At 43.2% G+C, this 72,089-nt stretch overlaps 1 long non-coding RNA gene and 1 pseudogene across 1 annotated transcript; both read left to right on the plus strand.

Annotated features, from left to right (window-relative positions):
• Positions 1-20,610: 20,610 nt before the first annotated feature.
• LOC135527493 (uncharacterized) lies at positions 20,611-21,989 on the plus strand. The gene is made up of 3 exons (XR_010453438.1): positions 20,611-20,716; positions 21,357-21,400; positions 21,979-21,989. It is a non-coding gene; the product is annotated as an uncharacterized LOC135527493 (long non-coding RNA).
• Positions 21,990-22,638: 649 nt separating this feature from the next.
• Positions 22,639-39,024, plus strand: LOC135527624 (troponin T, cardiac muscle isoforms-like; annotated as a pseudogene).
• The last annotated feature ends 33,065 nt before the right edge of the window (positions 39,025-72,089 follow it).

Here is a 72,089-nt window from a genome sequence, read left to right on the forward strand (position 1 = left end):
TCACGACCTTTATTTCCTTTATTTTGTCTTTATTTAGTATGGTCAGGGCGTGAGTTGGGGTGGGCAGTCTGTTTGTTTTGTCTTTATTTAGTATGGTCAGGGCGTGAGTTGGGGTGGGCAGTCTGTTTGTTTTGTCATTATTTAGTATGGTCAGGGCGTGAGTTGGGGTGGACAGTCTGTTTGTTTTGTCTTTATTTAGTATGGTCAGGGCGTGAGTTGGGGTGGGCAGTCTGTTTGTTTTTCTATGTTGGTTTTTGTGTTCAGCCCAGTTGTAACAGTTTTCTTGAGTCGAAGGAGAGGCGGACCAAAATGCAGCGTGGTTATTATTCATGGTTCTTTAATAAAGAAACTATACTTTAATAGACTAACAAAACAAGAAATGTGAAAAACCAAACCAGCCCTATATGGTGCAAACACAGAGACAGGAACAATCACCCACAAAACCCAACACCAAACAGGCTACCTAAATATGGTTCCCAATCAAAGACAATGACTAACACCTGCCTCTGATTGAGAACCATATCAGGCCAAACACAGAAAGAGACAAACTAGACACACAACATAGAATGCCCACTCAGATCACACCCTGACCAAACAAAACATAGAAACATACAAAGCAAACTATGGTCAGGGTGTGACACCAGTATGGTTCTCAATCAGAGGCAGGTGTCGTTAGTTGTCTCTGATTGAGAATCATATGTAGGAAGCCTGGGTTTCACTGTTGGTTTGTGGGTGTTTGTTTCCGTGTGAGTGTTTGTCGCCACACGGTACTGTTTCGGTATTCGTTTCACTCAAATCGTTTATTGTTTTGTATTTCAGTGCTCAGTTCATTTTTAATAATACGTCATGAACACTTACCACGCCGCATCTTGGTCCGATCCTTACTCCTCTTCAGTTGAAGAGGAAATCTGCCGTTACAGTCAGTGGGTGGATCAACAGTGATGGTGTAACGTCAGTGGGTGGATCAACAGTGATGGTGTAACGTAAGTGGGTGGATCAACAGTGATGGTGTAACGTCAGTGGGTGGCTCAACAGTGATGGTGTAACGTCAGTGGGAGGATAAACAGTGATGGTGTAACGTCAGTGGGTGGATCAACAGTGATGGTGTAACGTCAGTGGGTGGATAAACAGTGATGGTGCAACGTCAGTGGGTGGATCAACAGTGATGGTGCAATGTCAGTGGGTGGATCAACAGTGATGGTGTAACGTCAGTGGGTGGATCAACAGTGATGGTGTAACGTCAGTGGGTGGATCAACAGTGATGGTGTAACGTCAGTGGGTGGATCAACAGTGATGGTGTAACGTCAGTGGGTGGATCAACAGTGATGGTGTAACGTCAGTGGGTGGATCAACAGTGATGGTGTAACGTCAGTGGGTGGATCAACAGTGATGGTGTAACGTCAGTGGGTGGATCAACAGTGATGGTGTAACGTCAGTGGGTGGATCAACAGTGATGGTGTAACGTCAGTGGGTGGATCAACAGTGATTGTGTAACGTCAGTGGGTGGATCAACAGTGATGGTGTAATGTCAGTGGGTGGATCAACAGTGATGGTGTAACGTCAGTGGGTGGATCAACAGTGATGGTGTAACGTCAGTGGGTGGATCAACAGTGATGGTGTAACGTCAGTGGGTGGATCAACAGTGATGGTGTAACGTCAGTGGGTGGATCAACAGTGATCGGAACATCAGTGGGTGGATCAACAGTGATGGTGTAACGTCAGTCCGTGGATCAACAGTGATGGTGTAACGTCAGTCCGTGGATCAACAGTGATGGTGTAACGTCAGTCCGTGGATCAACAGTGATGGTGTAACGTCAGTGGGTGGATCAACAGTGATGGTGTAATATCAGTGGGTGGATCAACAGTGATGGAAACATCAGTGGGTGGATCAACAGTGATGGTGTAATATCAGTGGGTGGATCAACAGTGATGAAAACATCAGTGATGGTGTAATGTCAGTGGGTGGATCAACAGTGATGGTGTAACGTCAGTGGGTGGGTCAACAGTGATGGTGTAATATCAGTGGGTGGATCAACAGTGATGAAAACATCAGTGATGGTGTAACATCAGTGGGTGGATCAACATTGATGGTGTAACGTCAGTGGGTGGTTCAACAGTGATCGGAACATCAGTGGGTGGATCAACATTGATGGTGTAACGTCAGTGTGTGGATCAACAGTGATGGTGTAACGTCAGTGGGTGGATCAACAGTGATGGTGTAACGTCAGTGGGTGGATCAACAGTGATGGTGTAACGTCAGTCTGTGGATCAACAGTGATGGTGTAACGTCAGTGGGTGTATCAACAGTGATGGTGTAATGTCAGTGGGTGGATCAACAGTGATGGAAACATCAGTGGTTGGATCAACAGTGATGGTGTAATATCAGTGGGTGGATCAACAGTGATGAAAACATCAGTGATGGTGTAATGTCAGTGGGTGGATCAACAGTGATGGTGTAACGTCAGTGGGTGGGTCAACAGTGATGGTGTAATATCAGTGGGTGGATCAACAGTGATGAAAACATCAGTGATGGTGTAACATAGGTGGGTGGATAAACAGTGATGGTGTAACGTCAGTGGGTGGATCAACAGTGATGGTGTAACGTCAGTGGGTGGATCAACAGTGATGGTGTAACGTCAGTGGGTGGTTCAACAGTGATCGGAACATGAGTGGGTGGATCAACAGTGATCGTTTAATGTCAGTGGTTGGATCAACAGTGATGGTGTAACGTCAGTGGGTGGATCAACAGTGATGGTGTAACGTCAGTGGGTGGATCAACAGTGATGGTGTAATGTCAGTGGGTGGATCAACAGTGATGGTGTACCGTCAGTGGGTGGATCAACAGTGATGGTGTAATGTCAGTGGGTGGATCAACAGTGATGGTGTACCGTCAGTGGGTGGATCAACAGTGATGGTGTAACGTCAGTGGGTGGATCAACAGTGATGGTGTAACGTCAGTGTGTGGATCAACAGTGGTGGTGTAACATCAGTGGGTGGATCAACAGTGATGGTGTAACGTCAGTGGGTGGATCAACAGTGATGGTGTAATATCAGTGGGTGGATCAACAGTGATGTAAACATCAGTGATGGTGTAATGTCAGTGGGTGGATCAACAGTGATGGTGTAACGTCAGTGGGTGGATCAACAGTGATGGTGTAACGTCAGTGGGTGGATCAACAGTGATGGTGTAACGTCAGTGGGTGTATCAACAGTGGTGGTGTAACATCAGTGGGTGGATCAACAGTGATGGTGTAACATCAGTGGGTGGATCAACAGTGATGGTGTAACATCAGTGGGTGGATCAACAGTGGTGGTGTAACGTCAGTGGGTGGATCAACAGTGATGGTGTAATGTCAGTGGGTGGATCAACAGTGATGGTGTAACATCAGTGGGTGGATCAACAGTGATGGTGTAATATCAGTGGGTGGATCAACAGTGATGGTGTAACGTCAGTGGGTGGATCAACAGTGATGGTGTAACGTCAGTGGGTCGATCAACAGTGATCGGAACATCAGTGGGTGGATCAACATTGATGGTTTAATGTCAGTGGGTGGATCAACAGTGATGGTGTAACGTCAGTGGGTGGATCAACAGTGATGGTGTAACGTCAGTGGGTGGATCAACATTGATGGCGTAACGTCAGTGGGTGGATCAACAGTGATGGTGTAATGTCAGTAGGTGGATCAACAGTGATGGTGTACCGTCAGTGGGTGGATCAACAGTGATGGTGTAATGTCAGTGGGTGGATCAACAGTGATGGTGTAATGTCAGTGGGTGGATCAACAGTGATGGTGTAACGTCAGTGGGTGGATCAACAGTGATGAAAACATCAGTGATGGTGTAATGTCAGTGGGTGGATCAACAGTGATGGTGTAACATCAGTGGGTGTATCAACAGTGGTGGTGTAACGTCAGTGGGTGGATCAACAGTGATGGTGTAACGTCAGTGGGTGGATCCACAGTGATGGTGTAACATCAGTGGGTGGTTCAACAGTGATCGGAACATCAGTGGGTGGATCAACATTGAAGGTTTAATGTCAGTGGGTGGATCAACAGTGATGGTGTAACGTCAGTGGGTGGATCAACAGTGATGGTGTAACGTCAGTGGGTGGATCAACAGTGATGGTGTAATGTCAGTAGGTGGATCAACAGTGATGGTGTACCGTCAGTGGGTGGATCAACAGTGATGGTGTAACGTCAGTGGGTGTATCAACAGTGATGAAAACATCAGTGATGGTGTAATGTCAGTGGGTGGATCAACAGTGATGGTGTAACATCAGTGGGTGGATCAACAGTGATGGTGTAACGTCAGTGGGTGGTTCAACAGTGATCGGAACATCAGTGGGTGGATCAACAGTGATGGTGTAACGTCAGTGGGTGGATCAACATTGATGGTTTAATGTCAGTGGGTGGATCAACAGTGATGGTGTAACGTCAGTGGGTGGATAAACAGTGATGGTGCAACGTCAGTGGGTGGATCAACAGTGATGGTGCAATGTCAGTGGGTGGATCAACAGTGATGGTGTAACGTCAGTGGGTGGATCAACAGTGATGGTGTAACGTCAGTGGGTGGATCAACAGTGATGGTGTAACGTCAGTGGGTGGATCAACAGTGATGGTGTAACGTCAGTGGGTGGATCAACAGTGATGGTGTAACGTCAGTGGGTGGATCAACAGTGATGGTGTAACGTCAGTGGGTGGATCAACAGTGATTGTGTAACGTCAGTGGGTGGATCAACAGTGATGGTGTAATGTCAGTGGGTGGATCAACAGTGATGGTGTAACGTCAGTGGGTGGATCAACAGTGATGGTGTAACGTCAGTGGGTGGATCAACAGTGATGGTGTAACGTCAGTGGGTGGATCAACAGTGATGGTGTAACGTCAGTGGGTGGATCAACAGTGATGGTGTAACGTCAGTGGGTGGATCAACAGTGATCGGAACGTCAGTGGGTGGATCAACAGTGATGGTGTAACGTCAGTCCGTGGATCAACAGTGATGGTGTAACGTCAGTCCGTGGATCAACAGTGATGGTGTAACGTCAGTGGGTGGATCAACAGTGATGGTGTAATGTCAGTGGGTGGATCAACAGTGATGGTGTAATATCAGTGGGTGGATCAACAGTGATGGAAACATCAGTGGGTGGATCAACAGTGATGGTGTAATATCAGTGGGTGGATCAACAGTGATGAAAACATCAGTGATGGTGTAACGTCAGTGGGTGGATCAACAGTGATGGTGTAACGTCAGTGGGTGGGTCAACAGTGATGGTGTAATATCAGTGGGTGGATCAACAGTGATGAAAACATCAGTGATGGTGTAACATCAGTGGGTGGATCAACATTGATGGTGTAACGTCAGTGTGTGGATCAACAGTGATGGTGTAACGTCAGTGGGTGGATCAACAGTGATGGTGTAACGTCAGTCTGTGGATCAACAGTGATGGTGTAACGTCAGTGGGTGTATCAACAGTGATGGTGTAATGTCAGTGGGTGGATCAACAGTGATGGAAACATCAGTGGGTGGATCAACAGTGATGGTGTAATATCAGTGGGTGGATCAACAGTGATGAAAACATCAGTGATGGTGTAATGTCAGTGGGTGGATCAACAGTGATGGTGTAACGTCAGTGGGTGGGTCAACAGTGATGGTGTAATATCAGTGGGTGGATCAACAGTGATGAAAACATCAGTGATGGTGTAACATCAGTGGGTGGATAAACAGTGATGGTGTAACGTCAGTGGGTGGATCAACAGTGATGGTGTAACGTCAGTGGGTGGATCAACAGTGATGGTGTAACGTCAGTGGGTGGATCAACAGTGATGGTGTAACATCAGTGGGTGGATCAACAGTGATCGTTTAATGTCAGTGGTTGGATCAACAGTGATGGTGTAACGTCAGTGGGTGGATCAACAGTGATGGTGTAACGTCAGTGGGTGGATCAACAGTGATGGTGTAATGTCAGTGGGTGGATCAACAGTGATGGTGTACCGTCAGTGGGTGGATCAACAGTGATGGTGTAATGTCAGTGGGTGGATCAACAGTGATGGTGTACCGTCAGTGGGTGGATCAACAGTGATGGTGTAACGTCAGTGGGTGGATCAACAGTGATGGTGTAACGTCAGTGTGTGGATCAACAGTGGTGGTGTAACATCAGTGGGTGGATCAACAGTGATGGTGTAACGTCAGTGGGTGGATCAACAGTGATGGTGTAATATCAGTGGGTGGATCAACAGTGATGTAAACATCAGTGATGGTGTAATGTCAGTGGGTGGATCAACAGTGATGGTGTAACGTCAGTGGGTGGATCAACAGTGATGGTGTAACGTCAGTGGGTGGATCAACAGTGATGGTGTAACGTCAGTGGGTGTATCAACAGTGGTGGTGTAACATCAGTGGGTGGATCAACAGTGATGGTGTAACATCAGTGGGTGGATCAACAGTGATGGTGTAACATCAGTGGGTGTATCAACAGTGGTGGTGTAACATCAGTGGGTGGATCAACAGTGATGGTGTAACGTCAGTGGGTGGATCAACAGTGATGGTGTAATATCAGTGGGTGGATCAACAGTGATGGTGTAACGTCAGTGGGTGGATCAACAGTGATGGTGTAACGTCAGTGGGTCGATCAACAGTGATCGGAACATCAGTGGGTGGATCAACATTGATGGTTTAATGTCAGTGGGTGGATCAACAGTGATGGTGTAACGTCAGTGGGTGGATCAACAGTGATGGTGTAACGTCAGTGGGTGGATCAACATTGATGGTGTAACGTCAGTGGGTGGATCAACAGTGATGGTGTAATGTCAGTAGGTGGATCAACAGTGATGGTGTACCGTCAGTGGGTGGATCAACAGTGATGGTGTAATGTCAGTGGGTGGATCAACAGTGATGGTGTAATGTCAGTGGGTGGATCAACAGTGATGGTGTAACGTCAGTGGGTGGATCAACAGTGATGAAAACATCAGTGATGGTGTAATGTCAGTGGGTGGATCAACAGTGATGGTGTAACATCAGTGGGTGTATCAACAGTGGTGGTGTAACGTCAGTGGGTGGATCAACAGTGATGGTGTAACGTCAGTGGGTGGATCCACAGTGATGGTGTAACATCAGTGGGTGGTTCAACAGTGATCGGAACATCAGTGGGTGGATCAACATTGAAGGTTTAATGTCAGTGGGTGGATCAACAGTGATGGTGTAACGTCAGTGGGTGGATCAACAGTGATGGTGTAACGTCAGTGGGTGGATCAACAGTGATGGTGTAATGTCAGTAGGTGGATCAACAGTGATGGTGTAACGTCAGTGGGTGGATCAACAGTGATGGTGTAATATCAGTGGGTGGATCAACAGTGATGTAAACATCAGTGATGGTGTAATGTCAGTGGGTGGATCAACAGTGATGGTGTAACGTCAGTGGGTGGATCAACAGTGATGGTGTAACGTCAGTGGGTGGATCAACAGTGATGGTGTAACGTCAGTGGGTGGTTCAACAGTGATCGGAACATCAGTGGGTGGATCAACAGTGATCGTTTAATGTCAGTGGTTGGATCAACAGTGATGGTGTAACGTCAGTGGGTGGATCAACAGTGATGGTGTAACGTCAGTGGGTGGATCAACAGTGATGGTGTAATGTCAGTGGGTGGATCAACAGTGATGGTGTACCGTCAGTGGGTGGATCAACAGTGATGGTGTAATGTCAGTGGGTGGATCAACAGTGATGGTGTACCGTCAGTGGGTGGATCAACAGTGATGGTGTAACGTCAGTGGGTGGATCAACAGTGATGGTGTAACGTCAGTGTGTGGATCAACAGTGGTGGTGTAACATCAGTGGGTGGATCAACAGTGATGGTGTAACGTCAGTGGGTGGATCAACAGTGATGGTGTAATATCAGTGGGTGGATCAACAGTGATGTAAACATCAGTGATGGTGTAATGTCAGTGGGTGGATCAACAGTGATGGTGTAACGTCAGTGGGTGGATCAACAGTGATGGTGTAACGTCAGTGGGTGGATCAACAGTGATGGTGTAACGTCAGTGGGTGTATCAACAGTGGTGGTGTAACATCAGTGGGTGGATCAACAGTGATGGTGTAACATCAGTGGGTGGATCAACAGTGATGGTGTAACATCAGTGGGTGTATCAACAGTGGTGGTGTAACATCAGTGGGTGGATCAACAGTGATGGTGTAACGTCAGTGGGTGGATCAACAGTGATGGTGTAATATCAGTGGGTGGATCAACAGTGATGGTGTAACGTCAGTGGGTGGATCAACAGTGATGGTGTAACGTCAGTGGGTCGATCAACAGTGATCGGAACATCAGTGGGTGGATCAACATTGATGGTTTAATGTCAGTGGGTGGATCAACAGTGATGGTGTAACGTCAGTGGGTGGATCAACAGTGATGGTGTAACGTCAGTGGGTGGATCAACATTGATGGTGTAACGTCAGTGGGTGGATCAACAGTGATGGTGTAATGTCAGTAGGTGGATCAACAGTGATGGTGTACCGTCAGTGGGTGGATCAACAGTGATGGTGTAATGTCAGTGGGTGGATCAACAGTGATGGTGTAATGTCAGTGGGTGGATCAACAGTGATGGTGTAACGTCAGTGGGTGGATCAACAGTGATGAAAACATCAGTGATGGTGTAATGTCAGTGGGTGGATCAACAGTGATGGTGTAACATCAGTGGGTGTATCAACAGTGGTGGTGTAACGTCAGTGGGTGGATCAACAGTGATGGTGTAACGTCAGTGGGTGGATCCACAGTGATGGTGTAACATCAGTGGGTGGTTCAACAGTGATCGGAACATCAGTGGGTGGATCAACATTGAAGGTTTAATGTCAGTGGGTGGATCAACAGTGATGGTGTAATGTCAGTGGGTGGATCAACAGTGATGGTGTAACGTCAGTGGGTGGATCAACAGTGATGGTGTAATGTCAGTAGGTGGATCAACAGTGATGGTGTACCGTCAGTGGGTGGATCAACAGTGATGGTGTAACGTCAGTGGGTGGATCAACAGTGATGAAAACATCAGTGATGGTGTAATGTCAGTGGGTGGATCAACAGTGATGGTGTAACATCAGTGGGTGGATCAACAGTGATGGTGTAACGTCAGTGGGTGGTTCAACAGTGATCGGAACATCAGTGGGTGGATCAACAGTGATGGTGTAACGTCAGTGGGTGGATCAACATTGATGGTTTAATGTCAGTGGGTGGATCAACAGTGATGGTGTAACGTCAGTGGGTGGATAAACAGTGATGGTGCAACGTCAGTGGGTGGATCAATAGTGATGGTGCAATGTCAGTGGGTGGATCAACAGTGATGGTGTAACGTCAGTGGGTGGATCAACAGTGATGGTGTAACGTCAGTGGGTGGATCAACAGTGATGGTGTAACGTCAGTGGGTGGATCAACAGTGATGGTGTAACGTCAGTGGGTGGATCAACAGTGATGGTGTAACGTCAGTGGGTGGATCAACAGTGATGGTGTAACGTCAGTGGGTGGATCAACAGTGATTGTGTAACGTCAGTGGGTGGATCAACAGTGATGGTGTAATGTCAGTGGGTGGATCAACAGTGATGGTGTAACGTCAGTGGGTGGATCAACAGTGATGGTGTAACGTCAGTGGGTGGATCAACAGTGATGGTGTAACGTCAGTGGGTGGATCAACAGTGATGGTGTAACGTCAGTGGGTGGATCAACAGTGATGGTGTAACGTCAGTGGGTGGATCAACAGTGATGGTGTAACGTCAGTGGGTGGATCAACAGTGATGAAAACATCAGTGATGGTGTAACATCAGTGGGTGGATCAACATTGATGGTGTAACGTCAGTGGGTGGTTCAACAGTGATCGGAACATCAGTGGGTGGATCAACATTGATGGTGTAACGTCAGTGTGTGGATCAACAGTGATGGTGTAACGTCAGTGGGTGGATCAACAGTGATGGTGTAACGTCAGTCTGTGGATCAACAGTGATGGTGTAACGTCAGTGGGTGTATCAACAGTGATGGTGTAATGTCAGTGGGTGGATCAACAGTGATGGAAACATCAGTGGGTGGATCAACAGTGATGGTGTAATATCAGTGGGTGGATCAACAGTGATGAAAACATCAGTGATGGTGTAATGTCAGTGGGTGGATCAACAGTGATGGTGTAACGTCAGTGGGTGGGTCAACAGTGATGGTGTAATATCAGTGGGTGGATCAACAGTGATGAAAACATCAGTGATGGTGTAACATCAGTGGGTGGATAAACAGTGATGGTGTAACGTCAGTGGGTGGATCAACAGTGATGGTGTAACGTCAGTGGGTGGATCAACAGTGATGGTGTAACGTCAGTGGGTGGTTCAACAGTGATCGGAACATCAGTGGGTGGATCAACAGTGATCGTTTAATGTCAGTGGTTGGATCAACAGTGATGGTGTAACGTCAGTGGGTGGATCAACAGTGATGGTGTAACGTCAGTGGGTGGATCAACAGTGATGGTGTAATGTCAGTGGGTGGATCAACAGTGATGGTGTACCGTCAGTGGGTGGATCAACAGTGATGGTGTAATGTCAGTGGGTGGATCAACAGTGATGGTGTACCGTCAGTGGGTGGATCAACAGTGATGGTGTAACGTCAGTGGGTGGATCAACAGTGATGGTGTAACGTCAGTGTGTGGATCAACAGTGGTGGTGTAACATGAGTGGGTGGATCAACAGTGATGGTGTAACGTCAGTGGGTGGATCAACAGTGATGGTGTAATATCAGTGGGTGGATCAACAGTGATGTAAACATCAGTGATGGTGTAATGTCAGTGGGTGGATCAACAGTGATGGTGTAACGTCAGTGGGTGGATCAACAGTGATGGTGTAACGTCAGTGGGTGGATCAACAGTGATGGTGTAACGTCAGTGGGTGTATCAACAGTGGTGGTGTAACATCAGTGGGTGGATCAACAGTGATGGTGTAACATCAGTGGGTGTATCAACAGTGGTGGTGTAACATCAGTGGGTGGATCAACAGTGATGGTGTAACGTCAGTGGGTGGATCAACAGTGATGGTGTAACGTCAGTGGGTGGATCAACAGTGATGGTGTAACGTCAGTGGGTCGATCAACAGTGATCGGAACATCAGTGGGTGGATCAACAGTGATGGTGTAATGTCAGTGGGTGGATCAACAGTGATGGTGTAATGTCAGTGGGTGGATCAACAGTGATGGTGTAACGTCAGTGGGTGGATCAACAGTGATGAAAACATCAGTGATGGTGTAATGTCAGTGGGTGGATCAACAGTGATGGTGTAACATCAGTGGGTGTATCAACAGTGGTGGTGTAACGTCAGTGGGTGGATCAACAGTGATGGTGTAACGTCAGTGGGTGGATCCACAGTGATGGTGTAACATCAGTGGGTGGTTCAACAGTGATCGAACATCAGTGGGTGGATCAACATTGAAGGTTTAATGTCAGTGGGTGGATCAACAGTGATGGTGTAACGTCAGTGGGTGGATCAACAGTGATGGTGTAACGTCAGTGGGTGGATCAACAGTGATGGTGTAATGTCAGTAGGTGGATCAACAGTGATGGTGTACCGTCAGTGGGTGGATCAACAGTGATGGTGTAACGTCAGTGGGTGGATCAACAGTGATGAAAACATCAGTGATGGTGTAATGTCAGTGGGTGGATCAACAGTGATGGTGTAACATCAGTGGGTGGATCAACAGTGATGGTGTAACGTCAGTGGGTGGTTCAACAGTGATCGGAACATCAGTGGGTGGATCAACAGTGATGGTGTAACGTCAGTGGGTGGATAAACATTGATGGTTTAATGTCAGTGGGTGGATCAACAGTGATGTTGTAACGTCAGTGGGTGGATCAACAGTGATGGTGTAACGTCAGTGGGTGGATCAACAGTGGTGGTGTAACGTCAGTGGGTGGATCAACAGTGATGGTGTAACGTCAGTGGGTGGATCAACAGTGATGGTGTACCGTCAGTGGGTGGATCAACAGTGATGGTGTAACGTCAGTGGGTGGATCAACAGTGATGGTGTAACGTCAGTGGGTGGATCAACAGTGATGGTGTAACGTCAGTGGGTGGATCAACAGTGATGGTGTAACGTCAGTGGGTGTATCAACAGTGGTGGTGTAACATCAGTGGGTGGATCAACAGTGATGGTGTAACATCAGTGGGTGTATCAACAGTGGTGGTGTAACATCAGTGGGTGGATCAACAGTGATGGTGTAACGTCAGTGGGTGGATCAACAGTGATGGTGTAATATCAGTGGGTGGCTCAACAGTGATGGTGTAACGTCAGTGGGTGGATCAACAGTGATGGTGTAACGTCAGTGGGTCGATCAACAGTGATCGGAACATCAGTGGGTGGATCAACATTGATGGTTTAATGTCAGTGGGTGGATCAACAGTGATGGTGTAACGTCAGTGGGTGGATCAACAGTGATGGTGTAACGTCAGTGGGTGGATCAACATTGATGGTGTAACGTCAGTGGGTGGATCAACAGTGATGGTGTAATGTCAGTAGGTGGATCAACAGTGATGGTGTACCGTGAGTGGGTGGATCAACAGTGATGGTGTAATGTCAGTGGGTGGATCAACAGTGATGGTGTAATGTCAGTGGGTGGATCAACAGTGATGGTGTAACGTCAGTGGGTGGATCAACAGTGATGAAAACATCAGTGATGGTGTAATGTCAGTGGGTGGATCAACAGTGATGGTGTAACATCAGTGGGTGTATCAACAGTGGTGGTGTAACGTCAGTGGGTGGATCAACAGTGATGGTGTAACGTCAGTGGGTGGATCCACAGTGATGGTGTAACATCAGTGGGTGGTTCAACAGTGATCGGAATATCAGTGGGTGGATCAACATTGAAGGTTTAATGTCAGTGGGTGGATCAACAGTGATGGTGTAACGTCAGTGGGTGGATCAACAGTGATGGTGTAACGTCAGTGGGTGGATCAACAGTGATGGTGTAATGTCAGTAGGTGGATCAACAGTGATGGTGTACCGTCAGTGGGTGGATCAACAGTGATGGTGTAACGTCAGTGGGTGGATCAACAGTGATGAAAACATCAGTGATGGTGTAATGTCAGTGGGTGGATCAACAGTGATGGTGTAACATCAGTGGGTGGATCAACAGTGATGGTGTAACGTCAGTGGGTGGTTCAACAGTGATCGGAACATCAGTGGGTGGATCAACAGTGATGGTGTAACGTCAGTGGGTGGATAAACATTGATGGTTTAATGTCAGTGGGTGGATCAACAGTGATGTTGTAACGTCAGTGGGTGGATCAACAGTGATGTTGTAACGTCAGTGGGTGGATCAACAGTGATGGTGTAACGTCAGTGGGTGGATCAACAGTGATGGTGTAATATCAGTGGGTGGTTCAACAGTGATCGGAACATCAGTGGGTGGATCAACAGTGATGGTGTAACGTCAGTGGGTGGATCAAAATTGATGGTTTAACGTCAGTGGGTGGATCAACAGTGATGGTGTAACATCAGTGGGTGGTTCAACAGTGATCGGAACATCAGTGGGTGGATCAACATTGAAGGTTTAATGTCAGTGGGTGGATCAACAGTGATGGTGTAACGTCAGTGGGTGGATCAACAGTGATGGTGTAACGTCAGTGGGTGGATCAACAGTGATGGTGTAATGTCAGTGGGTGGATCAACAGTGATGGTGTAACGTCAGTGGGTGGATCAACAGTGATGGTGTAATATCAGTGGGTGGTTCAACAGTGATCGAACATCAGTGGGTGGATCAACAGTGATGGTGTAACGTCCAGTGGGTGGATCAACATTGATGGTTTAATGTCAGTGGGTGGATCAACAGTGATGTTGTAACGTCAGTGGGTGGATCAACAGTGATGTTGTAACGTCAGTGGGTGGATCAACAGTGATGGTGTAACGTCAGTGGGTGGATCAACAGTGATGGTGTAACGTCAGTGGGTGGATCAACAGTGGTGGTGTACCGTCAGTGGGTGGATCAACAGTGATTGTGTAATGTCAGTGGGTGGATCAACAGTGGTGGTGTAACATCAGTTGGTGTATCAACAGTGGTGGTGTAACGCAGTGGGTGGATCAACAGTGATGGTGTAACGTCAGTGGGTGGATCAACAGTGATGGTGTAACGTCAGTGGGTGGATCAACAGTGATGGTGTAACATCAGTGGGTGGTTCAACAGTGATCGGAACATCAGTGGGTGGATCAACATTGAAGGTTTAATGTCAGTGGGGGGATCAACAGTGATGGTGTAACGTCAGTGGGTGGATCAATAGTGATGGTGTAACGTCAGTGGGTGGATCAACAGTGATGGTGTAATGTCAGTGGGTGGATCAACAGTGATGGTGTAACGTCAGTGGGTGGATCAACAGTGATGGTGTAATATCAGTGGGTGGTTCAACAGTGATCGGAACATCAGTGGGTGGATCAACAGTGATGGTGTAACGTCAGTGGGTGGATCAAAATTGATGGTTTAACGTCAGTGGGTGGATCAACAGTGATGGTGTAACATCAGTGGGTGGTTCAACAGTGATCGGAACATCAGTGGGTGGATCAACATTGAAGGTTTAATGTCAGTGGGTGGATCAACAGTGATGGTGTAACGTCAGTGGGTGGATCAACAGTGATGGTGTAACGTCAGTGGGTGGATCAACAGTGATGGTGTAATGTCAGTGGGTGGATCAACAGTGATGGTGTAACGTCAGTGGGTGGATCAACAGTGATGGTGTAATATCAGTGGGTGGTTCAACAGTGATCGGAACATCAGTGGGTGGATCAACAGTGATGGTGTAACGTCAGTGGGTGGATCAACATTGATGGTTTAATGTCAGTGGGTGGATAAACAGTGATGTTGTAACGTCAGTGGGTGGATCAACAGTGATGTTGTAACGTCAGTGGGTGGATCAACAGTGATGGTGTAACGTCAGTGGGTGGATCAACAGTGATGGTGTAACGTCAGTGGGTGGATCAACAGTGGTGGTGTACCGTCAGTGGGTGGATCAACAGTGATGGTGTAATGTCAGTGGGTGGATCAACAGTGGTGGTGTAACATCAGTTGGTGTATCAACAGTGGTGGTGTAACGTCAGTGGGTGGATCAACAGTGATGGTGTAACGTCAGTGGGTGGATCAACAGTGATGGTGTAACATCAGTGGGTGGTTCAACAGTGATCGGAACATCAGTGGGTGGATCAACATTGAAGGTTTAATGTCAGTGGGTGGATCAACAGTGATGGTGTAACGTCAGTGGGTGGATCAACAGTGATGGTGTAACGTCAGTGGGTGGATCAACAGTGATGGTGTAACGTCAGTGGGTGGATCAACAGTGATGGTGTAACGTCAGTGGGTGGATCAACAGTGATGGTGTAACGTCAGTGGGTGGATCAACAGTGATCGGAACATCAGTGGGTGGTTCAACAGTGATCGGAACATCAGTGGGTGGATCAACAGTGATGGTGTAACGTCAGTGGGTGGATCAACAGTGATGGTGTAACGTCAGTGGGTGGATCAACAGTGATTGTGTAATGTCAGTGGGTGGATCAACAGTGATTGTGTAATGTCAGTGGGTGGATCAACAGTGATGGAAACATCAGTGGGTGGATCAACAGTGATGGTGTAATATCAGTGGGTGGATCAACTGTGATGAAAACATCAGTGATGGTGTAATGTCAGTGGGTGGATCAACAGTGATGGTGTAACGTCAGTGGGTGGTTCAACAGCGATCGGAACATCAGTGGGTGGATCAACAGTGATGGTGTAATGTCAGTGGGTGGATCAACAGTGATGGTGTAACGTCAGTGGGTGGATCAACAGTGATGGTGTAACATCAGTGGGTGGTTCAACAGTGATCGGAACATCAGTGGGTGGATCAACATTGAAGGTTTAATGTCAGTGGGTGGATCAACAGTGATGGTGTAACGTCAGTGGGTGGATCAACAGTGATGGTGTAACGTCAGTGGGTGGATCAACAGTGATGGTGTAATGTCAGTGGGTGGATCAACAGTGATGGTGTAACATCAGTGGGTGGTTCAACAGTGATCGGAACATAAGTGGGTGGATCAACATTGAAGGTTTAATGTCAGTGGGTGGATCAACAGTGATGGTGTAACGTCAGTGGGTGGATCAACAATGATGGTGTAACATCAGTGGGCGGATCAACAGTGATTGTGTAATGTCATTGGGTGGATCAACAGTGATGGTGTAATGTCAGTGGGTGGATCAACAGTGATGGAAACATCAGTGGGTGGATCAACAGTGATGGTGTAATATCAGTGGGTGGCTCAACTGTGATGAAAACATCAGTGATGGTGTAATGTCAGTGGGTGGATCAACAGTGATGGTGTAACGTCGGTGGGTGGTTCAACAGTGATCGGAACATCAGTGGGTGGATCAACAGTGATGGTGTAACGTCAGTGGGTGGATCAACAGTGATGGTGTAACGTCAGTGGGTGGATCAACAGTGATGGTGGAATGTCAGTGGGTGGATCAACAGTGATGGTGTACCGTCAGTGGGTGGATCAACAGTGATGGTGTAATGTCAGTGGGTGGATCAACAGTGATAGTGTAATGTCAGTGGGTGGATCAACAGTGATGGTGTAATGTCAGTGGGTGGAACAACATTGATTGTGTAACGTCAGTGGGTGGATCAACAGTGATGGTGTAACATCAGTGGGTGGATCAACAGTGATGGTGTAACGTCAGTCCGTGGATCAACAGTGATGGTGTAACGTCAGTCCGTGGATCAACAGTGATGGTGTAACGTCAGTCCGTGGATCAACAGTGATGGTGTAACGTCAGTCCGTGGATCAACAGTGATGGTGTAACGTCAGTGGGTGGTTCAACAGTGATGGTGTAACGTCAGCGCTTCATTATTGGTTAGATCATCCATAGCCAGGTCCACCGCGGGTCAGCTTAGTGTTTGCAATGCATGTTAATCAAATTTACGTATCAGGTTGTGACAGTTAAAGTAGCAGGTTATGAGAGTAAAAATAGCAGGTTTGGATAATTAAGATAGCAGAAAAAAATATAATTTTCGTAGCAGGTTAGGAGAATTCAAAAATCGAATCAAATCCAATGTTATTTGTCATATGCGCCAAATACAACATGTGTCGACCTGACAAACAATTCCGTCTTAATAATAGAAGGATTTTTTTTTTTAAATATGCCAATATTAAGTAAAATACCAAACAGGTACTGTCTACATTCTGTGTTATCATCAGTAGACTTTTCTACAGCCTGTAGAGTTAAGAAACTAACCAAGCCTTGTCTACAGCCTGTATTACTAACCATAGACTAGTCTACAGCCTGTATTACTAACCATAGACTAGTCTACAGCCTGTATTACTAACCATAGACTAGTCTACAGCCTGTATTACTAACCATAGACTAGTCTACAGCCTGTATTACTAACCATAGACTAGTCTACAGTCTGTATTACTAACCATAGACTAGTCTACAGCCTGTAGTATTTGGATAAGTCATGTTAGGTGAAAAATGAACACAAGGGTCTGATCCTTAAGAGGTTTTAATTAACACTGTGTCCAATGAAGAGCCAGATGTATAGAGAATGGTGTCGTCTGCGTAGAGGTGGATCAGGGAATCACCCGCTGAATCACCGCTTATATTGAATCTCAAGACATCAGTCAGTAAGTTAAAGCTTGTTTGCTAATGGGTCTTCCAAATGGACAATGACCCCAAGCATACTTCCAAAGTTGTGGCAAAATGGCTTTAAGAAAACAAAGTCAAGGTATTGGAGTGGCCAAAGGGGGGTGATTAGTGTCGGTGGCTGAACACCGTGCCTGGACTGGGCACCGGCATAGAGGAAGGCTCCGGCCTTGGAGCGGGACAGGACACCGTGCCTGGACTGGGCACCGGCATAGAGGAAGGCTCCGGCCTTGGAGCGGGACAGGACACCGTGCCTGGACTGGGCACCGGCATAGAGGAAGGCTCCGGCCTTGGAGCGGGACAGGACACCGTGCCTGGACTGGGCACCGGCATAGAGGAAGGCTCCGGCCTTGGAGCGGGACAGGACACCGTGCCTGGACTGGGCACCGGCATAGAGGAAGGCTCCGGCCTTGGAGCGGGACAGGACACCGTGCCTGGACTGGGCACCGGCATAGAGGAAGGCTCCGGCCTTGGAGCGGGACAGGACACCGTGCCTGGACTGGCCACAGGCGCAGAGGGAAGCTCCTGCCATGGAGCTGAACTGGGCACCGTACCTGGACTGGACATCGGTGCAGAGGAAGAGCCGTCTCAGGAGGTTCCGGACTGTGGACCGTCGCAGGAGGTTCCGGACTGTGGACCGTCGCAGGAGGTTCCGGACTGTGGACTGTCGCAGGAGGTTCCGGACTGTGGACCGTCGCAGGAGGTTCCGGACTGTGGACCGTCGCAGGAGGTTCCGGACTGTGGACCGTCGCAGGAGGTTCCGGACTGTGGACCGTCGCAGGAGGTTCCGGACTGTGGACCGTCGCCGGAGGCTCTGGACTGTGAATGCGCACTGGTGGCCTAATGCGTGGCGCAGGTACAGGACGTACCGGAATAAGGAGGTGCACTGGAGGCCTGGTGCGTGGAGCCGGCACAGGTGGTACTGGACTAGTGACACGCACCTTGGGGCGAGAGCGGGGAGCAGGCACAGAACGTACCAGACTGGGGACACGTACTTCAGGGCGAGTGCGAGGAGGAGACACAGGACGCACTGTAGCTCTAACTCCAAAAAGTTTTGGGAGAACAAGAGCACCACCTCCCAGCTGCCCACTGCACTGAGGCTAGGTAACACGGTCACCACGATAAATCCATGATAATCAAACATTTCAATAAGCATTTCTCAACGGCTGGCCATTCCTTCCGCCTAGCTACTACAACCCCGGACAACAGCTCCGGACAATAGACTATGGCTGGGATTTACAGGATTCAATCAATCACAGGTTATGTTCAGGGTATACAATGAATATGTTAGCTACTTTGGAAATTGTCTAAGCCGCGGTGTCTAAATCGGGTAAACGGATGAATCCCAGGTAAAAAACCAACAGAAACATGACAGCAGATACAACGTTCATAAAAATGTTGCCTTGGAGTAGGAGCTTACAAGTATGGCATGACTGTCTTCTGTGTGTGTGTGTGTGTGTGTGTGTGTGTGTGTGTGTGTGTGTGTGTGTGTGTCAGGGACAGGTCTGCCTCCAGAAGAGACCTTTTTAGGGATGGATGAAAAGAGAATACCCTCACCCTATCAGAGGCTTCAGGCTGTTATCTCTGGATATTAATACACACTGTAGGGTCCCACACCTCCTCCATTCTCTCTCTCTTTCTCTCTCTCTCCCTCTCTCTCTCCCTCTTTCTCTCTCTCCTTTCTCTCGCTTGCTCTCTCCCCCTCTCGCTTGCTCTCTCTCTCTCTCTCTCGTCATCCACAGAGGAGGCCAAACCTAAATTCATGTAAGTCCTCCAACATGTTAATGTTGGAGGACTTAATGTTGGATTAGAATATGGAAAACATGCTGGGACTTGTTGTCCATTCTTATTCTCTCTCTTTCTCTCCCAATTCAATTGGGATTTATTGGCACGGGAAACATATTTAGTGAAATAAACAATGAACAAAATTGAGAAGAAACAAATGTAACATATACATATATATTTTTTTATAAATTAACAGTAAACATTGCACTCAAAAAGGTTTAAAAAAGAAAGACATTTCAAGTGTTATATTATCAGCTATGTGCAGTGTTTTAGCAATGTGCAAATAGTTGTAGTATGAATAGTGAGGGAAGATAAATAAACAGATAAATATAGGTTGTATTTACAATGTTGTTTGTGCTCCACTGGTTGCCCTTTTCTCATGGCAACGGACCACATATATTGCTGCTGTGATTGCACACTGTGGTATTTCTGCTAACACATATGGGAGTTTATCAGTGCTGGATTTCTTTTCAAATTCTTTATCGGTCTGTGTGATCTGTGGGAAATATGTGTCTCTAATATGGTCATTATTTGGCAGGAGGTGAGGAAGTGAAGCTCAGTTTCCACCTCATTGTGTGTACAGTGGGCACATATACTGCCTTCTCTTGAGAGCCAGATCTGCCTATGGAGACCTCTCTCGATAGCAAGGCTATGCTCACTGAGTCTATACATACTCAAAGCTTTTCTTAATTTTGGGTCAGTGACAGTGGTCAGGTATTCAGCTACTGTGTACTCTCTGATTAGGGCCAGATAGCATTCCAATTTGCTCTGTTTTTTGTTGATTCTTTCCAGTGTGTCAAATAGTTATCTTTTTGCTTTCTCGTAATTTGATTGGGTCTAATCGTGTTGCTGGTCTGGGGCTCTGTGGAGTCTGTTTGTGTTTGTGAACCCCAGAACCAGCTGGCTGAGAGGACACATTCCTAGGTTAATCTCTGAAGGTGAGTGCTTTGTGGTGGTATGTGTGGGCATCGCTTCCGTTTAAGTGTGTGTGTGTGTGTGTGTGTGTGTGTGTGTGTGTGTGTGTCAGGGACAGGTCTGCCACCAGAAGAGTCCTTTTTAGGGATGGATGATAAGAGAATACCCTCACCCTATCAGAGTGTTCAGGCTGTTATCTCTGGATATTAATACACACTGTAGGGTCCCACACCTCCTCCATTCTCTCCTTCTCCTCCCTTCTCTCTCTCTCTCCCTCTCTCTCCTATTGTCACGTTTCTGTTGATCAGTGGAAAATACTTCTAACTGAAGTCAGTTCTTCTCTCCATCTGTCAGGTATGTCTGACCGCTGTACCTTTCTACAAAGATGTACCTTTCTACAAAGATGTACCTTTCTACAAAGATGTACCTTTCTACAAAGATGTACCTTTCTACAAAGATGTACCTTTCCACCTATAGATGTATATTTATGTATGTAACATATTGTAATATAGAACATGTATAGCTCTATATTCATGTATGTAATATAATGTAATATAGAACATGTATAGATGTATATTCATATATGTAACATAATGTAATACAGAATATATATGGTTGTGTATATATGTATATTCATGGGTTTTTATGTCACTTCACCTCATAGCTTAACTTTCTATTAGGGTTAGGGTTAGCTAGCGAATGACAACATTGTTTTCTGGCTAAAATGATATTTATAATGATTTCAACTAATTATTTGCCTATGTTAGCATATTATTTACAAGACACTGTATTGTAATTTGGACAAAATCATCATGAACACCTTTTTAGAATAAGTGGAGGAACCTAAAAAGTTGGTTCATAACAATGTGACCGTGAAACCCATGAATAGGTATTGATATGGTTATAGACTGTATATGTATGTACTGTAATATTTCTGTGTGTGTGTGTTGTGTGTGTGTGTGTGTGTTGTGTGTGTGTGTATTGTTTTCTCTAGACCAGAGCAACCATGTCAGACAATGAAGAGGTTGAAGAGTTTGAGTAAGTCTTTATTCATTATATATGTACAATGGTGTAAAGCCACTAAGTAGAAATATTTTGAAGTACCTTTTTAATTCTTTTTTAAGGGTATCTGTACTTAACTTTAGCATTTCGATGTGTAGCAGGACAGGAAAATTGTCAAATTCACACACTTATCAAGAGAAAACGTGGTCATCCCTTCTGCCTCTGATCTGGCAGACTATACAGGCTTTGTTTGTTGATGATGTCTGAGCGTTGGAGCCCCTTGCTATCTGTAAATTAAAATAACAAGACCATTGTGTAAGACCAATGTAAATCATTTAGAGCATTTACTTTTACTTTTGATATTTAAGTATATTTGACCAATGACATTTGAGTATATTTAAGTATATTTGAAAACAAATACTTTTACTCAAGTAGTATTTTATATAAATATCGCATTATCAACCAGATATACTAACCTGTATATATGTGGTATCATATTATATACCCTTTCCCTACCTATAAAGTCTCACATTTCACTTACTTATATATTTTGTTGAATTTCTGTTTCTAATGCCTGTTGTTTTCTGTGATTATAATTCCTTATTCATCCACAGTGAGCAGAATGGTAAGTTCTGTGTGTGTGTGTGCTTGTACGTGTTTTATGTGTGTGTGTGTGCTTGCACTGGACATTGGCGAATAATATGCTCTGAAGCGCTGGGTAGTGTGCACGCCTTCGAAAGTCTGACCAGAGGCAGCTTTGTCTACCTTTTCTGCGGCAACGTTCTTTTGGGTTCTGGGATTAGATCCAATGTCCTGGGGGGTGGTTGACGTCACTCTTATATCCAATAGTTCTTCCCGACTGTATGTAACAAGACTTAAGATTTCCTGGGGTAACAATACAATGTAAGAAATAAAACATAAAAAAAAAATACTGCAGTTTCCTAAGGACTCGAAGTGAGGCGACCATCTCCGTCGGCGCCATCTTGAATTTGACAGAGAATATTTGGCAAATGTTGCACAATCCAGTTGTAGCAAGCTCTTAAAGACTTACCCAGAAAGATTCACTGCTGTAATCGCTGCCAAAGGTCTTTCTACAAAGTATTGACTCTATGGTGTGAATACTTATGTAAATTAGATATTCCTGTATTTCATTTTCAATACATTTAAAAAAAATGCAAAAAACATCTTTTCACTTTGTCATTATGGGGTGTTGTGTGTAGATGGGTGAGAGGGTCTATTTAATCCATTTTGAATGCAGGATGTAATGCAAAAATATGTGGAGTAAGTATGAATACTTTCTGAAGAAACTGAATATTTCACAGAGGTTAAGATTGTGATTCTCTACCAAAAAAAACATTTATTGTTTTGTCACATGAACTGAAATTTGTCAAAAATGATAGAACTTGATAGAACAGGTCATGGTAGAGCTATTTGTAAATGTTGGTTGCAGTGGGCTCAATCAGGAGCACACAGGGGGTTTCTTGGTTCTCTTAAACAAATCTACTTTGAAACAAAAGTATACACCTCACACACATGGTTATGAGCTTAAAAAAAGAAGACATCCATACCATGTCAGACATAGAGTTTAAATATAATCAATTTGGAGTTTGCATCCCAGTATTACACTTGATATACATCACAGACGACTGAAATACAACAAAACCGTTTGACATTAAACACCGGAATTTCAGATAATTATGAAATTATTAATATAATAATTAACATTCCACCCATGAAGCCGATCTGGTCATTCAACTGCAGGAAAGGGGTATGGACAATATGGTTTCAAATGAGATCAGTTCTACTTTTCTACTGATTCTGATGCTCTTCTTATCCCATTCTCCCTACAAGTGTGCACTCGTTCACTCCTACTCAAGGATTTAAAAGCTTTGGATTGGTGAAGACGTAGTTTCCGCCATAACTTTACACCAATCCAATGTCTTGAAGTAAACAAGTGCACACCTTATGGAGAAGGGGACGAGATAGGCTTTTCTGCCTGTCTATCACTCTCTCACTTTATGTGTCCTAGAAGAAGAGCCAGCCATAGAGGAGGAAGAAGAGACCAACGAGGAGCCAGGTCAGAAGTCATGTGGGAAGGGCTTATGAAAGAGAGCGTAGCACTACTAGTATCTAAAAACAGAACATTAACCTACATAGAAATATAACATAACCCTCCCAGACCCCACCTCAGCATAATATATATATATATAATATAACCCTACCAGACCCTACCTCAGTATAATATATATACAATATAACCCTACCAGACCTCACCTCAGTAGAAATATAACATAACCCTCCCAGACCCCACCTCAGCATAATATATATATATAATATAACCCTACCAGACCCTACCTCAGTATAATATATATATATAATATAACCCTACCAGACCCTACCTCAGTATAATATATATATATATAGAACACAACCCTACTAGAACCTACCACAGTAGAATATGCAGTGCATTCTGGAGGGATTCCAAACCATTGACTTTTTCCACATTTTGTGGCCTTATTCTAAAATTGATTAAAAAAAATGCATATTTAATCCATCTAAACACAATACCTCATAACTACAAAGCATAAACAGGTTGTTAGAAATGTTTGCAAAAGTATACATTATTCAGAAATACCTTATTTACATAAGTATTCAGACCCTTTGCTATAAGACTAAAAATTGAGCTCAGGTGCTTCCTGTTTCCATTGATCATTCTTGAGATGTTTCTTCAACTTTATTGGAGTCCAACCTGTGGTAAATTCAATTGATTGGACATGATTTGTAAAGGCACATGCATGTTAATATAAGGTCCCACAGTTGACAGTGCATGTCAGAGCAAAAACCAAGCCATGAGGTTGAAGAAATTGTCCTTAGAGCTCCGAGCAGGATCGTGTCGAGGCACAGATCTGGGGAAGGGTACCAAAACATTTATGTAGAATTGAAGGTCCCCAAGAACACAGTCACCTCCATCATTCTCCATCAACACTCTAGTCAGCAAACTGGATGTAGTCTATCACAGTGCCATCCGTTTTATCACCAAAGCCCCACATACAACCCACCACTGCGACCTCTATGCTCTCGTTGGCTGGTCCTCCCTACATATCCGACGCCAAACCCACTGGCTCCAGGTCATCTATAAGTCTTTTTTTAGGTAAAGGCCCGCCTTATCTCAGCTCACTGGTCACCATAGCAACACCCAGCAATTACACGTGCTCCAGCAGGTATATTTTACTGGTCATCCCCAAAGCCAACACTTGCTTTGGCCGCCTTTCCTTCCAGTTCTCTGCTGCCAATGACTGGAACGAATTGCAAAAATCTCTGAAGCTGGAGTCTCATATCTCCCTCTCTAACTTTAAGCATCAGCTGTCAGAGCAACTTACCTTTACACAGCCAATCTGTAAATAGCACACCCAACTACCTCATCCCCATATTATTACTTACCCTCTTGCTCTTTTGCACACCTCTACTTGCACATCATCATCTGCACATCCATCACTCCAGTATTAATGCTAAATTGTAATTATTTTTGCCTTTATGGCCTATTTATTGCCTACCTCCCTACTCTTCTACATTTGCACACACTGTACATAGATCTTTCTACTTTTGTGTTATTGACTGTACGTTTGTCTATGTATAACTCTGTGTTCTTGTTTGTGTCACACTGCTTTATCTTGGCCGGGTCGCAGTTGTAAATGAGAACTTGTTCTCAACGGATCTACCTGGTTAAATAAAGGTGAAATAAAGTTAAATTCTTAAATGGTAGAGGTTTGGAACCTCCAAGACTTTTCCTAGAGCTGACCTCCTGGCCAAACTGAGCAATCGGCAGAGAAGGGGCTTGGTCAGGGAAGTGGCCAAGAACCCGATGGTCACTCTGACAGAGTTCCAGAGATCCTCTGTGGAGATGGGAGAACCTGAGAAACAAGATTCTCTGGTCTGATGAAACCAAGATGAAACTCTTTGGCCTGAATGCCATGTGTCACGTCTGGAGGAAACCTGGCACCATCCTTACGGTGGAGCATGGTGGTGGCAGCATCATGTTGTGGGGATGTTTTTCAGCGGCAGGGACTGGGAGAGTAGTCAGGATCGAGGGAAAGAAGAACAGAGCAAAGTACAGAGAGATTCTTGATGAAAACCTGCTCCAGAGCACTCAGGACTAGACTGAGGTGAAAGGTTCACCTTCCAACAGGACAACGACAATAAGCACACAGCCAAGTCAACGCAGGAGTGGCTTTGTGACAAGTCTCTGAATGTCCTTGAGTGGCCCAGCCAGAACCTGGACTTGAACCCAATCTAACATCTCTGGAGAGATCTGAAACTAGCTGTGCAGCAATGCATCCAACCTGACAGAGCTTGAACATATCTGCAGAGAAGAATGGGAGAAACTCCCCAAATACAGGTGTGCCAAGCTTGTAGCGTCATACGCAAAAAGACTCGAGGCTGTAATCACTGAAAAAAAGCACAGAGAAAAGGGTCTGAAAACTTATGTAAATGTTATATTTAAAAAATGTTTTTAAAACAAAAGTTTTTGCTTTTTATTATGAGGTATTGTGTGTAGATTTATGAGGGGGAAAAACAATTTCCTCCATTTTAAATAAGGCTGTAACGTAACAACATGTGGAATACGTCAAGGGGTCTGAATAATTTCAGAATTCAATGTATATAACATAACCCTACTACAACCTACCTCAGCAGAATATATATAACATTACCCTACCACACATGTGCACAGACACACACACCTCTTGTCTTTATCAGTGTTCTTTTTCTTTTCCTGATGCAGGGGAAGAGCCACAGGAGGGAGAGGAGGAGCATGCAGATGAAGGGGAGGAGGAGCCACAGGAGGGAGAGGAGGAGCATGCAGATGAAGGGGAGGGGGCAGAGGAAGGAGAAGGTAAATAATTGGCAAGCTCGTTTTGCATAGCCAAGTCCCGTGGCTGTTGCCCAGGTAGAGTTAGCACCGGTGGTGAACGCTAAATATCCCACTCAAAACCAACAGCGAGGCCGGCTTTGAGGGATGCGGTTCAATCATATACTGTTTATATAAGGTGGGGTCCAAAATTACTGCCACCCTTGATAAAGATGAACAAAAAAGACTTTGAAATAAATAACACAAATACTGAGGTATTGTTGTACACAAAAAAAAGGGAAAATAAAATGATTTCACACTAAAATAATTTCTCATGGAAAGAGATTTTGTTCAACAACTTTTTTTTTTTTTAAGGTAGGGGCTACAATTATTGACACCCCTGTTTTCAATACCCTTCAATATCTCACCTTGCAACTAAAACGGCACTGAGTGTAACGGTTTTCTTGTGGTGAAGGAGAGGCGTACCAAAATGCAGCGTGGTTTCTATTCATGGTTCTTTAATGAAAACTATACATGAATAGACTAACAAAACAATAAACGTGAGAAAACCTAAACAGCCCTATCTGGTGCAAACACAGAGACAGGAACAATCACCCACAAACACACAGTGAAACCCAGGCTACCTAAGTATGATTCTCAATCAGAGACAACTAATGACACCTGCTCTGATTGAGAACCATACTAGGCCGAAACATACAAATCCCCAAATCATAGAAAAACAAACAGACTGCCCACCCCAACTCACGCCCTGACCATACTAAATAATGACAAAACAAAGGAAATAAAGGTCAGAACGTGACAGTACCCCCCCCAAAGGTGTGGACTCCGGCCGCAAAACCTTAACCTATAGGGGAGGGTCTGGGTGGGCAGAGGGGCGGAAGCTCGGGACAGAGGGGGGGAAGCTCGAGACAGAGGGGCGGAAGCTCGGGACAGAGGGGCAGGGGCTCTGGCGCCTCTGGGCTGAGGGGCTCTGGCGCCTCTGGGCTGAGGGCTCTGGCGCCTCTGGGCTGAGGGCTCTGGCGCCCCTGGCTGACTGGCGGCACTGGCGGGCCCCTGGCTGACTGGCGGCACTGGCGGCCCCTGGCTGACTGGCGGCACTGGCGGCCCCTGGCGGCACTGGCGGCTCCTGACAGACTGGCGGCACTGGCGGCGCTGGGCAGACTGGCGGCACTGGCGGCACTGGCGGCGCTGGGCAGACTGGCGGCACTGGCGGCGCTAGGCAGACTGGCGGCACTGGCGGCGCTAGGCAGACGGGCGGCTCAGATGGCGCTGGGCAGACGGGGAGCTCAGATGGCGCTGGGCAGACTGGCGACTCTGATGGCGCTGGGCAGACGGGAGACTCCGGCAGTGCTGAACGGGCGGGAGACTCCGGCTGCGCTGGAGAGAAGGAAGGCTCTAGCAGCACTGGACAGGCGGGAGACTCCGGCTGCGCTGGAGAGTAGGAATGCTCCGGCAGCACTGGACAGGCGGGAGCACCTGTAGGGATGAGACAGAGAGACAGCCTGGTGCGGGGGCTGCTACCGGAGGGCTGGTGCGTGGAGGTGGTACCGGATAGACCGGACCGTGCAGGCGCACTGGAGCTCTTGAGCACCGAGCCTGCCCAACATAACCCGTTTGAATGCTCCCAGTCGCCCTGCCAGGGTGGCGAGGTGGAATAGCCCGCACTGGGCTATGCAGTCGAACCCGGGGACACCGTGTGCAGGGCTGGTGCCATGTAAGCCGGCCCAAGGAGACGCACTGGGGACCAGATGCGTAGAGCCGGCTTCATGGCACTTGGCTCGATGCTCACTCTAGCCCGGCCGATACGCGGAGCTGGTATGTACCGCACTGGGGACACGGTGCGCTCCACCGCATAACACTGGTGCCTGCCTGGTCTCTCTCACCCCCCGGTAAGCACAGGAAGTTGGCGCAGGTCTCCTACCTGGCTTCGCCACACTTCCTGTGTGCCCACCCCCAATACATTTTTGGGGCTGACTCTCGGGCTTCCATCCATGCCGCCGTGCTGCCTCCTCATACCAGCGCCTCTCCGCCTTCACCGCCTCCAGCTCTTCTTTGGGGCAGCGATATTCTCCTGGCTGTGCCCAGGGTCCCTTTCCGTCCAATTCGTTCTCCCATGTCCACTCCCGTCGAGGATTTCTTCCCAAGTCCAGAAGTCTTTATCGCGCTGCTCCTGCTGCTGCCCGTTACCACGCCGCTTGGTCCTGTTGTGGTGGGTGATTCTGTAATGGTTTTCTTGTGGTGAAGGAGAGGCGGACCAAAATGCAGGGTGGTTTCTATTCATGGTTCTTTAATGAAGAATGAATGATGAAACTATACATGAATAGACTAACAAAACAATAAATATGAGAGAACCTAAACAGCCCTATCCCCAAATCATAGAAAAACAAACATAGACTGCCCACCCCAACTCATGCCCTGACCATACTAAATAATGACAAAACAAAGGAAATAAAGGTCAGAACGTGATACTGAGCCTTCTTCTGAAATATTTGGAGTTGGAGAAAACACTGTGGATTTTGATGTCTGCTTTAGTTTATTGCTGGAAGATCCACTTGCGGCCAAGTTTGAGGCAACGAGGTTTGTTGGCAAAAATGTCCTGGTATTGGATAAAGTTCATAATGCCGTTGACCTTAACAAGTGGAAGCAAATAGCCCCATAACATCAAAGATCAACCCCCATATTTTATATATAGGGATGGGGTCCTTTTCTGCTTATGCATCCTTATTTTGACGCCAAAACCACCACTGGTATGAATGGCCAAAGAGCTCTATTTTCATATCATCCAACCAATGTAAACACATGGAGTTTGCTTAACGCCATTGGCATTTGGATTGAAACGGGTGTTTTGGGCACAGGTTTTTACTTTTTTTTTTGCTCATCTTTGTCAAGGGTGCCAATAATTTTGGACCCCACTCAAAATGGAAAAACCCATCAATGACGTTACCCCATTCATTCCTACAGTATGTGTCTGGGTCCGTCTGTCTGTCTCTCTCACCTGGACATCTCTAATGACTATTTTTTTCTCTCTCTCTCTCTCTCATCATCCACAGAGGAGGCCAAACCTAAATTCAAGTAAGTCCTCCAACATGTTAATGAATGGGGGTATGGAAGGTTAGATTGGATAAGAATATGGAAACCATGCTGGGAGTTGTTGTTGTCCATTCTTATTCTCTATCTCTCTCTTTCTTTCTCTCCCAATTCAATTGGGATTTATCGGCATGGGGAACATATATTTAGTGAAATAAACAATGAACAAAATTGAGAAGAAACAAATGTAACATTAAAAAAAACAGTAAACATTGCACTCAAAAAGGTTTAAAAAAGAAAGACATTTCAAGTGTTATATTATCAGCTATGTGCAGTGTTTTAGCAATGTGCAAATAGTTGTAGTATGAATAGTGAGGGAAGATAAATAAACAGATAAATATAGGTTGTATTTACAATGTTTGTGCTCCACTGGTTGCCCTTTTCTCATGGCAACGGACCACATATATTGCTGCTGTGATTGCACACTGTGGTATTTCTGCTAACACATATGGGAGTTTATCAGTCTTTTCGAATTCTTTATGGGTCTGTGTGATCTGTGGGAAATATGTGTCTCTAATATGGTCATTATTTGGCAAGAGGTTAGGAAGTGAAGCTCAGTTTCCACCACATTGTGTGTACAGTGGGCACATATACTGCCTTCTCTTGAGAGCCTGATCTGCCTATGGAGACCTCTCTCGATAGCAAGGCTATGCTCTCTGAGTCTATACATACTCAAAGCTTTTCTTAATTTTGGGTCAGTGACAGTGGTCAGGTATTCTGCCACTGTGTACTCTCTGTTTAGGGCCAGATAGCATTCCAATTTGCTCAGTTTTTTGTTGATTCTTTCCAGTGTGTCAAATAGTTATCTTTTTGCTTTCTCGTAATTTGGTTGGGTCTAATTGTGTTGCTGGCCCTAAGCATGATGCTGGCCCAAAGCATGATGCATGATGTTTTCACCCCCATGCTTCACAGTAGGTATGGTGTTCTTTGGATGCAACTCAGCATTCTTTGTCCTCCAAACACGACGAGTTGAGTTTTTACCAAAAAGTTATATTTTGGTTTCATCTGACCATGACATTCTCCCAATCTTCTTCTGGATCATCCAAATGCTCTCGAGCAAACTTCAGACGGGCCTGGACATGTACTGGCTTAAGCAGGGGGACACGTCTGGCACTGCAGGATTTGAGTCCCTAGCGGCGTAGTGTGTTACTGATGGTAGGCTTTGTTACCTTGGTCCCAGCTCTCTGCAGGTCATTCACTAGGTCCCCCTGTGTGGTTCTGGGATTTTTGCTCACCGTTCTTGTGATCATTTTGACCCCACGGGGTGAGACCTTGCGTGGAGCCCCAGATCGAGGGAGATTATCAGTGGTCTTGTATGTCTTCCATTTCTAATAATTGCTCCCACAGTTGATTTCTTCAATCCAAGCTGCTTATCTATTGCAGATTCAGTCTTCCCAGCCTGGTGCAGGTCTACAATTTTGTTGCTGGTGTCCTCTGACAGCTCTTTGGTCTTGGCCATAGTGGAGTTTGGAGTGTGACTGTTTGAGATTGTGGACAAGTGTCTTTTATACTGATAACAAGTTCAAACAGGTGCCATTAATACAGGTAACGAGTGAGGACAGAGGAGCCTCTTAAAGAAGAAGTTACAGGTCTGTGAGAGCCAGAAATCATGCTTGTTTGTAGGTGACCAAATACTTATTTTCCACCATAATTTGCAAATAAATTCATAAAAAATTCCTACAATGTGATTTTCTGGATTTTCTTTCTCATTTTGTCTGTCATAGTTGAAGTGTACCTATGATGAACATTACAGGCCTCATCTTTTTAAGTCGGAGAACTTGCACAATTGTTGGCTGACTAAATACTTTTTGCCCCACTGTATATAGGAAGTAGAAAATAACATGGCTATATATATATATATATACAGTACATATACAGGGAGTAGAAAAGACAATGGCTATATACAAGAAGTAGAAATAACATGACTCTATACAGGGAGTATAAAATAACATGGCTATATACAGGGAGTATAAAATAACAAGGCTATATACAGGAAGTCGAAAAAACATAGCTACATATAGGAAGTATAAAATAACATGGCTCTATACAGGGAGTATAAAATAACATGGCTATATATATAGAGTGGGGAGAACAAGTATTTGATACACTGCCGATTTTGCAGGGTTTCCTACTTACAAAGCATGTAGAGGTCTGTAAGTTTTATCATAGGTACACTTCAACTGTGAGAGACGGAATCTAAAAATCCAGAAATTCCCATTGTATGATTTTTAAGTAATTAATTTGCATTTTATTGCATGATATAAGTATTTGATACATCAGAAAAGCAGAACTTAATATTTGGTACAGAAACCTTTTTGTTTGCAATTACAGAGATCATACATTTCCTGTAGTTCTTGATCAGGTTTACACACTGCAGCAGGGATTTTGACCCACTCCTCCGTGCAGACCTTCTCCAGATTCTTCAGGTTTCGGGTTTCCTCAAAGATTTTCTATTGGGTTCAGGTCTGGAGACTGGCTAGGCCACTCCAGGACCTTGAGATGCTTCTTACGGAGCCACTCCTTAGTTGCCCTGGCTGTGTGTTTGGGTCGTTGTCATGCTGGAAGACCCAGCTACGATCCATCTTCAATGCTCTTACTGAGGGAAGGAGGTTGTTGGGCAAGATCTCCCGATACATGGCCACATCCATCCTCCCCTCAGTATGGTGCAGTTGTCCTGTCCCCTTTGCAGAAAAGCATCCCCAAAGCATCTCCCATTCCTCCTCTGGATCATCCAGATGGTCATTGGCAAACTCAGATGGGCCTGGACATGCGCTGGCTTGAGCAGGGGGACTTTGCGTGCTCTGCAGGATTTTAATCCATGACGGCGTAGTGTGTTACTAATGGTTTTCTTTGAGACTGTGGTCCCAACTCTCTTCAGGTCATTGACCAGGTCCTGCCATGTAGTTCTGGGCTGATCCCTCACCTTCCTCATGATCATTGATGCCCCACGAGGTGAGATCTTGCATGGAGCCCAGACCGAGGGTGATTGACCGTCATCTTGAACTTCTTCCATTTTCTAATAATTGCGCCAACAGTTGTTGCCTTCTCACCAAGCTGCTTGCCTATTGTCCTGTAGCCCATCCCAGCCTTGTGCAGGTCTACAATTTATCCCTGATGTCCTTACACAGCTCTCTGGTCTTGGCCGATGTGGAGAGGTTGGAGTCTGTTTGATTGAGTGTGTGGACAGGTGCCTTTTATACAGGTAATGAGTGGAGAACAGGGAGCTTCTTAAAAAAACTAACAGGTCTCTGGTTTTTTGTTTTTAGATTCCGTCTCTCACAGTTGAAGTGTACCTATGATAAAATTACAGACCTCTACATGCTTTGTAAGTAGGAAAACCTGCAAAATCAGCAGTGTATCAAATACTTGTTCTCCCCACTGTATATATACGGCATGACGAGGTTCTCCACTCGTCTCCATCCCAAATACGCACCAGATTATATGTGCTCCTGAGGTTCAGTTTTGTGAAAAACGTGCTCCTTCAAAGAATTTCACCACCTTAGATGAAAGGTACGTGGGTAACTAAACCCCACCGTGATGGAATTTAGACCTCTTTAATCAATGCACAGACACAGACCTCCCTCCTTTTTCTTCACAAAAAAATAAACTTGAGGAGACGGGTAAAATGAATGACCCCCTGTCCCAGAGATTCCGTGACGTATGTTTCCATAGCCAACGTCTCCTCCTGTGGCAATGGGTACCGTGACTCCTGGGAACGCAGCGTTTACCTGCAGATTTATCTCACAATCCCCCTTTTGATGAGGTGGTAATTTGATCGCCCTCTTCTTACAAAAGCGATAGCCAAATAGGCATATTCAGGGGGAATGCGCTGGTGAGAAACCTGGTCTGGACTCTCCACCAACGTGACACTGATGGAAACTCCAAAATACCTCCATAACACTCCTCTGACCACCCCTAGAGACCCCTTGTCTCCACGAATTCCTAGGATTGTGACTAGCCAGCCAGGAACCCCCAGCACCACTAGAAACGCAGGTAATTGATAAGGAAGAGACTAATCCACTCCCTTATGATTCCCCTGCATTACCATGTCCAGTGGAACCGTGGCCTCCCTGACCAACCCTGACCCTAATGGCCGGCTATCTGGGGAGTGCACAGGGAAGGATCTATCGGCACTAGCGGAATACCCAGCTTGATGGCGAGTCCCGATCCATAAAGTTCCCAGCTGTGCCTGATCCATAAAGTTCCCATACACCCGAGCTTAGCGCGTGGTTCTGGGTAGTGCTCCTTCGTCGAGTCTGGGCCATTTCCAGACCACGTTGGCCCACTCCAGAGCACGACCCGTCAGGCAGGAGGCGGGACTCACACTCTCCTCCACGAGGGGTTGGTCCCACGGTAGCCAGGTACAGCTTGAGTTGGAGCAAAAACCCCTGGCACCCAGCCGCTGCTCCATCATACTCCCTCAGGAGTGCAAAGCAGTGCGCCGGAGCCGGATGTGGAGGGAGGAGAAGGTGGACTCGTCGGAGGAACCAGAAGGTGAAGAGAGGACCACTCCTCTCCATCATCTGATCCATCGCCGTTGGAGGACACGTTCCTCCATCGATGGAAGAGGTTGGCAGCTGCTTCTGCTGACTCCATTAACCTCTCTAGGGTATGTGGGACGCTAGCGAACATCTCGCCAACATCCAATGAGATTGCAGCGCCAAATTCAAAACAGAAATGCTCATTATAAAATTCAGAAAACAAAATATATTTTACATAGGTTTAAAGATTAATTTATTGTTAATCCAACCACGGTGTCAGATTAATAAAATGCATACCTATTGCCCAGAACATACCCTAGCCCAGAACATAGCCCAGTTGACAAATTATTACAAACAGTAACCAGCCAAGCAGAACCGTTACAAAACTCAAATTAGAGACAAAATGAATCCCTTACCTTTGATGATCTTCACATGGCACTCAGAAGACATTCATCTACTCAATAAATGTTCCGATACCTAAATGTACATACTACCTCAACAAGCCTGACTAACAAGTATGCCTTGCTGCTCTGTTTTCAAATGTCTTTTTACGGTTGTTTTATGTCTTTACACACACACACACACACACACACACACACACACACACACACACACACACACACACACACACACACACACACACACACACACACACACTCTTCCCCATACCATTGGTTTCAGCCATAAGTAAGCATTTCACTACACCTGTTGTATTGGCGCACGTGACAAATAAACTTTGATTTTGATTTGCCAGGCAGTCAAGCTGGTCTCGATGCTGAAGCTGTGGGAACGTTTTGAGATATTTTTTACCTCCACAGGCGTTGTCGTGCCATCTTCCACGACTGTGTTGGTGTGTTTGGACCATGATAGATCCTTAGTGGTGTGGACACTGTGGAATTTGAAGCTCTCGACCTGCACCACAACAGCCATGTCGACGTAAATGGGGGCATGTTCGGCCCTCCGTTTCCTGTAGTTGAAGTTGATGATATTTCTCTCCTGCTCTCTCTCTCTCTCTCTCTCTCTCTCTCTCTCTCTCTCTCTCTCTCTCTCTCTCTCTCTCTCTCTCTCTCTCTCTCTCTCTCTCTCTCTCTCTCTCTCTCTCTCTCTCTCTCTCTCTCTCTCTCTCTCTCTCTCTCTCTCTCTCTCTCAGGCCATTCATAATGCCCAACCTCATCCCACCCTAAGATCCCGGATGGAGAGAAGTAGATTTTGATGTAAGTATGTGACTGGATATACTATACTGCTGTTATCATCTCTGCAGGACATCCACTGAAGAGTATGGAGAAGGATATTTTGTTTTTGTTGTTGTTATTGTTTTTATTTCTGCAGGACATCCACAGGAAGAGTATGGAAAAGGATATTTTGTTGTTATTGTTTTTATTTCTGCCGGACATCCACAGGAAGAGTATGGAGAAGGATATTTTGTTGTTATTGTTTTTATTTCTGCCGGACATCCACAGGAAGAGTATGGAGAAGGATCTTTTGTTGTTGTTATTGTTTATATTTCTGCAGGACATCCACAGGAAGTATGGAGAAGGATCTTAATTGTTTTTATTTCTGCAGGACATCCACAGGAAGAGTATGGAGAAGGATCTGTTGTTGTTATTGTTTTTATTGTTTTTATTTCTGCAGGACATCCACAGAAGCGCATGGAGAAGGACCTGAATGAGCTGCAGACACTGATCGAGGTTCACTTTGAAAGTAGGAAGAAGGAGGAAGAGGAGCTTATCAACCTCACAGACAGGATTGTGAGTGGCACAGACACATGTCACTCAAACTCAGTAGCGTGCCATGGTTCTGGGGCCTGGGCCTTCAGTGAAGTCCTACACAGTCCCACCTGAATTAATCCACCTCTTATTACCATCATTATGATGCCATGGCTCTAGACACTATACATTTTAGACAGAAACGCAGTACAACCAGGCGTTGTGTCACCTTGAAATTGACATTTTTATTCAGAGAATTGCAGGGGAAGAGTACAATACCTTTTCATTGTGCAGCTTTGTTGCCCTGCGCGCTTGTTCGTTGAGCTGTAGATCCACTGGTGTCCCCAAACATTTTCAAAAGCACCATTGTTTGTAAGTGCCCAGCCGTACTTTGGTGTCTCGTTGCTGCGTTGGTTAGACAACTAAGGTTTGCAAAGCCAGTGTGGCTCCAAACCCCAAATTGATCGCTTGCAAATAATAGGCATTCCCAGCAGTACAGTTTGCAGTGCTTCTCGGAGCCTGTCTTTGTAGCGTCGGCTTTGTGGCGTCGCGTCTACCTCTCCCGACAATGTCTAACTTTTCTTGAAAGTTCGTCTTGAGAATGGCGTTATAAATATATCCTCGACCAAATCAATATCTTCTCCTTCCGCCATTGTGGGTTGAAAAAACAGCTTAGTCGTACGCAAATTAATTTGTTTATCAATTTCAGTTTCCTAGTTCTGAGACCTGCCCATATAGGACCTGCCTCTCAATATTGGTAAACCAATCAAAAAGACGTGCAGGCACTACGCCTGCTAGCTGGCTCCCAGTAACACTGGAGCCAGCCAGCAGGCGTACAATAGCCAACTCTAAAACTGATTAGTTGACACTAAATTTTAATTGCCATTCCCTTTAAGCTACAAGCGCCCGCACTGTTGATTCTGAAGGCCTGAGGGCAGATTTAGACCCCAGGCAATACATGATGGCTGAATATGATTGGATAAAATATCTAACATAAAGACCAGCCCTCCAAATCTCAACCTGGGACTGGAAGCAGTGCAACCAAGAGGAACACTATGAAATGAAGATTGTAACTCTTACTCTGGGGAATAATTTAATACATATTTGTGGGAAAATATATTTAAAAAAGTTTATATTCTGATGATGTTTAGGCCAGCAGAAGGCCTTGCTGTCCCTGACGGCCCACCACTGCTCAAACTAGTCCCTCCCAGACTCCTGTCACTAAAACTTGCCCCTCCCAGTCCCGTCACTCAAACTAGCACCGTCCCAGACACCTGCCACTCAAATTAGCCCCTTCCCCTCCCAGAACCCTGTCACTCAAACCAGCCCCTCCCCTCACAGACCATATCACTCAAACTAGCCCCGCCCCAGACCCTGTTACTCAAATTAGCCCCTGCCCTTCCCCAGACCCATGTCACTCAAACTAGCCCCTGTCACTCATAACTAGCCCATCCCCTGACTTGTCAGTCAAACTAGCTCCTCCCAGACTTCTGTCAAATTAGCCCCGCCTCTTAATCTTGTCACTCAAACTAGCTAGTATTTACTTTTAGAGCATTGTACACTACACTCATGTCATTCCTAAAGTTAGGGATCTGGATATTCTCTCTAGGGAGAAGCGACGTTCTGAACGATCAGAGCAGCAAAGGATCCGCAGTGAACGAGAAAGAACGACAGAAGAGGTTGGAGGTAAGAGAGAGAGTCTCAGTGACACTGTGTATCAGGTATTGAACCTGACTTGCAGCTTTTTATGGGTGATCTCTCTCTCTCTCTCTCTCGCATGGCGCTTTCTCTCCTTCTCTCCAGGATGAGAGGACTCGTAAAGAGGAGGAGGAGGCAAAGAGGAAAGCAGATGATGATGCTAAGAAGAAGAAGACGTTGACTAGCCTACACTTTGGAGGCTACATGCAGAAGGTACTATTATAATACACTGTATGTACATTGTCGTGGTAATTTCCTGTATTACTAAACATTCAGAGAGCAAACCACACTCAAGTCAGAGTATATTATAAAGTCCATCTTTAATTATATATGAGCTTCACCATAGCCCTGTGACTCTCCAGATCAATTCAGTGTCTATAAATGAATTATCTGGTGCTTACAAAACAGTTCTTAGTATAATTTATAGCCAAGACACACCCATCTCAACTCACATGATGAAACACAGATCTCAGGAACATTACACAAAAGAACCCTTTACTCGAAAGAGGAGTATCCCATAGCTAAGATAGGATTAGCTATAAATTATCGTTCAGTTTGGTCTCCTAAACAAAGTTCTTATCTCGTTCTTGGTACAACATAGTTCCAAACCATTATCTCATCCAATGGCATATATCCAATTGTCAATTCTAGATACTCCCATCTCAACATACATCCCCCTGGACAAGCTCACTGAGACAGTGAGCCTCTTAGGTCTTAGTGAGCCTCTTGGGGCGGCAGGGTAGCCTAGTGGTTAGAGCGTTGGACTGGTAACCGGAAGGTTGCAAGTTCAAACCCCGAGCTGACAAGGTACAAATCTGTCGTTCTGCCCCTGAACAGGCAGTTAACCCACTGTTCCCCCAGGCCGTCATTGAAAATAAGAATGTGTTCTTAACTGACTTGCCGGGTTAAATAAGGTAAAATAAAATAAAAATACTAGATCAAGATAAGGGCAACCTCCAGAGGGGACATACAATAGTTACAGACACATTCCCATAAGAAGATAAGCCTCCCATTCTGTCCTCCTCCCTTCTGATATTCTTCATAGCATCACATGGTTTAACAGATACATTGACATATGAAAACAAGCCTGACCTCTCCCTCTCTGGGCCCCTAGTGACCAAGCCCTAGCAGAGAAGGGATAACGACAAACTGCCAACAGTATTATCCAAAGCATCCTCATGACAAATATCTCGCATAAGTATTATTATGTAAATGAAACATCTTTTTATCAATGTTACCTAACTAATTTTGATTCTGCTACCACAACATTATCAGTAGATTATTATATTAACTCGTTATTACATTATTATCATTATATACATGTATCTCATTATTATGATATGACTAGATGGAGGTCAGAGGAAGAGACAGACAGAGAGAGAGAAGAGAAGAGATTCTACAGGACAGACGGAGGTCTCTGGACATCGAGAACATGAGCCAGGACAAACTGAAGTGCAGTACTACAACTATACTATACTACTACAATAATGTATATTACACTATACTACTAGATCCTAACCTCTCTCTCTCTGTGCAGAGACAAGGCCCAGGAGCTGTGGTTGTGGCAGCAGCAGCTGGAGGCGGAGAAGTTTGATCTGCAGTATCAGATTAGCAGACAGAAGTATGACATCAACGTCCTCCGCAACAGAGTGTCAGACCACCAGAAGACGTACGGACAACCCTTACACACACAGAGACACACACTCACGCACACGCACACGCACATACAGACACACAAACTGTGTAACTAAGTGTCCTCTATTCTACAGCACCAAGAGAACCAAGAGGCCTGAGGAAGTAGAGATACTGAAGAGGGACTGAAGAGGGACTGAAGTAGTCTGACCTGAGGGACTGAAGTAGACTGACTGAGGGACTGAAGTAGACTGGCTAAGGAGAACAGCTGTCTGGCCTATTTGTTTACTGTCTGATCTCTCTCCCTCCTTCCGACATCTCTCCCTCCTTCCACCATCTCTCCCTCCTTCCAACATCTCTCTCCTTCCTACATCTCTCTCTTCCCACATCTCTCTCCTTCCCACATCTCTCTCCTTCCCACATCTCTCTCTTCCCATCTCTCTCCTTCCTACATATCTCTCTCCTTCCTACATATCTCTCTCCTTCCTACATATCTCTCTCCCTTCCTACATATCTCCCTCCTTCCTACATCTCTCTCCCTCCTACATCTCTCTCCTTCCGACATCTCTCTCCCTCCTTCCTACATCTCTCTCCTTCTAACATCTCTCTCTCTTCTAACATCTCTCTCTCCTTCCTACATCTCTCTCTCTCCTTCCTACATCTCTCTCCCTCCTTCCTACATCTCTCTCTTCCTACAACTGTCTCTTTCTCCCTGTCCCTCCCTCATCTCCTCTACCCTCTTCCTTCCTCTCCAAACCTGGTTTGATATTTTCTATTTCTTTCCCCATAGTGTGTGGTGTAAATAAAATACTTCATCTCATTTTTGGTCTGTGGTGGTGTGTGTGTATGTGCTTGTATGTGTGTTGTCAGGGGGTTGTCAGGGGTTTGGGAGCAGAGCACAAGCCCTAACAGTCAAATACAGTATTAGGGCTCCATTCAATCTGTAGCCCTGAAGATCTGAGCAGTATCGCGATTGAAATGTGAAGGTCATTTCCTCTTGAGTCGACACATGCAGCATATACGAACGCAGTCTATGCAAACATTCCTATGTTGGTTTATAAGGACATACATTCACATCAATCAATCAAATGTATTTATCAAGCCCTTCTTACATCAGCTGATGTCACTAAGTGTTATACAGAAACCCAGTTTAAAACCCCAAACAGCAAGCAATGCAGATGTAAAAGCACGGTGGCTAGGAAAAACTAGAAAGGCCAGAACCTAGGAAGAAACCTAGAGAGGAACCAGGCTGGGATGGGTGGCCAGTCCTCTTCTGGCTGTGCCTGGTGGAGATTATAACAGAACATGGCCAAGATGTTCAAAGATGACCAGCAGGGTCAAATAAAAGTAATCACTGTGGTTGTTGAGGGTGCAACAAGTCAGCACCTCAGGTAAAATGTAATGATCAGCTATGAAAAGCCACCTGACAAGTATCTCTACCGGTCCTGCTGTCTCTAGAGAGTTGAAAACAGCAGGTCTGGGACAGGTAGCATGTCCGGTGTTTAGGTCAGGGTTCCATAGCTGCATGCAGAACAGTTGAAACTGGAGCAGCAGCATGGCCAGGTGGACTGGGGACAGCAAGGAGTCATCATGTCAGGTAGTCCTGAGGCATGGTCCTAGTGTCACGACTCCCACCGAGGTTGGCTCTCCTGCCTGTTCGGGCGGTGCTCGGCGGTTGTCGTCACCGTCCTACTAGCCACTACCGATCCCTTTTCGTTTGTCTGTTGGTTTTGTCTGATTGGTTTCACCTGTGTGTAGTATAGTTCATTAGTGTCTGTATATGTAGTAGGTTGTCCCGCGGGATTGTTTTGTCTTCATGTCATGTTTGTGGAGTACTTGTGGTTTTTATTCTCCGGTCATTTATGTTCCTGTTGTTGGATCATTCACCCGGTGTGGGGTTGACCGTCGTTTGTACATTGGAGAATAAACTGTCTATTACTGTACCTGCTCTCTGCACCTGATTCCACTCACCTCAGTACTTCGTGACACCTAGGGCTCAGGTCCTCTGGGAGGGGAGGAGAGCATTAGATGGAGCATACTTAAATTCACACAGGACACCAGATAAGACAGGAGAAATAATCCACATATAACAAACTGACCCTAGCCACCGACACATAAACTACTGCAGCATAAATACTGGAGGCTGAGACAGGAGGTGTCAAGAGACTCTGTGGTACGGTCAGACAATACCCCCGGACAGGGCCAAACAGGCAGGATATAACCCCACCCACTTTGCCAAAGAACCTCCACACCACGAGCCTCCACACCTCGAGAGGGATATCTTCAAACCACCAACTTACTGCCCTGAGACAAGGCTATGTGTAACCTTTATTTAACTAGGCAAGTCAGTTAAGAACAAATTCTTATTTACATTGACGGCCAACACTGGCCAAACCCGAACCCGGACAACACTGGGCCAATTGTGCGCCGCCCATGGGACTCTCAATCACAGCCCGTTGTGATACAGCCTGGACTCAAACCAGGGTGTCTACTGTATAGTGACACCTCTCGCACTGCGACGCAGTGCCTTAGACCGCTGCACCACTCGGGAGCCAAAGCCTTGTGGTTTATAAGGACATTGTGTATATGAGCACATGTAAGGATAGACATTATTAATATTTGCTCAAATGACAAATAGGAAGCATCAGACAAAGTTTTGGAAAGAAATGGATTGTATTCATATTTTGAAATATTTGATTCATAATTGCATATCAACTCATTACAGGAAAATAATGTTTTTTTGACACACTACATGAGATACCTTTGACAGGAAGGATGTAAGATAAAAGGGGAAGAAGTCAAAGAGAATTAAAAAGACTGGAGGCACATTAGTTTAAACTTTACTCCAGTCTTGAGAGAAATACAGTGAAACAATAAATTGGTCATTCTAAAACATATACAAATACAGAAACAGATGTGTTCGAAAACCAAAAAAATCAGTCGACCAGTATTTAATTTAGGGGACTATTAACCTAATGGGGTTAGTTTAGGGGACTATTAACCTAATAGGGTTAACCCAATAGGGTTAGTTTAGGGAACTATTAACCTAATAGGGTTAGCAAAACAAAAACCTAACCCTAACCCAACCCATATTCAAAACCCTAACCCTAGCCTGGATCAAGACACTTAACCCTGATTGCTTTTCGTTAGTTCCAGATGGGAGTGTTTGTATAATGAATAAAAATAGGTGAAGCTGGAGATGTATATTTACTACTGTGGCGCTAAATTAATAAACACAAAATGTCTTATGGGTCTTTGTTCCTTTTCAAAACCCCAGGCCCCCATTCCCTCTTTGACTTTTTAACTTTACATTTACATTTTTTGTTCTTTTGAGTTCATTAAGGAATCCACAAGGTCGATATGATGCCTTCAAGCTAATGCAGAGACGGAGGGGGGAGTCGAGGGGTCCGGGCACAGATCAGTCCAGGTTGAAGAACCCTATAGTTTTCCACTTTAGTAGAGTTGGTTTTGGGGTGCGTTGGTTTTAGGTGTCTTCACCCTTGGTCTTTTGTCTGTTTTAAGTCCAGGTAGAGGATAGGGTTAGGGTCGGGGTTAGGGTAAGGGTGAGGTTAACCTCTGGGATATGTGGGACGGTAGCGTCCCACGAGCCAACATCCAGTGAAAATGCAGAGCGCCAAATTCAAATAATTTACTATAGAAATTTTATTTGATGAAATCACATGTTCAATATAACAAATTAAAGCTACATTTGTTGTGAATCCAGCCAACCGGGTCAGATTTCAAAAATGCTTTTATGGCGAAAGCAAACGATGCTGTTATCTGAGGATGGCACCCCATTAAGAAGTTAATGGTACAGCTTATCTTGGGACGTATTCTACTTTGGCCTTGAGTCCCTCTACTGCCAGGGATTCTTCTAACCCAATATTCTCCCGGAGCGTCATATACAGTGGGGAGAACAAGTATTTGATAAGCTGCCGATTATGCAGGTTTTCCTACTTACAAAGCATGGAGAGTTCTGTAATTTTTATCATGGGTACACTACAACTGTGAGAAACAAAATTTAAAAAAAAAAAAATCCAGAAAATCAAATTGTATGATTTTTAAGTAATTGATTTGCATTTTATTGCATGACATAAGTATTTGATCACCTACCAACCAGTTAGAATTCCGTCTCAAAGACCAGTTAGGTTTTCCTTAACTCTTGAAACTCCCCATCCCGGATCCGGGGATCGTGACTAAAGCCTCAGGCTCATTAGCATAATCGCAACGTTAACGATTTCTGAAAATCGCAAAATAAAATTAAAATAATCGTCTGCTCTCAAGCTTAGCCTTTTCTTAACAACACTGTCATCTCAGATTTTCAAAATATGCTTTTGAACCATAGAAATTGACTAATTTGTGTAAGAGTATGCAAAGCTAGCATAGCATTTTGTGTAGCATGTAGCACGCAACATTTTCACAAAAACCAGATAACCAAATAAATAAAATCATTTACCTTTGAAGAGCTTCTGATGTTTTCAATGAGGAGACTCTCAGTCACATACCAAATGCGCAGTGTTTCCTGAAAGCGTCTGTGTGTAGGAGAAATCGTTCCGTTTTCTACATTGCGTCTGGCTACCGAAACGAACCGAAAATGCAGTCACCTACAACGTAAAACTTTTTCCGGATTAACTACATAATATCGACCGAAACATGGCAAACGTTGTTTGGAATCAGTCCTCAAGGTGTTTTTTCACACATCTCTTCATTGACATGCAGTTCGTGGAAGCTTGCTTTACTCTCTGTATCGTATGGAAAAATACTGGCAGGTGACTTTGCGCACCAATTTCGGCAAAGGACACCGGGCGGACACGTGGTAAATGTGGTCTGTTATGGTCAATCTTCCAATGATCTGCCTACAAATACGTCACAATGCTGCAGACACCTTGGGGAAACGACAGAAAGGGCAGACTTACTCCTCTCGCGTTCACAGCCATATAAGGAGACCATGGAAAACAGAGCCTCAAAAATCCTTGTCATTTCCTGGATGCCATCTCATCTTGGTTTTGCCTGAAGCTCACGTTATAGGGCACGCACAGAGAAGATCTTTGTATTTCTGGACACGTCAGAGTGTTTTCTTTCGAACGGTAGCAATTATATGCATAGTCGAGCATCTTTTTGTGACAAAATATCTTGTTTAAAACGGGAACGTTTTTCATCCAAAAATGAAATAGCGCCCCCAGAGCATCAACAGGTTAAGAAACCCTCCTGTTCTCCAGTCATTACCTGTATTAACTGCACCTGTTTGAACTCGTTACCTGTATAAAAGACACCTGTCCACACACTCAATCAAACAGACTCCAACCAGACTCTAACGGCTCAGACACAAGAGGTATGTGGCAGGGTCTACAGTCAAACACAGATTACAAAAAGAAAACCAGCCCAGTCACGGACCAGGATGCCTTGCTCCCAGGAAGACAAAATAACTTTTTGCCCGCTTTGAGGACAATACAATGCCACTGACACGGCCCGCAACCAAAACATGCGGACTCTCCTTCACTGCAGCCAAGGTGAGTAAAACATTTAAACGTGTTAACCCTCGCAAGGCTGCAGGCTCAGACGGCATCCCCAGCCGCGCCCTCAGAGCATACGCAGACCAGCTGGCTGGTGTGTTTACGGACATATTCAATCAATCCCTATCCCAGTCTGCTGCCCACATGCTTCAAGAGGGCCACCATTGTTCCTGTTCCCAAGAAAGCTAAGGTAACTGAGCTAAACGACTACCGCCCATAGCACTCACTTCCGTCATCATGAAGTGCTTTGAGAGACTAGTCAAGGACCATATCACCTCCACACAACCTGACACCCTTGACCCACTCCAATTTGCTTACCGCCCAAATAGGTCCACAGACGATGCAATCTCAACCACACTGCACACTGCCCTAACCGATCTGGACAAGAGGAATACCTATATGAGAATGCTGTTCATCGACTACAGCTCAGCATTTAACACCATAGTACCGTCCAAACTCGTCATCAAGCTCGAGACCCTGGGTCTTGACTCCGCCCTGTGCAACTGGGTACTGGACTTCCTGACGGGCTGCCCCCAGGTGGTGAGGGTAGGTAACAACATCTCCACCCCGCTGATCCTCAACACTGGGTCCCCACAAGGGTGTGTTCTGAGCCCTCTCCTGTACTCCCTGTTCACCCACGAATGCGTGGCCACGCACGCCTCCAACTCAATCATCAAGTTTGCGGACGACACAACAGTGGTAGGCTTGATTACCAACAACGACGAGACGGCCTACAGGGAGGAGGTGAGGGCCCTCAGAGTGTGGTGTCAGGAAAATAACCTCACACTCAACGTCAACAAAACTAAGGAGATGATTGTGGACTTCAGGAAACAGCAGAGGGAACACCCCCCTATCCACATCGATGGAACAGTAGTGGAGAGGGTAGTAAGTTTTAAGTTCCTCGGCGTACACATCACAGACAAACTGAATTGGTCCACCCACAGAGACAGCATAGTGAAGAATGCGCAGCAGCGCCTCTTCAACCTCAGGAGGCTGAAGAAATTCGGCTTGTCACCAAAAGCACTCAGAAACTTCTACAGATGCACAATCGAGAGCATCCTGTCGGGCTGTATCACCGCCTGGTACGGCAACTGCTCCGCCCACAACCGTAAGGCTCTCCAGAGGGTAGTGAGGTCTGCACAACGCATCACCGGGGGAAAACTACCTGCCCTCCAGGACACCTACACCACCCGATGTCACAGGAAGGCCATAAAGATCATCAAGGACAACAACCACCCGAGCCCCTGCCTGTTTAAAAAAAGAAAATATTTCACCTTTATTTAACCAGGTAGGCAAGTTGAGAACAAGTTCTCATTTGCAACTGCGGCCTGGCCAAGATAAAGCATAGCAGTGTGAACAGACAACACAGAGTTACACATTGAGTAAACAATAAACAAGTCAATAACACAGTAGAAAAAAAGGGTCTATATACATTGTGTGCAAAAGGCATGAGGAGGTAGGCAAATAATTACAATTTAGCAGATTAACACTGGAGTGATAAATGATCAGATGGTCATGTACAGGTAGAGATATTGATGTGCAAAAGAGCAGAAAAGTAAAATAAAAACAGTGTGGAGATGAGGTAGGTATAATTGGGTGGGCTATTTACCGATAAGACTATGTACAGCTGCAGCGATCGGTTAGCTGCTCAGATAGCAGATGTTTGAAGTTGGTGAGGGAGATAAAAGTCTCCAACTTCAGCGATTTCTGCAATTCGTTCCAGTCACAGGCAGCAGAAAACTGGAACGAAGGCCAAATGAGGTGTTGGCTTTAGGGATGATCAGTGAGATACACCTGCTGGAGCGCGTGCTACAGGTGGGTGTTGCCACCGTGACCAGTGAACTGAGATAAGGCGGAGCTTTACCTAGCATGGACTTGTAGATGACCTGGAACCAGTGGGTCTGGCGACAAATATGGAGCGAAGGCCAGCCGACTAGAGCATACAAGTCGCAGTGGTGGGTGGTATAAGGTGCTTTAGTGACAAAACGGATGGCACTGTGATAAACTGCATCCAGTTTGCTGAGTAGTGTTGGAAGCTATTTTGTAGATGACGTCGCCGAAGTCGAGGATCGGTAGGATAGTCAGTTTTACTACGGTAAGTTTGGCGGCATGAGTGAAGGAGGCTTTGTTGCGGAATAGAAAGCCGGTTCTGGATTTGATTTTCGATGGAGATGTTTGATATGAGTCTGGAAGGAGAGTTTACAGTCAAGCCAGACACCTAGGTACTTATAGATGTCCACATATTCAAGGTCGGAACCATCCAGGGTGGTGATACTAGTCAGGTGTGCAGGTGCAGGCAGCGAACGGTTGAAAAGCATACATTTGGTTTTACGGCGTTTAAGAGCAGTTGGAGGCCACGGAAGGAGTGTTGTATGGCATTGAAGCTTGTTTGGAGGTTAGATAGCACAGTGTCCAAGGACGGGCCGGAAGTATATAGAATGGTGTCGTCTGCGTAGAGGTGGATCAGGGGAATCGCCTGCAGCAAGAGCATCATTGATATATACAGAGAAAAGAGTCGACCGAGATTTGAACCCTGTGGCACCCCCATAGAGACTGCCAGAGGACCGGACAGCATGCCCTCCGATTTGACACACTGCACTCTGTCTGCAAAGTAGTTGGTGAACCAGGCAAGGCAGTGACCTGTTTGTTGACTTGGCTTTCGAAGACCTTAGATAGGCAGGGCAGGATGGATATAGGTCTGTAACAGTTTGGGTCCAGAGTGTCTCCCCCTTTGAAGAGGGGGATGACTGTGGCAGCTTTCCAATCCTTGGGGATCTCAGACGATATGAAAGAGAGGTTGAACAGGCTGGTAATAGGGTTTGCGACAATGGCGGCGGATAGTTTCAGAAATAGAGGGTCCAGATTGTCAAGCCCAGCTGATTTGTACGGGTCCAGGTTTTGCAGCTCTTTCAGAACATCTGCTATCTGGATTCGGGTAAAGGAGAACCTGGAGAGGCTTGGGCGAGTAGCTGCGGGCGGATCTGTTGGCCGTGGTTGGAGTAGCCAGGCGGAAGGCATGGCCAGCCGTTGAGAAAATGCTTGTTGAAGTTTTCGATAATCATGGATTTATCGGTGGTGACAGTGTTACCTAGCCTCAGTGCAGTGGGCAGCTGGGAGGAGGTGCTCTTGTTCTCCATGGACTTCACAGTGTCCCAGACCTTTTTGGAGTTACAGGATGCAAATGTCTGCCTGAAGAAACTGGCCTTAGCTTTCCTGACTGACTGAGTGTATTGGTTCCTGACTTCCCTGAACAGTTGCATATCATGGGGACTATTCGATGCTATTGCAGTTTGCCACAGGATGTTTTTGTGCTGGTCGAGGGTAGTCAGGTCTGGAGGAACCAAGGGCTATATCTGTTCTTAGTTCTGCATTTTTTGAACGGAGCATGCTTATCTAAAATGGTGAGGAAGTTACTTTTAAAGAATAACCAGGCATCCTCAACTGACGGGATGAGGTCAATGTCATTCCAGGATACCCGGGCCAGGTCGATTAGAAAGGCCTGCTCACAGAAGTGTTTTAGGGAGTGTTTGACAGTGATGAGGGTGGTCGTTTGACTGTGGCTCCGTGGCGGATGCAGGCAACGAGGCAGTGATCGCTGAGATCCTGATTGAAGACGGCGGAGGTGTATTTGGAGGGCCAGTTGGTCAGGATGACATCTATGAGGGTGCCCTTTGTTTAGAGATTTAGGGTTGTATCTGGTGGGTTCCTTGATGATTTGTGTGAGATTGATGGCATCTAGCTTAGATTGTAGGACTGCCGGGGTGTTAAGCATATCCCAGTTTAGGTCACCTAACAGAACAAACTCTGAAGCTAGATGGGGGCGATCAGTTCACAAATGGTGTCCAGGCACAGCTGGGAGCTGAGGGAGGTCGGTAGCAGGCGGCAACAGTGAGAGACTTATTTCTGGAGAGAGTAATTTTTAAGATTAGTAGTTCGAACTGTTTGGGTATGGACCTGGAAAGTATGACATTACTTTGCAGGCTCTCTCTGCAGTAGACTCCTCCCCTTTGGCAGTTCTATCTTGACAAAATTTTTTATAGTTAGATATGGAAATCTCAGACTTTTTAGTGCCCTTCCTGAGCCAGGATTCAGACACGGCAAGGACATCAGGGTTAGCAGAGTGTGCTAAAGCAGTGAGTAAAACAAACTTAGGGAGGAGGCTTCTGATGTTGACATGCATAAAACCAAGGCTTTTTCGATGACAGAAGTCAACAAATGAGGGTGCCTGGGGACATGCAGGGCCTGGGTTTACCTCCACATCACCCGCGGAACAGAGGAGGAGTAGTATGAGGGTGCGGCTAAAGGCTATCAAAACTGGTCGCCTAGAGCGGTGGGGACAGAGAATAAAAGGGGCAGATTTCTGGGCATGGTAGAATATATTCAGGGCATAATGCGCAGACAGGGGTATGGTGGGGTGCGGGTACACGGAGGTAAGACCAGGCACTGGGTGATGATGAGAGGTTGCATCTCTGGACATGCTGGTTGTAATGAGTGAGGTCACTGCATGTGTGGGAGGTGGGACAAAGGGGTGCCAGGGTATGAAGAGTGGAACTAGGGGCTCCATTGTAAACTAAGACAATGATAACTAACCTGAACAACAGTATACAAAGCATATTGACATTTGAGAGAGACATATAGGGAAGCATACAGTAATCACAGGTGTTGAATTGGGAGAGCCAGCTAAAACAGGTGAGACAACAACAGCTAATCAGCTAGCACAACAACAGCAGGTAAAATGGCGTTGACTAGGCAGTGAGGGTCGGATTAACTACACACAGAGACTGAGTGCGGCTGGGGCCGACAGATAAAACATAAACAAGCAGAATGGAGTACCGTGATTAATGGACAGTCCAGCATGCATCCGCTATGTAGCCAGGTGATCAGTGTCCAGGGGGCAGCGGTGGATGGGGCAGGGAAGCAGAAGGTGCAGAAGGTAAAGCCGCTAGCAGTGGCTAACCATGGCTAAATAGCTTGTAGCTAGTTAGCTTCTGGAGGTTCTTGAATGTGTTCTAAAAATTAAAAATAACAGCAGATTCCGTATCACATTGGGTGAGGCAGGTTACCGGGAGGTATAATCAAATTAAAAATTGAAAAGAGATTGAAAGTAAATATGGGTCCAGTGAGTGGTTGGGCTGGCTGGGGATGCGGCGATTCAGACAGTTAGCAGGCCTGTGCTAACAGGCTAACAGTTAGTAGGCCGGGGCTAAACAAGCTAGCAGTTAGCAGACAGGGGCTGAGCAAGCTAGCAGTTAGCAGATAGCAAGGGGTTGAGTCTGTTTATGCTTCTTCATGCGGTGACATCGATAGACCGGTCGTGGGTCCTGATATTGTAGCCCAGGAGTATGCTTCGGTGGTAGCACAGGAGCTCTGGCCGGGCTAGCTTCAAGCTCAGTGGATGGAAACGCAGCCAGGAGTAATCATCCGGGGTTGCGGTTAGCTAGTTAGCTAGTTGTGAAGATCCAGATGAGAATGTTCCGTTTGCGGTGGGAATCCGGGATAAAAATAAAAATAATAGGTCCGTTATGCTCTGGTTAGAGTCGCGTTGTTCGAACTGGCAAGAGCTTTCCGAGCTAAAGGTTAGCTGAAGACCGCTAGCAATGGTTTGCTGACTGATAGCTGGTAGTTAGCTGGCTAGCTTCAGTTTCGGCTAGCTTTCGGTTACTAGTTCACCCCGCTATCGTCCAGAAGGCAAAGGTCAGTACACGTGCATCAAAGCTGGGACCAAGAGACTGAAAAACAGCTTCTATCTCAAGGCCATCAGACTGTTAAACAGCCACCACTAACATTGAGTGGCTGCTGCCAACACACTGACTCAACTCCAGCCACTTTAATAATGGAAATTGATGTAAAATATATCACTAGCCACTTTAAACAATGCTACTTAATATAATGTTTACATACCCTACATTATTTATCTCATATGTATACGTATATACTGTACTCTATATCATCTACTGCATCTTTATGTAATACATGTATCACTAGCCACTTTGTTTACATACTCATCTCATATGTATATACTGTACTCGATACCATCTACTGCATCTTGCCTATGCCGCCCTGTATGGGTCCAGTGGTGTTCCTGAAGTTTTGTAGATGAGATGTCCTGTTTCAAGGAGGTCTTTGTTGTTGAGCCTCTCTTTTCTATCCTCACCTGTAGGGGGTCAGGGGTCTTGTTTGTTGCGTCCGTTGGTGTGAAGTGTGATCTTGCCTTTATTTGTGGAAGCCGCTGTTTTCTGTCCAGTCGTGTAGATGTCTTGTGTCTTGGTTGGAGTTCTAGAAGTGCTGTGTCGGGTCTGTTGTAGTGTAGATCTCTGTAGTAGATGTAGAAAAGGTGCCTGGAGTGTCTGTCCAGGCCCCCGACACCCAGGCGTCTGTCCATGGTTAAGTTTTTGTTTGTTAAGGAATCCACAAGGACGATCGTATGCCTTCAAGCTAATGCAGAGAACAGGGGGGAGGGTTGTACTCCGCTTGCTGAATGTGGGAGTCAAGGGGTCCAAGCACAGATCCGCCCAGGTTGTAGAACCCTGTAGTTTCCCACTTTAGTAGATTTGGTTTTGGGGTGCATTGGTTTTAGATGTCTTCATCCTTGGGCTTTCATCAGTTTTAAGTCCAGGTAGGGGATAGTGTTAGGGTGGGGTTAAGAGTGAGGTTAAGGTTAGGGTAAGAGTGAGGTTAAGGTTAGGGTAAGAGTGAGGTTAAGGTGGGGTTCCTTTCCCAATGGAATACCCCAAATCCTTTGGGGGATTTGAACAAGCAATTTACCAATCATTTTCTCCATGCTCTCCATGCTCTAACCCCTGGGCTATCGTGGCCCAGTGCATAGCATTTATAAGGTTTTTGTAAACTAGACAAAACTGAATTTTAGTTGGGAGGAGATGACACAACACACCAATCCTCAAAACATTTAGATCCTCATATAAAAAAGGATAAATAAATATATATGTTTTTTGCCTCAAAGGGCCATAAGTGCTAATGTTGGCAAACAAATGAGTAAGTGCTAATTGTTGAAGTCAGTGCTTTAGGAGGAGAGGGTAAACATCAAAATGGCCTCCTTTAAATTCAAAAAGAGGAAACGTGAACAGCAGTGCTTGGTTTGGTTTTCGTTTCCTGTATTGAATACAGATTGCCCCGTCTACAATTTGATCAATTATTAACATTTAAAAATACCTAATGTTGTATTACAAAGTAGTTTGATATATTTTGGCAAAGTTTATAGGCAACTTTTGAAATATTTTGTAGTGACGTTGTGTTTTGGTAAGCTGTTTTTTCTGGATCAAACGCGCTTTATAAATGGACATTTTTGATATATATGTACGGAATTAATCGGACAAAATAACCAATTGTGATGTTTATGGGACATATCGGAGTGCCAACAAAAGAAGCTTGTCAAAGGTAATGCATATTTTATATTTTATGTCAGCATTTTGTGTAGCGCCTGCTACGCTAGCTCCTTTGTTCACTGCTGGTGCAGATGGGTGCATGCTATCAGATAATAGCTTCTTATGCTTTCGACCGAAAAGCATTTTAAAAATCTGACATGTTGGCTGGATTCACAACGAGTGTAGCTTTAATTGAGTATCTTACATGTGTGATTTAATGAAAGTTTGAATTTTATAGCATTTTATTTGAATTATGGCGCTCTGCATTTCCCCTGGCAATTGGCCAGTTGAGGCATCTTGAGCGTCTCCCCTATCCATAAGAGGTTCTTAAGGTATAGGGGGCAGCATTTTCACTTTTGGATAAATAGCGTGCCCAATTTCAACTTCCTGCTACTCATGCCAAGAATATAAGATATGCATATTATTAGTAGATTTGGATAGAAAACACTCTGAAGTTTCTAATACTGTTTGAATAATGTAGTATAACAGAACTTATGGAGCAGGCAAAACCTTGAGGACTAACCATTCAGAATGTTTTTTTAAGGTCTCTGTCTCTTCAGTGAGATCTCATTGGCAAACGATATTTCTTAGGAACTTGTTTCCAGCTTCCACTGGATGTCACCGTCTTTGGAATTTGGTTGAGGTTATTAATTTGTGCAATGAAGAAGTAGTGCCAACTTGGAACTGCGTAACACTGTTAACAGAGTTGCGCAATACCTTAAAGTTAGTGTTAGTTTCCTCTCGTCCTCTATGAAAACAGATCGACCCGTCTTCAATTGGATCGATTATTAAGCCAAGTGTATTCCTCCTCAGATATAACAATTTTGCAATCCCCAAAGCTATAGTTCGTTTTGTGGCTTGCAACGGACATCTGATAACCTACACTTTCCGGGGTTACTTCAGTAAAATCCCTCTCACTGAACATGGTGACTGGGGATCGTCGAGTGCCATTAAATATGGCAAACCGGCTGGACATAGAGAGCCACAAACCTACGTCTGTCAGAGCAGGTGGCTCGGACCTCCAGCCTACTGAGAACCGAAGGAATAACTTACTTAGCTCAACAAACCGGCTTAACTCCGCAGCGCTGAGCACCTCGTCCATGCAGAGTTTGCAAAATTCTTCCCTGTGCGTTTGCCTGGCTCTTCAATTTCCAGTTCATGAGGGTTGCCTAATCGCACATGAAGTTTTGGAAATATCTGACTTTTTAACCCTTCGAAGCAGCCCTATGACACCAATTAGGGCACTTACGGTTGGCACAGGAAGCTAAAAAGTAAACACATATCCTCATTGGGGTATGCTTTGTACAGAATTCTGAGTTTTAAGTCTTTACGTTAAGAACTGACTGATTTACACAGGGAGAATGCACTATCAAACATTAGGTTGGGTATGGAAAAACACTTTAGGTGATTTTAACCACTTCTGGTTGCTTCAGGAAGCTTAGAATCGACACAGGTACACCCCATACTGGCCTGATGGACTGTCATTGAAGACAGGTTCATAAGGCATTCATAACCTACATTGGCTTCAGGTTGACTTTAGAGGAGCAGGCAATGTATTCCTATGGGGGAGAAGTCATTGTAAACTGTGAGATGAAAAAAACCTGTTTTCACTGTTACGGGTTAATGCCAGACGGTCAAGTTTAGGCTTGCACAGATCGGGAGGACCTCAGAAACACCTGAGTCGAGTTGTGCTTCTCACCCTAACGGTTCTCTCACTGTCACCCAAAAGCAAATTAAATTTAGGTCCAGGCTTCATTTTGGGCCTTCTCCACGGTCGCTGAGCTCAGAGCGAGCTGCGGGCAAGCGGGCATCTCGTTGAACTCGGCACGGCCTTGAGAATATGGAAATGCCATTGCAGGCTCTGTGTCTTTAAGCACCGCACTTGTCACTCCATCCTTGCTGTGTGTGTGTGTGTGTGTTTGTGTGTGTGTGAGCTTTTCTTTGACATCTGTTGGGAGAAATGACTGATTTCCAGTTCACGAGGGTTGCCAAATCACACATATGAAGTTTAGAAAAGATCTGACCTTTTTAACACTTCGAAACAGACACTTTGACCCCAATTAAAGGCACTTCCGGTTGGCACAGGGAAGCTAAAAGTAAACACATATCCTCATTGGGGTAGGCTTTTACAGAATCCTGAGTTTAAAATCTTTACATTAAGAACTGACTGATTCACACAGGGTTGAATGCACTATTTCTCACAAACTGCAGGTTGGGTATGGCAAAACAGCTCTAGGAAGCTTAGAATCGACACAGGTAGACCTCATAGTGGCCTGATGGTCTGTCATTGAAGACAGGTTCATAAGACATTCATAACGCACATAGGCTTCAGGTTGAATTTAGGGGAACATGCAATGTATTCCTATGGGAGAGATGTCATTGTTATCTGTGAGATGAAAAAAACAGTTTTTACTGTTAAGGGTTAAAAACTTGTTAAGGATAGGGGGCTGTATTTCCCCTTTGGATGAATTGCGTGCCCATAGTGAACTGCATCAAAATCTGTCCTAATTTGCTAATATATGCATATTATAATTAATATTGAATAGAAAACACTCTAACGTTTCTAAAACCGTTTGAATTATGTCTGTGAGTATAACAGAACTCACAGGGCAGGCAATCTTGCAAACTAGTTTTGAAATCCTGAAAGTTGGGGCAACTTTGACGTCATCGTCCCCTCCCTTCCCAACAAGTTATGGATCTGGAAACACTTGCTATGTCTTCCACTAGATGTCCTCATTCAGTAGAAAGTGTAATGGAGCATTTACTGTGAACTTTGACCTAATCGGAAGGAAAGTGCTACAGTGTCGCAAAAGATTCATGTGCTTGAAGTAGAGTATGCTTTGAGTGCTTCATCTGTTCCAATCAGCCCGAGATGAACTAGGATGTCGGTTGGAATGCTATTTGTTTTGTACGTTTAGAACATACTGAAGATTGATTCTATACTTAGTTTGACCAGTTTCACGACCTGTAATATGTAATTTGGAAGTTTTGATGCAAAAAATTATCCTGGACCAGAAGTCATTTTTTGGGCATTTGAGCCGAAAGTGGTAGCAGATGCTGCTACATGGACACTAGAATTGAACATTATGAAACAAAACAATTTATTGTTGAAATAGGACTCTTGCACTACATTCTGATCGAAGACCATCAAAGGTAATGGAATATTTATGTTGTAATTTTGTACTTCTGTTGACTCCAAATATAGCGGAGAAATATTGTTACGTCTGAGCGCTGTCTCAGATTATTGCAATGTTAGGCTTGTTCCGTAACGTAAAAAAATGTGACACAGCGGTTGCATTAAGAACCAGTGTATCTTTTTAATTATATGTAGAACATGTATCTTTAGTCAAAGTTTATGATGAATATTTCTGTTATCTGGTGTAGCTTTCTATAATTCCTCAGGACATTTTGGAGAATTTTCTGAACATGGCGTCAATGTAAACCGAGATTTATGGATATAAAATGCATATTGTTGAACAAAACATAAATGTACTCTGTAACATGTCATATGACTGTCATCTGATGAAGATTTTCAAGAGGTTAGTGAATGATTTTTAAAAATCCAGCTGTTTGTCATTTTATCTTTTGTGGTACAAAATGGCTACGTTTTCTCTTTGTTTTGCTGGTGGTCTAACATAAATATATGCTGTGTTTTCGCGGTAAAACATTTAAAAATCTGACACGCTGTGTAGATGAACAAGGTGTTTATCTTTCATTTGAGGTATTGGACTTGTTAATGTGTGGAGGTTAAATATTTCTAAGAATAGTTTTGCATTCCCTGTGCCACCGTTTCAGCTGAACAGGGGGTGTAGTTCCTGTAGGGAACCCATAGGCTTTGCCACATGAATCCAAGGTTAGGCTTGCACAGATCCGGAGGACCTTAGGAACATTCCTGTGGTTGAATTGTTCTTCTTAACCTAACGGTTCCGCCGCTGTCCCCCAAAAAAGCCCCTGAAATTTGGGACCAGGCTTAATTTTGAGCCTGCTTTTTTCACGGTTGCTGCACTCAGAACGAGCTACGGTCAAGTGGGGCTGTCTCGCTGAACTCAGCATGGTCTGGAGACTATGGTGATGCCATTTTAGTGTTGATTTCAGAATGCCATTTGGTGATGGTCCTTCACTGTTTAAACATATTGCAAATGTACAAAAGTCAACTAGCAAGTCAGTGTCCATCAGTCAATTAGATATCATTCTGACACCAAACTGATACAATCTGACACCACACCCACTTTTTCCAACTCGTTTAGAAGCCAACTATCACATATGTCAGAGCAGGCACATATTTCACAGCGCCTTCAGTTAAAAACCTAAAATATGTAAAACACGTAGTTACATTCTAGCTGCGGGTCCAATTCTGACATTATGTGTAGACCTATATGAGGCGACCCCGAATCCCGAGTTTCGGCTCGATAGGTCATTCAGTGCCCGAACAAGACCTTAATTGGTGCTGAAAATCCACTTTTTTCCCATGCCTTACTAATGGGTCCTTGAATGAGCTATCGGACAGAAACGTTTGGCTCCGTCTCTATGGGCCAAGCCGGTTTAAATAGACCTAGTCTTGCGACTCTGGGACTTTTCTAAATGTTGTCATTTTCGTAATTGTCCAAATGAATTGAAGTTATTGCAAATTTACGAGGCTCTATCTCGGTCCAAGAACCTTCTAGAGCCACATAACTCACCACACACTATCAACCTGAAGTCTAGAACAGGTTTCTAAAGTTTCAGAACTCTAGGTTTGATGGTTCTTTTATAGTTCGAACAAAGGTAACTATTGCAGGCACTGTCTGTCTCTACGCACCACACTATGTCGCCCTGTCCTAGCTTTGTGTGTGTGATTGTTTCGTGGAAATCTTATGGGAGACATGACTGATTTACAGTTCATGGGGTTGCCTAATCACACATATGAAGTTTTGAAAAGATCGGACTTTTTTAACCCTTTGAAACTGTGACACCAATTATGGCACTTCCGGTTGGCACAGGAAGCTAAAAGTAAACACATATCCTCATTTGGGGTATGCTTTTACAGAATCCTGAGTTTTAAGTCTATACGTTAAGAGCTGGCTGATTTACACGGGGTCGAATGCACTATTTTTCTCAAACTGCATGTGGGTGTGGCAAAACACTTTTAGGGTTGTTTTAACCACTTCCGGTTGCTTCAGGAAGCTTAGAATTGACACAGGTAGACCTCATAGTGGCCTGATGTATTTTCATCGAAGACAGGTTCATGCGGCATTCATAACCCACATAGGCTTCAGGTTGAATTTAGGGGTGCAGTCAATGTATTCCTATGGGGAGAGAAGTCAATGCAAACTGTTTGATGTAAACATCAATGCCACACGGTTAAGGTTTGCACAGATTGGTAGAACCTCAGGAACGTACCTAAGGTCGAATTGTGCTTCTAGCCCTAATGGTTCTCTCGCTGTCACCCATAAGCAAATTAAATTTAGGGCCAGGCTTCATTTTGGGTCTACTTTTTCTCATAGTCGCTGCGCTTAGACCGAGCGAGCTACGGTCAAGCGGGGCATCTTGTTGAACTCTGCACGGCCTTGAGATTATGGTAATGCCATTGCAGGCTCTGCATGTCTTCAAGCACCGCACTTTGTCACTCCATCCTTTCTGTGTGTGTGTGTGTGTGTGTGTGTGTGTGTGTGTGTGTGAGAGAGAGAGAGACCTTTTCCTTGACATCTGTTGGGAGAAATGGCTGACTTACAGTTCATGAGGATTGCCTAATGACACATAAGATGTTTTAAAAAGTTATCTTTTTAACCCTTCGAAACAGCACCTATGACACCAATTTAAGGCACTTCCGGTTGACATAGGAAGCTGAAAGTGAACACATATTGGGGTAAGCACTTATCGAATCCTGAGTGTTAAGTCTTTATGTTAAGAATTGACTTATTTACGGAGGGTTTAGTGAGTGTTTGTTATTTCAGAAAATCACAGAAGTGAAGAGAGAGAAGAGAAGAGCTTCGAAACACACTTTAAAAAGATTTGTATGAACACGCTGCAACTGGATCTGTAACGTAAATAATATATATATTTTTTAATATCACCAATTGTACATTGTACGATTTCTCTTATATTACGATAGATAAATGGCTGGTTCTTTTTTTCCGGACACCGTAGATCCATTTGCTGTGACGTGAAGCAGTAAAATTATTGCTATATATTCGTATTTGACCTGGATTAATCCCAGAAAAATGGCTATAACTCAAAATCCATTGAGGCCTGGACGCCATCTTGTTCGGGGCCAACTGCCTATTATGCCAAACCTATGCTCACCAAGTTTTGTCTTAGAAGTCTTTTCCGTTTAGGAGAAAAGGCCACGTCATGATTGGTGATGTTTTGTAAATTTGCAATATGATTCCATTCGCCCTCTTGTGGGATATACCGGGACAGCGGAAAAATGACCAAAATTAGAACATTTTATAAAACGGAAACCGAATGTCCGATAGACTTTGTTTGATAACTTCCCGGAAGATCTGGTCCTGCTGCACGGACCGCCACCGTCCGCGAATGTTAGAAACGTTGGAGAAAGAAAATCTAGCTGGTCTGTTGTAATATAATAGAGACAGTAGATCTCGCTTGTCGGTGGTAATATAATAGAGACAGTAGATATAGCTGGTCTGTCATAATATAATTGAGACAGTAGATATAGCAGGTCTGTCATAAAATATTAGACTCTAGATGTAACTGGTCTGTCATAATATAGTAGTGGCAGTAGATCTAGCTGGTCTGTCAAAATATAATAGAGACAGTAAATCGAGCTGGTCTCTCATAGTATAATTGAGAGAGTAGAACTAGCTGGTCTGTCATAAAATAATAGAGACAGTAGATCTATCTGGTCTGTCATTATATAATAGAGACAGTAGAACTAGCTGGCCTTTAGTAATATAAATGAGACAGTATATCTAGCTGGTCTCACATAATATAATTGAGATAGTAGGTCTAGATGGTATGTCCTAATTTAATTGAGACAGTAGTTCTTGTCGATGTAGCTGGTCTGTCGATGTAGCTGGTCTGTCATAATATAATAGAGACAATAGTTCGAGCTGGTCTGTCATAAAATTGAAGAGACAGTAGATCTTGCTGGTCTGTCATAATATAAAAGGGAGCATGAATATAGCTGGTCTGTCAAAATATCATAAATCCAGTCGATGTACCTGGTCTGTAACAATATATTAAAGACAGTAGATCTCGCTGGTCTGTCATAATATAATAGAGACAATAGATATAGCTGGTCTGTCAAAATAAAATAAATCCAGTAGATGTATCTGGTTAGTGATAACATAATTGAGAAAGTAGATCTAGCTGGTCTGTTGTAATATAATAAAGACAGTAGAAGTAGCTGGACTGTCATACTGTAATAGTGATAATAGATCGAACTGGTTTGTCATAATATAATAGAGGCAGTAGATCTATTTCATTATGAAAGACTAGCTAGATTTGCTGTCTCTTATATTGTGAGAGAACAGCGAGAGCTACTGTCTCAATTTCTTCATGACAGACCAGCAAGAACTTCTGTCTCTACTATATTATGACAGACCAACTAAATCTACTGTCTCTAATATATTATTACAGACCAGCTAAATCTACTGTCTCTAATATATTATGACAGACCAGCTAGATCTACTGTCTCTATTATACTATGACAGAACAGCTAGAACTACTGTTTCTCCTTTATATTATAACAGACCAGCTTGATCTTCTGTCTCTATTATATTATGACAGACCAGCTAGATCTACTGTCTCTATTATATTATTATTGACCAGTTAGATCTACTGCTTCTTTAATATTATGGCAGACCAGCAAGATCTACTGTCTCAATTATAACATGAAAGACCAGCTGGATTTACTGTCTCTATTATATTACAACAGACCAGCTAGATCTACTGTCTCTACTATATTATGACAGACCAGCTAGATCTACTGCCTCTTTTATATTATGAAAGACCAGCCAGATCTACTGTCTCTATGTTAGACCAGCTAGATCTACTGTGTCTATTATATTATGACAGACCAGCTAGATCTACTGTCTCTATTATATTATGACAGACCAGCTAGATATACTGTCTCTATTATATTATGACAGACCAGCTAGATCTACTGTCTCTATTATATTATGACAGACCAGCTAGATCTACTGTCTCTATTATATTATGACAGACCAGCTAGATCTACTGTCTCTATTATATTATGACAGACCAGCTAGATCTACTGTCTCTATTATATTATGACAGACCAGCTAGATCTACTGTCTCTATTATATTATGACAGACCAGCTAGATATATTGTCTCTATTATAATATGACAGACCAGGTAGATATACTGTCTCTATTATATTATGACAGACCAGCTAGATCTACTGTGTCTATTATATTATGACAGACCAGCTAGATCTACTGTCTCTATTATATTATGACAGACCAGCTAGATCTACTGTCTCTATTATATTATGACAGACCAGGTAGATATACTGTCTCTATTATATTATGACAGACCAGCTAGATCTACTGTGTCTATTATATTATGACAGACCAGCTAGATCTACTGTCTCTATTATATTATGACAGACCAGCTAGATCTACTGTCTCTATTATATTATGACAGACCAGCTAGATCTACTGTCTCTATTATATTATGACAGACCAGCTAGATCTACTGTCTCTATTATATTATGACAGACCAGCTAGATCTACTGTCTCTATTATATTATGACAGACCAGCTAGATCTACTGTCTCTATTATATTATGACAGACCAGCTAGATCTACTGTCTCTATTATATTATGACAGACCAGGTAGATATACTGTCTCTATTATATTATGACAGACCAGCTAGATCTACTGTCTCTATTATATTATGACAGACCAGCTAGATCTACTGTCTCTATTATATTATGACAGACCAGCTAGATCTACTGTCTCTATTATATTATGACAGACCAGCTAGATCTACTGTCTCTATTATATTATGACAGACCAGCTAGATCCAGTCTCTATTATATTATGACAGATAGCTAGATCTACTGTCTCTATTATATTATGACAGACCAGCTAGATCTACTGTCTCTATTATATTATGACAGACCAGCTAGATCTACTGTCTCTATTATATTATGACAGACAAGCTAGATCTACTGTCTCTATTATATTATGACAGACCAGCTAGATCTACTGTCTCTATTATATTATGACAGACCAGCTAGATCTACTGTCTCTATTATATTATGACAGACCAGACTAGATCTACTGTAGATCTACTGTCTCTATTATATTATGACAGACCAGCTAGATCTACTGTCTCTATTATATATATGACAGACCAGCTAGATCTACTGTCTCTATTATATTATGACAGACCAGCTAGATCTACTGTCTCTATTATATTATGACAGACCAGCTAGATCTACTGTCTCTATTATATTATGACAGACCAGCTAGATCTACTGTCTCTATTATATTATGACAGACCAGCTAGATCTATTGTCTCTATTATAATATGACAGACCAGGTAGATCTACTGTCTCTATTATATTATGACAGACCAGCTAGATCTACTGTCTCTATTATATTATGACAGACCAGCTAGATCTACTGTCTCTATTATATTATGACAGACCAGCTAGATCTACTGTGTCTCTATTATATTATGACAGACCAGCTAGATCTACTGTCTCTATTATATTATGACAGACCAGCTAGATCTACTGTCTCTATTATATTATGACAGACCAGCTAGATCTACTGTCTCTATTATATTATGACAGACCAGCTAGATCTACTGTCTCTATTATATTATGACAGACCAGGTAGATCTACTGTCTCTATTATATTATGACAGACCAGCTAGATCTACTGTGTCTATTATATTATGACAGACCAGCTAGATCTACTGTCTCTATTATATTATGACAGACCAGCTAGATCTACTGTCTCTATTATATTATGACAGACCAGCTAGATCTACTGTCTCTATTATATTATGACAGACCAGCTAGATAGTCTCTATTATATTATGACAGACCAGCTAGATCTACTGTCTCTATTATATTATGACAGACCAGCTAGATCTACTGTCTCTATTATATTATGACAGACCAGCTAGATCTACTGTCTCTATTATATTATGACAGACCAGCTAGATCTACTGTCTCTATTATATTATGACAGACCAGCTAGATCTACTGTCTCTATTATATTTAGACAGACCAGCTAGATCTACTGTCTCTATTATATTATGACAGACCAGGTAGATATACTGTCTCTATTATATTAAGACAGACCAGCTAGATCTACTGTGTCTATTATATTATGACAGACCAGCTAGATCTACTGTCTCTATTATATTATGACAGACCAGCTAGATCTACTGTCTCTATATTATGACAGACCAGCTAGATCTACTGTCTCTATTATATTATGACAGACCAGCTAGATCTACTGTCTCTATTATATTATGACAGACCAGCTAGATCTACTGTCTCTATTATATTATGACAGACCAGCTAGATCTACTGTCTCTATTATATTATGACAGACCAGCTAGATCTACTGTCTCTATTATATTATGACAGACCAGCTAGATCTACTGTCTCTATTATATTATGACAGACCAGCTAGATCTACTGTCTCTATTATATTATGACAGACCAGCTAGATCTACTGTCTCTATTATATTATGACAGACCAGCTAGATCTACTGTCTCTATTATATTATGACAGACCAGCTAGATCTACTGTCTCTATTATATTATGACAGACCAGCTAGATCTACTGTCTCTATTATATTATGACAGACCAGCTAGATCTACTGTCTCTATTATATTATGACAGACCAGCTAGATCTACTGTCTCTATTATATTATGACAGACCAGCTAGATCTACTGTCTCTATTATATTATGACAGACCAGCTAGATCTACTGTCTCTATTATATTATGACAGACCAGCTAGATCTACTGTCTCTATTATATTATGACAGACCAGCTAGATCTACTGTCTCTATTATATTATGACAGACCAGCTAGATCTACTGTCTCTATTATATTATGACAGACCAGCTAGATCTACTGTCTCTATTATATTATGACAGACCAGCTAGATCTACTGTCTCTATTATATTATGACAGACCAGCTAGATCTACTGTCTCTATTATATTATGACAGACCAGCTAGATCTATGTATTATATTATGACAGACCAGCTAGATCTACTGTCTCTATTATATATATGACAGACCAGGTAGATCTACTGTCTCTATTATATTATGACAGACCAGGTAGATATACTGTCTCTATTATATTATGACAGACCAGCTAGATCTACTGTCTCTATTATATTATGACAGACCAGCTAGATCTACTGTCTCTATTATATTATGACAGACCAGCTAGATCTACTGTCTCTATTATATTATGACAGACCAGCTAGATCTACTGTCTCTATTATATTATGACAGACCAGCTAGATCTACTGTCTCTATTATATTATGACAGACCAGCTAGATCTACTGTCTCTATTATATTATGACAGACCAGCTAGATCTACTATTATATTATGACAGACCAGCTAGATCTACTGTCTCTATTATATTATGACAGACCAGCTAGATCTACTGTCTCTATTATATTATGACAGACCAGCTAGATCTACTGTGTCTATTATATTATGACAGACCAGGTAGATCTACTGTCTCTATTATATTATGACAGACCAGCTAGATCTACTGTCTCTATTATATTATGACAGACCAGCTAGATCTACTGTCTCTATTATATTATGACAGATCAGCTAGATCTTCATTCTCTATTATATTATGACAGACCAGCTAGATCTACTGTCTCTATTATATTATGACAGACCAGCTAGATCTACTGTCTCTATTATATTATGACAGACCAGCTAGATCTACTGTCTCTATTATATTATGACAGACCAGCTAGATCTACTGTCTCTATTATATTATGACAGACCAGCTAGATCTACTGTCTCTATTATATTATGACAGACCAGCTAGTAGATCTACTGTCTCTATTATATTATGACAGACCAGCTAGATCTACTGTCTCTATTATATTATGACAGACCAGCTAGATCTACTGTCTCTATTATATTATGACAGACCAGCTAGATCTACTGTCTCTATTATATTATGACAGACCAGGTAGATCTACTGTCTCTATTATATTATGACAGACCAGCTAGATCTACTGTCTCTATTATATTATGACAGACCAGCTAGATCTACTGTCTCTATTATATTATGACAGACCAGCTAGATCTACTGTCTCTATTATATTATGACAGACCAGCTAGATCTACTGTCTCTATTATATTATGACAGACCAGCTAGATCTACTGTCTCTATTATATTATGACAGACCAGCTAGATCTACAGTTCTATTATATTATGACAGACCAGCTAGATCTACTGTCTCTATTATATTATGACAGACCAGCTAGATCTACTGTCTCTATTATATTATGACAGACCAGCTAGATCTACTGTCTCTATTATATTATGACAGACCAGGTAGATCTACTGTCTCTATTATATTATGACAGACCAGCTAGATCTACTGTCTCTATTATATTATGACAGACCAGCTAGATCTACTGTCTCTATTATATTATGACAGACCAGCTAGATCTACTGTCTCTATTATATTATGACCAGACCAGTCTCTATTATATTATGACAGACCAGCTAAATCTACTATCTATATTATATTATGACAGACCAGCTAGATCTACTGTCTCTATTATATTATGACACACCATAGATCTACTGTCTCTATTATATTATGACAGACCAGCTAGATCGACTGTCTCTATTATATTATGACAGACCAGCTAGATCTACTGTCTCTATTATATTATGACAGACCAGCTAGATCTACTGTCTCTATTATATTATGACAGACCAGCTAGATCTACTGTCTCTATTATATTATGACAGACCAGCTAGATCTACTGTCTATTATATTATGACAGACCAGCTAGATCTACTGTCTCTATTATATTATGACAGACCAGCTAGATCTACTGTCTCTATTATATTATGACAGACCAGCTAGATCTACTGTCTCTATTATATTATGACAGACCAGCTAGATCTACTGTCTCTATTATATTATGACAGACCAGCTAGATCTACTGTCTCTATTATATTATGACAGACCAGCTAGATCTACTGTCTCTATTATATTATGACAGACCAGCTAGATCTACTGTCTCTATTATATTATGACAGACCAGCTAGATCTACTGTCTCTATTATATTATGACAGACCAGCTAGATCTACTGTCTCTATTATATTATGAAGACCAGCTAGATCTACTGTCTCTATTATATTATGACAGACCAGCTAGATCTACTGTGTCTATTATATTATGACAGACCAGCTAGATCTACTGTCTCTATTATATTATGACAGACCAGGTAGATCTACTGTCTCTATTATATTATGACAGACCAGCTAGATCTACTGTCTCTATTATATTATGACAGACCAGCTAGATCTACTGTCTCTATTATATTATGACAGACCAGCTAGATCTACTGTCTCTATTATATTATGACAGACCAGCTAGATCTACTGTCTCTATTATATTATGACAGACCAGCTAGATCTACTGTCTCTATTATATTATGACAGACCAGCTAGATCTACTGTCTCTATTATCTATTATATTATGACAGACCAGCTAGATCTACTGTCTCTATTATATTATGACAGACCAGCTAGATCTACTGTCTCTATTATATTATGACAGACCAGGTAGATATACTGTCTCTATTATATTATGACAGACCAGCTATCTACTGTGTCTCTATTATATTATGACAGACCAGCTAGATCTACTGTCTCTATTATATTATGACAGACCAGCTAGATCTACTGTCTCTATTATATTATGACAGACCAGCTAGATCTACTGTCTCTATTATATTATGACAGACCAGCTAGATCTATACTGTAGATATTATATTATGACAGACCAGCTAGATCTACTGTCTCTATTATATTATGACAGACCAGCTAGATCTACTGTCTCTATTATATTATGACAGACCAGCAGATCTACTGTCTCTATTATATTATGACAGACCAGCTAGATCTACTGTCTCTATTATATTATGACAGACCAGCTAGATCTACTGTCTCTATTATATTATGACAGACCAGCTAGATCTACTGTCTCTATTATATTATGACAGACCAGCTAGATCTACTGTCTCTATTATATTATGACAGACCAGCTAGATCTACTGTCTCTATTATATTATGACAGACCAGCTAGATCTACTGTCTCTATTATATTATGACAGACCAGGTAGATATACTGTCTCTATTATCTACTGTCTTATATTATGACAGACCAGCTAGATCTACTGTCTCTATTATATTATGACAGACCAGCTAGATCTACTGTCTCTATTATATTATGACAGACCAGCTAGATCTACTGTCTCTATTATCTCTATTATATGACAGACCAGCTAGATCTACTGTCTCTATTATATTATGACAGACCAGCTAGATCTACTGTCTCTATTATATTATGACAGACCAGCTAGATCTACTGTCTCTATTATATTATGACAGACCAGCTAGATCTACTGTCTCTATTATATTATGACAGACCAGCTAGATCTACTGTCTCTATTATATTATGACAGACCAGCTAGATCTACTGTCTCTATTATATTATGACAGACCAGCTAGATCTACTGTCTCTATTATATTATGACAGACCAGCTAGATCTACTGTCTCTATTATATTATGACAGACCAGCTAGATCTACTGTCTCTATTATATTATGACAGACCAGCTAGATCTACTGTCTCTATTATATTATGACAGACCAGCTAGATCTACTGTCTCTATTATATTATGACAGACCAGCTAGATCTACTGTCTCTATTATATTATGACAGACCAGCTAGATCTACTGTGTCTGACAGACCAGCTAGATCTACTGTCTATTATATTATGACAGACCAGCTAGATCTACTGTCTCTATTATATTATGACAGACCAGCTAGATCTACTGTCTCTATTATATTATGACAGACCAGCTAGATCTACTGTCTCTATTATATTATGACAGACCAGCTAGATCTACTGTCTCTATTATATTATGACAGACCAGCTAGATCTACTGTCTCTATTATATTATGACAGACCAGCTAGATCTACTGTCTCTATTATATTATGACAGACCAGCTAGATCTACTGTCTCTATTATATTATGACAGACCAGGTAGATATACTGTCTCTATTATATTATGACAGACCAGCTAGATCTACTGTGTCTATTATATTATGACAGACCAGCTAGATCTACTGTCTCTATTATATTATGACAGACCAGCTAGATCTACTGTCTCTATTATATTATGACAGACCAGCTAGATCTACTGTCTCTATTATATTATGACAGACCAGCTAGATCTACTGTCTCTATTATATTATGACAGACCAGCTAGATCTACTGTCTCTATTATATTATGACAGACCAGCTAGATCTACTGTCTCTATTATATTATGACAGACCAGCTAGATCTACTGTCTCTATTATATTATGACAGACCAGCTAGATCTACTGTCTCTATTATATTATGACAGACCAGCTAGATCTACTGTCTCTATTATATTATGACAGACCAGCTAGATCTACTGTCTCTATTATATTATGACAGACCAGCTAGATCTACTGTCTCTATTATATTATGACAGACCAGCTAGATCTACTGTCTCTATTATATTATGACAGACCAGCTAGATCTACTGTCTCTATTATATTATGACAGACCAGCTAGATCTACTGTCTCTATTATATTATGACAGACCAGCTAGATCTACTGTCTCTATTATATTATGACAGACCAGCTAGATCTACTGTCTCTATTATATTATGACAGACCAGCTAGATCTACTGTCTCTATTATATTATGACAGACCAGCTAGATCTACTGTGTCTATTATATTATGACAGACCAGCTAGATCTACTGTCTCTATTATATTATGACAGACCAGCTAGATCTACTGTCTCTATTATATTATGACAGACCAGCTAGATCCAGCTAGATCTACTGTCTCTATTATATTATGACAGACCAGCTAGATCTACTGTCTCTATTATATTATGACAGACCAGCTAGATCTACTGTCTCTATTATTATTATGACAGACCAGCTAGATCTACTGTCTCTATTATATTATGACAGACCAGCTAGATCTACTGTCTCTATTATATTATGACAGACCAGCTAGATCTACTGTCTCTATTATATTATGACAGACCAGCTAGATCTACTGTCTCTATTATATTATGACAGACCAGCTAGATCTATTGTCTCTATTATAATATGACAGACCAGGTAGATATACTGTCTCTATTATATTATAATAGACACAGTAGATCTATCTGGTCTGTCATAATATAATAGAGACAGTAGATCTACCTGGTCTGTCATAATATAATAGACACAGTAGATCTAGCTGGTCTGTCATATATAATAGAGACAGTAGATCTAGCTGTCTGTCATATATAATAGAGACAGTAGATCTACCTGGTCTGTCATAATATAATAGAGACAGTAGATCTAGCTGGTCTGTCATAATATAATAGAGACAGTAGATCTACAATTTAAGTAATAATATAATACAAGAGACAGTAGATCTAGCTGGTCTGTTATAATATAATAGACAGTAGATCTACCTGGTCTGTCATAATAATAGAGACAGTAGATCTTGCTGGTCGTTCATAATATAATAGCGACAGTAGATCTAGCTGGTCTTTCTTAAAATAATAGAGACACAAGAATGAGCTGCTCTGTCATTATATAATAGAGACAGTAGATCTAGCTGGTCTGTCATAATATAATAGAGACAGTAGATCTAGCTGGTCTGTCATAATGTAATAGAGACAGTAGATCTAGCTGGTCTGTCATAATATAATAGAGACAGTAGATCTAGCTGGTCTGTCATAATATAATAGAGACAGTAGATCTAGCTGGTCTGTCATAATATAATAGAGACAGTAGATCTAGCTGGTCTGTCATAATATAATAGAGACAGTAGATCTAGCTGGTCTGTCATAATATAATAGAGACAGTAGATCTAGCTGGTCTGTCATAATATAATAGAGATAATATAATAGATCTATCTGGTCTGTCATAATATAATAGAGACAGTAGATCTAGCTGGTCTGTCATAATATAATAGAGACAGTAGATCTAGCTGGTCTGTCATAATATAATAGAGACAGTAGATCTAGCTGGTCTGTCATAATATAATAGAGACAGTAGATCTAGCTGGTCTGTCATAATATAATAGAGACAGTAGATCTAGCTGGTCTGTCATAATATAATAGAGACAGTAGATCTAGCTGGTCTGTCATAATATAATAGAGACAGTAGATCTAGCTGGTCTGTCATAATATAATAGAGACAGTAGATCTAGCTGGTCTGTCATAATATAATAGAGACAGTAGATCTAGCTGGTCTGTCATAATATAATAGAGACAGTAGATCTAGCTGGTCTGTCATAATATAATAGAGACAGTAGATCTAGCTGGTCTGTCATCTGTCTGGTCTGTCATAATATAATAGACAGTAGACAGTAGATCTAGCTGGTCTGTCATAATATAATAGAGACAGTAGATCTAGCTGGTCTGTCATAATATAATAGAGACAGTAGATCTAGCTGGTCTGTCATAATACAATAAAGATAGATCTAGCTGGTCTGTCATAATATAATAGAGACAGTAGATCTAGCTGGTCTGTCATAATATAATAGAGACAGTAGATCTAGCTGGTCTGTCATAATATAATAGAGACAGTAGATCTAGCTGGTCTGTCATAATATATAGAGACAGTAGATAATATAATAGACAGTAGATCTAGCTGGTCTGTCATAATATAATAGAGACAGTAGATCTAGCTGGTCTGTCATAATATAATAGAGACAGTAGATCTACTGGTCTGTCATAATATAATAGAGACAGTAGATCTAGCTGGTCTGTCATAATATAATAGAGACAGTAGATCTAGCTGGTCTGTCATAATATAATAGAGACAGTAGATCTAGCTGGTCTGTCATAATATAATAGAGACAGTAGATCTAGCTGGTCTGTCATAATAGAATAGAGACAGTGGATCTAGCTGGTCTGTCATAATATAATAGAGACAGTAGATCTAGCTGGTCTGTCATAATATAATAGAGACAGTAGATCTAGCTGGTCTGTCATAATATAATAGAGAGTAGATCTAGCTGGTCTGTCATAATATAATAGAGACAGTATATCTGACTGGTCTGTCATATATAATAGAGACAGTAGATCTAGCTGGTCTGTCATAATATAATAGAGACAGTAGATCTAGCTGGTCTGTCATAATATAATAGACACAGTAGATCTAGCTGGTCTGTCATAATATAATAGAGACAGTATATCTACCTGGTCTGTCATAATATAATAGAGACAGTAGATCTAGCTGGTCTGTCTGTCATAATAATAATAGATCTACAATATAATAGAGACAGTAGATCTAGCTGGTCTGTCATAATATAATAGAGACAGTAGATCTAGCTGGTCTGTCATAATATAATAGAGACAGTAGATCTAGCTGGTCTGTCATAATATAATAGAGACAGTAGATCTAGCTGGTCTGTCATAATATAATAGAGACAGTAGATCTAGCTGGTCTGTCATAATATAATAGAGACAGTAGATCTAGCTGGTCTGTCATAATATAATAGAGACAGTAGATCTAGCTGGTCTGTCATAATATAATAGAGACAGTAGATCTAGCTGGTCTGTCATAATATAATAGAGACATAGAGACAGTAGATCTAGCTGGTCTGTCATAACATAGAGACAGTAGATCTAGCTGGTCTGTCATAACATAGAGACAGTATATCTAGCCTGTCTGTCATAATATAATAGAGACAGTATATCTAGCTGGACTGTCATAATATAATAGAGACAGTAGATCTAGCTGGTCTGTCATAATATAATAGAGACAGTAGATCTAGCTGGTCTGTCATAATATAATAGAGACAGTAGATCTAGCTGGTCTGTCATAATATAATAGAGACAGTAGATCTAGCTGGTCTGTCATAATATAATAGAGACAGTAGATCTAGCTGGTCTGTCATAATATAATAGAGACAGTAGATCTAGCTGGTCTGTCATAATATAATAGAGACAGTAGATCTAGCTGGTCTGTCATAATATAATAGAGACAGATCTAGCTGGTCTGTCATAATATAATAGAGACAGTAGAGAGACTGTATATCTAGCTGGTCTGTCATAATATAATAGAGACAGTAGATCTAGCTGGTCTGTCATAATATAATAGACAGTAGATCTAGCTGGTCAGTAGATCTATGGTCTGTCATAATATAATGAGTAGATCTATGGTCTGTCATAATATAATAGAGACAGTAGATCTACCTGGTCTGTCAAAATATAATAGACACAGTAGATCGAGCTCATCTGTCATAATATAATAGAGACGAGCTGGTCTGTCACAGTAGATCGAGCTGGTCTGTCATAATATAATAGAGACAGTAGATCTAGCTGGTCTGTCATAATATAATAGAGACAGTAGATCTAGCTGGTCTGTCATAATATAATAGAGACAGTAGATCTAGCTGGTCTGTCATAATATAATAGACAGTAGATCTAGCTGGTCTGTCATAATATAATAGAGACAGTAGATCTAGCTGGTCTGTCATAATATAATAGAGACAGTAGATCTAGCTGGTCTGTCATAATATAATAGAGACAGTAGATCTAGCTGGTCTGTCATAATATAATAGAGACAGTAGATCTAGCTGGTCTGTCATAATATAATAGAGACAGTAGATCTAGCTGGTCTGTCATAATATAATAGAGACAGTAGATCTAGCTGGTCTGTCATAATATAATAGAGACAGTAGATCTAGCTGGTCTGTCATAATATAATAGAGACAGTAGATCTAGCTGGTCTGTCATAATATAATAGAGACAGTAGATCTAGCTGGTCTGTCATAATATAATAGAGACAGTAGATCTACCTGGTCTGTCATAATATAATAGAGACAGTAGATCTAGCTGGTCTGTCATAATATAATAGACACAGTAGATCTAGCTGGTCTGTCATAATATAATAGAGACAGTAGATCTAGCTGGTCTGTCATAATATAATAGAGACAGTAGATCTAGCTGGTCTGTCATAATATAATAGAGACAGTATATCTAGCTGGTCTGTCATAATATAATAGAGACAGTAGATCTAGCTGGTCTGTCATAATATAATAGAGACAGTAGATCTAGCTGGTCTGTCATATATATAATAGAGA

The sequence above is a fragment of the Oncorhynchus masou genome, chromosome 33 (assembly GCF_036934945.1).
Source record: "Oncorhynchus masou masou isolate Uvic2021 chromosome 33, UVic_Omas_1.1, whole genome shotgun sequence".
NCBI lineage: Eukaryota > Metazoa > Chordata > Actinopteri > Salmoniformes > Salmonidae > Oncorhynchus > Oncorhynchus masou.